At 40.7% G+C, this 61516-nt stretch overlaps 1 protein-coding gene across 1 annotated transcript; it reads left to right on the forward strand.

Annotated features, from left to right (window-relative positions):
• Nucleotides 1–1576: 1576 nt before the first annotated feature.
• Nucleotides 1577–20426, forward strand: pitpnc1b (phosphatidylinositol transfer protein cytoplasmic 1b). Its single transcript, XM_059339998.1, has 10 exons — nucleotides 1577–2146; nucleotides 8201–8349; nucleotides 10820–10908; nucleotides 11140–11147; nucleotides 11301–11372; nucleotides 13795–13887; nucleotides 15388–15543; nucleotides 16957–17020; nucleotides 17208–17294; nucleotides 19722–20426. Exons 1-10 carry the CDS (start codon nucleotides 2099–2101, stop codon nucleotides 19877–19879), a joined length of 924 nt encoding a protein of 307 aa, XP_059195981.1. The 5' UTR covers nucleotides 1577–2098; the 3' UTR covers nucleotides 19880–20426.
• The last annotated feature ends 41090 nt before the right edge of the window (nucleotides 20427–61516 follow it).

Below are 61516 nucleotides of genomic sequence, written 5' to 3' on the forward strand. Positions count from 1 at the left end.
CGACGAAAAAGCCCGCCAGCCCTGCTTAACTAATTTGCATTTTGAGATCTGATCACAGGGCTTGCAGAATCAAGATAATGAGAACGCTTATTAATACCAGGTCCCTGTTGATCAGATGCGATTATCCAGATAATGTATCTAGATACAGATCACATGTTGATACCAGGTGTAAATGAGGCCTTTGTTGCATCTCTCTCCTCATCTCTCCTCCCTTCATTTCCTGCAATCTCTCTACTGTGATATTTATAATTAAGGTGTGAAAATACATTTAATAAATAAAAAAAAACATTTCAAAAATAGTCTCTCTTTCTCTGAATTCTTCACCAACTATAGCGTATTCCACCTCTCCCATTCCTTTTACAGAAGACAGTAAACACCTGTTGCATCCATCAATCGATCAACAAACCAATCTTTTGATCAGCTCAATAATTTGCAGGATCAGTGATCCGAGAGCGCGCACCATTGCTCACCATGGTTACCATTATCCGACCCTCGAAACCACAATTAAGTAATCAATCAAAGCAATCAATGACTCAATCAAGTGCTGAACATGCATCTAAATCGCCACCAATCATCCTTTAAACTGCGGAGCTGTCAGAGCTCTGTGCACATACAGTCCAGGGAAAATGGAGGCAGAGGCGAGCAAAGCACACCTCAGCTCTCTGAAGTGGCTTCCCTTCTCTAAACACTGATCTGATAAGATAGGAGCAAACCCCACCAGGAATTTGTTTTCACCGCTCCTTCACTGTGGAGCCGATGATAGCGTGGAGAGGAGAGGACACTTTGGCCCGCCGTCTCAAGGCTGCACTAAGTAAAGCCAGTGAATTCCACCGGAGAGTCAGAATCCAGGGCCGGTTATTGGTTTTGGCCCCCGTCACACTGACCCGGGAGAAGCCAAACATCTGCTTCTCTTATTTGATGAGGAGGCAACAATATGTGCTTGGCAGCCATCCTCAGCCTTCGCTCACACACAAAAGGGAGAGCGGTGGCGTGACTCAAGGACGGACACGGGCGAGAAATTACAACTGCTTCGATTCCTCTACTCATTGACTAAACACGGATTCAATTAAACCCGGCTGAAGGTCGAGAGGTAATACAATGTAAGCCAGCCTGGTGCTGAGGTCTTAATGGAAGTTCTCATGACTCTGGTAATATTTAATCCAATGGCCCACCCTGGCTACCCCAGCGTGTCGGCCGTTCATGTAGTCTGAGTGATGGGGGCCCTGTCTGAGGAATGTGCAAGAGTGATGTCAGAAAACTGTGTTACCTAATGTTGCCAGATATAGAAAGATGATAGAGTGTGTTGTTTGTGAAAACAGTGCTCGCGACAGAGAAGAAAGTATAGATAAAGATCAGAGGGAGGGGGGGGGGAGGGAGGGAGGGAGAAGGGGGAGGTGACACAGGTGAGGAGGTAGTAAAGTACAGTGGGCGGGGAGTGGATACTATGGGAGGGAGGGAAAAAAACAGATAAGGAGGGAACAAGCGAAGGAATTTGTGAGGAACTGAAAGCAGCAGAGGGCAGTTGGGGGGAAAGGGAGGAGCGCCGAGCAGACACCAAGGTTACGCATGAAAAGTCTGAGGAAGAACTGAACAAAGCACAGAGAGGCAGAGAAGGGAAAGAACAGGTAGTGTTGGTTGGCTTTCAATCTTACCTCACAGCTAATTACTACTTTCTCAGTGTGGTGAAAGAAAGCAAACAAACTCTGTGAGGAAAAACAGCAAACAGAAAAGGGCAGCTGAAGGCAGGAGAAGAGAAAGCAGAAGTAACAAGAAAAGCAGGGAGAGACAGCAGTTAAAAAAAAAACTTGGGTGCAGGAGATTAATTGAGGAAGAGAAACAAAACAGCAGAGACGAGGCTGTGAGGAGTGAGCGAGGGAGGGGAATAAAGTAAGAAAACAGCAGACACTCATTGACAGAGAGGACTGGACTTAACTCTATGGATTACTGACATCAGCAAAACAAAAGAAGAAGAGCGTCAGAAAAGAGGTCACTGTGGTCCAGCAGCAGTGTAACGTGCCCGAGCCTGTCTACTATGCAACTGAGACAGCTGAGATAGAAAGACACAGTTCACACAGACAGTCCTCTCTGTAGCAGCACCATGTTGATGAAAGAGTACCGCATATGTATGCCACTGACTGTGGATGAGGTAAGTCTGTTTGTCTTTCCCACGCTCTCACACACACACACACACAAACACAACCGTCCTAAACTGAAACACAAGAGAGGGTTTTTATTTCTCACGTGAAAGTATTGTTTCAACTTGTAATCTTGAGAGTGTTAATGTGCTGATAAGAAAAGTGCCAACAGAGCTTGCAGACCTCCTGCGGCTGCTCTGTGGGAGCTGTGGTGCTCTGGGGGGGGAAGCGAGGTATGCTCAGCACCGACGGGCTCGGGCCAATCTGATTGCGCCAAAGCACAACACCTGGCCAGCAGCATCATAGCGCTGCTGTTGTGTCTAAATTATCTCCCCATCTGTCTGCTTCTCTATTTTCCCTCGCTTACCTGCTTCAGCACACCTAGCAGCACACAAACTAGTTGGACTGGTTACGGCTTTGCAAGATCTCAAACAAAGGCCTGCAGGTTTTTAAACAAAGGTGATCCCGCTACAGGGAAACAAGCGGGCAGCAGAGGGAGTTATGCACCAAAGTGCCCTTCAAAAGGAATGTCCTCATCACATCCTATATACCATCCTCCCCCACCTTCAATTCTACCTGTTACCACAACAATGACAGTGACAAATAGCAGTCCAAAATAGGATTTACAGTATCAGTTCAGGGCACACAGAAACTTGAGCTGGCAGCAAATCCTCTTTGGCCTGAATGTAATGTAAGTTTAAGTGCAGCTTATTTGAGGCAGTATCACATCGTGACAGTTACCTCAGTCCAAGCCATTTACAACGTCCTAACCCCCGCTTCATTTTTTAAAAGGAACAGTGTTGATTTTCAGGAGTGAAACATCCAGTAGTATCCCTGTAACACAATATAGCTCAGCATGTGTCGAGGAATGTTCACTATTGTGTTCTGCTGTGGGAAAAGCTGACAAGTGTGGCTGCAGCTCAGGTGGGAAAGTAATACCCCTTTTTCCTACAAAATAAGAAAGTATAAGCAGGTTTTTTAAACATGGGAAAACCGGCTAAAAATAGGCAATAAACTCGTCTACTGACTTTCATTTTCCTTTTGGTGTGTCACATTCAAGAGCACTAATGTTCAATGCATATATTGCTCAATTCAAGCCGTTTTCATGTACAGCTTGTGTGATTTCCTAAGAAAAGTAAAGCACTGTGATTTACAGGTCTTCCACAAAATTCTGTCCTGAAACAATGTAATGTTAAAAGCCCTGTGAGTCGCCTGTCAGGTGGGCAGAGGGGTGTGGCACAGACCTATGGTATTTTGTTTGTGGCATACTCGGCCATCGCGTGTCAACAATGTGTCGTGGTCACATGGAACAAAGTGTTGAAAACATTATTCATGTCACATTTCACAGGTTATCTTAGGAATCTCACTGCAAAAGTATTCGTAGGAAATCATACAAAGCCGTTCTCGACAATAAGTTGCTTTATTTAACAGATCTGCCTTCCTTGTTACACAGACGACACCCTCCTAAATCTTAACATGTGAATTTGTTCAACCCTGAAAGAAAGACTTTTCATTTTCGACTTTAAAAGCTCTTCCATGAACAAACTCAAATTAACTGAAGATATGACACAGCCAGTCAGCACGTCCACGCAATTTTTATGACATGACTTCATTTGATCGGGGATCTGCTTTGTGAAACATGACAAATTTATCACAAGAACTGAGTGAATTGTGAAGTCTGTTTGATAAGTCGACTTGCATTTTAAATGACTGTCAATGAGTCAAATAAATTCTTTAACCGTCTCCTTCTGTTGGAGGAAAATCTCTGTTGAGATATTGTGAAATTTAATGGAGCCATCTACTACTTGTAAAATATTATTTATGAATTCTTACAACACCTAAACAAACATTAACACATTTAGTAGGGCTGGGCGATATATCAATATAAAATATATATAAATATATTTTTAAATGCGATATTGAATTAGACCATATCATATATATCGATATAATTACTTTATATATAAATGCTGCCCTTACTAGGGTTTGTCATATTTAGTTCTTTTGGAATGTACGCTATTATTTTCTCATATAAATATATTTATTTCAGAAAAAGATTGGCCTATTTAATTACATAGGCTATTTTCTATTTAAGATTTTTTTTATTTCTTTAAATGCGCACTTAAAAAAAGGTACTCCTGTTATACAATATTTATGTCAACTTAAATTAACAGCTTCAATAAAGCTACTTGTGACATGTCATATTTGGCTTTGACTGAAAATTGGCTCTCACTTTGCGATAAAAATATTGGGATATATATCGTATATTGATATTCAGCCTAAATATATTGGGATATGACTATTGGTCCATATCCCCCAGCCCTAACATTCAGCGAACATAATTTAACATAAATCAGTATTAATTTTAGCTCCATGTATAGTGAATAAACATGAAGCAGAATTTAGCAGAATAAGTCTAATATAGAAAAGGCCCTTTTTTCCAGTCATAGCATGACACCTGAGAAAGGGCGTCAACTTCATCATCAGAGCAAGCCAATTAAATCCTGTGACTAATCCACAGTAAATTATCCTGGGTATAAATGTAGATTGTAACCTTTCCTTGTCAAGACAAAAGCAATATGTTGGTGGGTCAGCTCCTCATGTGCAGATGCTGAATGCGTCCTTGAGCAAGACACTGAATCACTTTGCACGGAAGCAACTGCCAAATGAATCCCATCACCCAACCTGTAACACAGTGTAATGGAGGTTGTCACGCTTTATAGTCTTATAACTTTGAATCAGAGTAGATTTAATGTGGCTTTTTTGACACTGATCAACAGGAAAAGACTCGAGGGAGATTTACAGCTGTGCTAACTCTTTCCATACTCCTGCTTTGAAGCCGACTACACAATCAATTACGAATATTTAGATAAGGTTTTCCTATTTGTTTTGCAAAAAATACAGTCTCATTGTCATTGTCAGTGGACAGATCCAGGCTTACATAACACATTCAAGTCTTTGCTCTTATCATTTTATCACTAGGATAAAAAAAAAAGTTTCCATCAGCTTTCCTTTAATCGTAAATTCTTTCATTTTCAGCTGCCGTCACACTGACACTATCTACAGAGTCTCCACCCAACAGTGATGAGCTATATTTACACTCAGGAATTTATGACAAATTCTCAGCTTGTAAACCTATCCTTGTCTTTTTTTTAAGAAGACAGTAGGAGGAAAAGACACGCCAAGAGCTGTCGATGAACGAGTCTCTCAACACCTCATTTATCACAGCCTATCTCAGACTGCATAATAACAGTGATTTAAGGATAGATAAGTCTTTTCAACTTCCTGCTAAGATTAGTTTTTTAGGAAGTTAAAAAGATTCACAACCTGTGTGGGAGGAGCTCACCGCTCTGGAGTCTGTTAGTCTTGAGACGGTGTAAAAGCAGCCGCTGCCGTGATTAATTAAGTCTCATGAATACCCAATAAGTAAATATTGAATGTTGACATTTCACAGTAATTGGACAAGAAGGAGGAGTGCCACATTGATGTCAATAGAGTAAACTGAAGGATAGCAAACTAAAACTGCCCTCCTCTTTCTCTCTTCCTCCCCATCTTTCTCTGTTTCTTTTAATTAAAATAATGCTTTAGTGGCACACCAATATAGGGCAGCAAAATGAATTACATTACTGTGGCCACAACACAACCGTTTAGTTGTTTGCAGAATATTTTTTATAGCTTTTTTCATAATAACTTAAAAAAAAAAAAGTTCACCAAAGTGATTTGCAATTAAAGAGAGCACAATGATGTACTTAGAAACAATGTTAGGGAGGAAAAAAAGAGAATAATAGCAGCATCAGTGCAGAAACTGAAGTATTATTGTGCAAATTGTTCAAAAAGAAGCACTGAATCTGTCAGGCTGAGCTCATTGAGGAGCTGCTCCAGATGCCCAAAGGCCTCGTCCTCTTTAGACTCACTAACAGAAAATACTCGCGCCTCATCAGCATCGAGCACAAACTGGGGCTGCAGCAGAGAACAAAGTCCTCCAACCCTCCACCGCCCCCCTTAATTTAGACTCCCATGCATTCACCCTCACTGGCCAAATAAAATTTTGATGTCAGATATGGTCACTTGAGGAAAATCTTTATACACAGCAAGCGACTATTTAAAAAATGAAGAGCAAATACAAAGCGTGCTCCTAAGCAGCACTGAGTAAGTGCCTGTCGAGACAAAATCGGACTCAGCAACTATAGCCCAACCTGCTGCCAGGAGATTTTTCTGTCATCACTCCCGCCAGCTACTTCCTCTTAGTGGCTGATGGTTATTATAATTTCCTCAATGGAGTGTGCAGTTCATTGATTAGTAGTAGTGGTATTATTGATTGGTTATTCCTTATTATCTTGTTGCCAGCAGTTTAGGAAATAATGTCAAACATCTTTTAATTTAAACCCTTCTTAAATGGCAGTTCAAGTAATTTTACTCACAAAATTCACCTTAAAGGGCTTTAAAATCTGTACAGCATATGTCACACTTTGGTTAGATTAACTCCCGAAAGACTTCAATTGCACATCAAGAAGAAGAAACCTCGAGAGGAGCAACAGTCATGCAAAAAGATGCTGTATGTGCAGATTTGAGGGAAATAATGATGAAATAAAGGTGTGGACAACCTCAAAAATGTAAATGTGACTTTACAAAATATGGTGGTAATGCTGAAAGCTAAACAGTAAATGCAAGTGGTGATGAGTCAGTGTACTGCAACATCTACCCAAAGTTTGCTAACATTAGCTACCATTAGCCTCCATAAGCTAATGGTATTACCCAACCAAGAGTAGCTGTAACTGCAAAACCTCACTTTCGTCCAGTTTGTGCATTTGAACTTTCAGCAGGTTTACAAGAAAACTACAGGCAATGTTTTTATGAAATTTGGTGAAAGGGTGTAGCATGTGCCAAGAAAGAATCCATTCAGTTTTGGAGCCAATCCAAATCCCGGAACAGATACACAAGTTGTTTTAACCTTTGTTAACACTGCGCAGGCATAGCGTTGGGGGAGGTCTCAGAGTGCCCTCCTAGCTGCTTATGAATTCTGCTTTTATTTGTAAGAGAAAAATGTGAGTTCTCTCAAATGTTAAGTTGTATTTCTTTATTAGGAATTTTTATTTCATTAAGTTATCAATTGTTTTACACAGTACAGACGAAACAAATACACTTGAAGAAACTATTTACAAAAGAAAATAAATAAATACATAAAAAATGAAAAGGAATGAATAAAATAAAATGAAAACATCTAAACTGCCTTACAGGTCTTTAGTAAGTAAAACATTTCAAGTAACATTTAGGCTTTTTGTACTATCCTGTTACCTGAATTTACAGGAATACAACATATGTTCCCAATTTTAATACATTAATCCCACCTATCATTCATTACCATTAACCGCTTATCCGCAATCGGGCCGCGGGGGCTGGAGCCGATCCCAGCTGTCATTGGGCGAGAGGCGGGGTACACCCTTGACAGGACGCCAGACTATCGCAGGGCTGACACATAGAGACAGACAATCACACTCTCATTCACACCTACGGGCAATTTAGAGTTCCCAATTAAACCTAAGTGCATGTTTTTGGACTGTGGAAGGAAGCCGGAGTACCCGGGGGGAACCGACGCTGACACGGGGAGAACATGCAAACTCCACACAGAAGAGCCGCAGGCAGGAGGCGAACCGGCGACCCTCTAGCTGTGAGGCGAGAGCGCTAACCACTACACCACCGTGTAGCAAGCGTATGTTCAATATAGTTGTTGTTTTCGTTGTTCAAGACAATGGTTCATAAGTGGCAAATTTACCAATTTCAGTGCATCAGTCATGAAAGGACAGGCTCTCTGGTGTCTTCTACGGTCTCATTACATATATTATTATTTTAAGAAAACGGAGAAAAACATGAGGGCCTATCTCCACGATTTACATTTTTCTTGTTGCAACACTGAAAGCAAATCTTGTCACTTTGATGTTTTTGATGATTTTGCTTTGTGCTTCACGCTTTCTCATCACATTTCTCCCTCTCTCTCTCTCTCTCTCTCTCTTCTCCCCCTCCTTACCCTCCACACACCTCACCCATCACCTCTCCTCGGGCTCCAGTACAGGATTGGGCAGCTGTACATGATCAGTAAGCACAGCTGTGAGCAGAGTGGTGGGGGAGAAGGAGTGGAGGTGGTGAGGAATGAGTCAGATATTCACCCCCAGCACGGCCCGGGACAGCTGACAGAGAAGCGAATCTACCTCAACAGGTAGAGTGCACCTTGATCGTGTTGCCGTACTAATGAAGCTCTAAAACTAATAATTCTGGTGATTTCCACCCTGAGCTTTATCCTCCAGTTGTCAGCTGTGTCATTATGATAACTGATTGTGTTCGATCTTTGGTCTTTCGCCTCACTAAGAGCTTCACACTGTATCGGTCCATGTTGCGGGAATCACTACTGACAAGCAATAAACATCATTTCAACACAGGAACACCCACACCGCAGCGATACCTGCCCACGTCCAAAGTCCAAGTACCCACCGTCTCAAACATGTTGAGACATATGGTGTGGGTTTAAAGTAGACATGTTATTGTATCATGAGATCATCAACAGTAAAGAACAGCAGTAACAACAGTAAGTACAAACTCTCAGCTGAGAAACACGTCATCCTGACGGTCACAAAAACATCTCAGCTCGAGGCATCAGCTGATCAAACTGTGTGTTCACAACACAAATTCAAAGACAGAGGTTCATACAATCAAATGATTCTAACACTTAACTTTAAAACCCTCCTAAGCATATATAAAGAGTGTATAAACACATGATGTTTGGTTAAAATGCCAGTAATCCCATTCATTTGAATGAATGGGATTACTGGCACCAAAAGGGATACCTGAAAAAAATAAGGCCTCATTCTGACGTTGCTATGGCTAATCACATAATCAGCGAGTCGTTGAAGAGAGTACAGTACACATCTATTGCTGCCATAAAACGGGGCTGATAACAACTGCACTTAACTGTTCCTCCGTCTTTTCTCGTCCATAGATGTGAAATTAAAAAAGCTGCCTTCAAGTGGGTTTGGAAATGTCAAGATCATGAACAGTCGGAAAATGGAAAACAACAACTATATTGAACATACGCTTGCTACTTCTTGAGGTTTAAGTTAAGAACATGACACACATATGGGCCAATTAAGTGACACTCTTATATTGCCTCACAACCTTTTGGCTAATTGCTGGATCTGGTATGAATGTGGCTGGTTAGCTTTGCTCAGCAGAACTAGTAAAAAACAAAGGGAAACTGGCTCTGTCCAAAGGTAACAAAATCTGCCTACCAGCACTTCTAAAGCCCACTAATTAACACGTTATATCTCGCATGTTTGATCACAAATGAGTTTCCTATTTATGGAGAGTTATTTGCCAAACTGTTGGGTGTGAGCATGTTATTGCTGGATATAGTTCAGCACAGAAAAACAGAAAACAGCAAATTGTCGTTTTTACAGTTTTGTGAAGATTAAACAATTAAGATAGATTTATTTGTGAAATTTACACATGCGGATAGGTGGATTATGTTTACTTCACAGAGTCAGGCTAGCTGCTGCCTACCGATTCCAGTGTTTATGCTAAGCTAAGCTAACAAGTTGGCTATAGCTTCAAATTTCAGTGGTCATTTTCATCGAACTCTCTGCCAGAATGCATAAAACATATTTCCCAAACTCTTGCTTTTTTTGCATTTGTGACCAACTATGACTCCTCTTATGATTCATTAACCACGTGTGTTCATATTTATGGATAAATTATTGATGTACTTATAAGTACTTCTGAAAGCTCAACAGTTCTACTCCTGCCTGTGAGCACATTAAACAATAAAAGCTGTCTTTATCTAATCTTATTATAACTATATTAGAGTGTGTTATAAACCATTTATTACGTTTTTTACATCGATCATAAACCTGATATAGGGGTGTGTGTGAAAATCGACTATTACCCAAATTATTTTTTTAAAATTTGCTTTAGGCTACATTCAACAGCGTAATCAAGGAAATGTGTGAGAAATGCCGCAATGTATTTTTAACCGCAGGATTTGGAAGCTACACATGACTGCCATGTTATTGTGCTGAAAGGAAGTATTTACTTTGTTTTTTGTGTTCAGGGTGCTCATAGTGAAAGCTCAGTCTTAAAGAAAAAAAAACATCCAGAATTCTGCTTTAACTCTAAATTCATTCCCTAACCCTAAGCTAACCTCACTCATTACCCTAATGTAACCTCAACTCTTATTCTAATCACCACTATAAACCCAAGGCCTAATCCTAAAATAAACTCTTACAGAAGTAAAGAAATGTTCTCACTGTGGAGGATTTTCCTAATCTTTCTGTGCTTGTGGGACATTTGGTCCTCATTAGTAAAGATATGCTGGAACACACACACACACACACACACACACACACACACACACATACCACACATACATAAGTACAGTGAGTGCGAAATGTATTTTACCTCAATCATGTTCTGACATGTGACCTAGAAGCTACAGTAACAATTCATCACCACAGGTGTAATTGGGAATGAGTCATAAAAATGAACGCTGTGGTGAGAGTAGCCTACAGGTAATCTGGCTATAAATGGCACAAAAACCACTTAGGATCTCTCTGTCTCCCTCCATAATCGCTCTCTTCTACTATTCCCCTCTTCCACTCTCTGACTTTGATTCTTCCTTCTTCCCGTTTTGTGTTCAGTAAACTGCCGTCCTGGGCGAAAGCATTTGTCCCGCGATTCTTCTACGTGACAGAAAAGGCCTGGAACTTCTACCCGTACACCATCACAGGTGTGTGTGTTTGTGTTAAGCATTAGGCTTGCTTTCACCTCAATGCATTATACAAAACTTATTTACTTTTAACAGCTGGTTTTTCCGAGTGCCATCAAATATTCATCACTACGTATGCATGTATTCCCCCGTGATAACGTGTATGTGTGTGAGAGCAATTGCGTGCTCATGCATGTATGAGTAACTAATGCCGTTTCTCCCTTTCCATATTGAACGTCCCTGGTGCTGCAGAGTACTCAGTAAGTATTCTCACACATCATTTACTGTGCATGAATGCAACAGAGCTCATCTCTTTCCAGTATCAGTGGATCTAATCTGCAGCCTGCTTCCACTCTCTCTATCTCTGCCCTCAACCCTTTTTTCCTCCATTTTTACCTCTTGTCACCCCGTAGGTATCATTCCTCCCCAAGTTCAGCATCCGCATTGAGACGAGATTCGAGAACAACAACGGCGATAACGACAATGTGAGTATGAGAGAGAGCGAGAGGTGAGAAAGATGGAGTGATTAGGGAAGAGGGGGGAGGAGAAAGACAAGGGGGAAGGAGAGAAATTGCAATTTTCTCTGCAGCACAAAGAAATTGTTCATCACACCAATGTGCCCATTACAAGAAAAACAAGCAAAGCACAAAATGCAGTACAAGCAAATTTATTAAGCACACATGCAGCAGCGGTGAGCAGCCATGCTGCATTTTGTCCACACGCACAAACACACACACACACACACACACACACACACTGAAAGTCAGTAACAATTGCAGCTCTGTCTGGCCCTCGTGTTTGCACTGTGTAATCAAGGATACAGTCGAGAAACAAGAACCAACATGTCAAAATATGGAGATCTACAATTCTGCCCGTCCAGAAAAATGTGGCAAATCTTGTTTCATGTCAGGCAGTTAAAGGTTACATTAGTTTACTCCAAACAAATACAAATACATAGAGTTTATCATGATCTACACATCATCACAGTGTTTCCCACACATAAACTTAACGTGGTGTATTTCTTGACCCATTTTAGCAGTTTTACTCGCTGTGACAGCATGTGGCCAGTATTGTTTTCGCCTTATGAGTCTGTGTTTTGTGTTATCATGGCAAAATGTGGCCTTGGAGACACTTACTGCAGAAACGCCCACAGAAGCAGTTTAGAGTTCTTTGCAGGCGTTTGTATGTCTGTTTGTAGACACATTTCGTTACAACGAAAGCATCACACCTGTACAAGACGTAGTCATAAAACTTTATAGGTGTGTAGTGGAAATAAAAATAAAGGCCAAGTTAAGAGATGGGTGTGGCACGAGCGAAAGTGCTGAAAGTAGGAGGTAGGGAGGAGTTGTTCCTCTTCCTTGTAATTATTGCTTTTCATTGTTGTATTCTGGTTTTGTTTTGTTCAACTATTGGCTGGACAAACCAAACAATTAGTCAATCAATTGAGAATATTATAGGCAGATCAATCAATATTAAATAAAAAACATCAGTTGGAGCTCGATAGAGATAAATAAAAAAACAGCTTAATAGCTGTAAAAAAAAAACCTGTTGTTTTTACAGTAAAAAACTGGCAGCTGTGGTTGCCAGAACTTTACTGTAATAAATATGGTGCAACTTTTTTTAATATTACGGTAAAAAGATATTAGCACTGTTGATTTCACATTTAAGGTTGCGATTTTATTTAATTTTTTTACTGTATAAATAAAAGGTTTTTCCATCAAAAGAAACAGTTTTGCCATATAATCGACAAGAAATACTTTATAAATGCCGCATAAATGAAAGATTTTACCTTTAAATATTACAGTATATTTCTGTTAGAGATATGGTGTTTAGTACATTTAACAGTGAGAAAAAATATAAAGTATATATATTACATTAAATACATATTACAGTGTATTTTACAGTGGAGTAATGTATGTTTCAAAAAACAAAACTGTAAAAAATACTGTTTTGGCTGTTATATACATTTACGATGTTTCATTTTTACTGAAACTGAATTAACTCATTTATCATTTTACGGTCTTTTACTGTCACGGTTTAGCAGTTTTTCACCGTAAAATCTACATACATTTTTTACAGTGTAATATCAACCAAATAACAGCGTAAAATGCTTATTATAGTACGAATAAGCAGGACTTTTACTTGTAATGGAGTATTTTAACAGTGAGGAATAAGTACTTTTACATGAGCAATTGCTGTGAATAGCACCAGCACCAAGGCTTTTATGTTTCTGTATGAATATCTACACCGCACAAAAAAAACAGAGAGACAAAGACAGGGAAACCGTGAGAGCGTCCTGCCCTGAGCACATTGTAAAAAGCATCACAATACATCCAGCTAATGCAACTCATTCCATAAGAGGGAACAAGACCTTGGGTAGACACAGACCAACAACGGCTCCACGGGAGCGTAGCGGGCTATTATCTAACGGCAGGTTTTCCTTATTTGTTAGTTTTCAACTGTGAAATGAACAACTTCAGCGGGGCTTTAGAACACATTTTAAACAAGGTCACATAAAAGTGCATTCCTCCCTCTCTTCCTCGCTTCCCTCTATTCTCTCTCAAGGAAAAGTGTATTCCGCTCTCATAACTCTTCCATTCCCCCTCTTTTAATATCTCTCATACGTCCTTGCTTTTTTTCCCTTTCTCATCTCCCCCTCCTCTGCTCTCTCTCCCTCTCTGTTCTCTCCTCTGTTTGCTCCAGTGTGATTTGCTCCAAGGGCCTCAGGGTGGGATATAGTGAGGGGTGTTGTGGTGTGTGACCTCAGTTTTCTACACAGTTACTCATCTACTCTCATCCCCCCTCTCCACTGAGTGAGTGACTGCATGAGTGTGAGAGTATGGGTGTGTGTGTATGTGAGTCTGCTCTCATTATACTGTATGACCTCCCCCATCTGTTTGGATGCAGGTGTTTGGGGACACGCCGACCCCGGCAGAGAGTGTGAGTTTCCTGGATATCCTCAGCGACCCCATCCCTGAAAAGCACTACAAAGAGTCAGAGGTACGCACTGTTCTGATACACATGAATGTGCTTCCACATAAAGGCAAAAACAAATAATGGAATGTAGAAAAGATATATAGTGAGCCCTTGCAAAAGGAAAAGCTGTATTATCAAATCAAAGGAATTGTTTTTGGAAATGCGCTGAGATCGATACCACTTTTATGTGTTTGTATTAAGCTAGAGGCTGGAAGCACATAGCATAGTTTAGCATAAAGACTGGAGATGGGGGAAATCGATGAAAGTTCAGAAATACACCTACCAATACCTCTAAAGGTCTGTAGGTAGGTCACTGGACCCTATTAGTTTACTTCACATGCAGACAAAATGTTTGCATGTAAAACATTTAGGTTTCTATAAGTGTAAATAAGTCAGGCTAGCCGTTTTCACCCTGCTTTAAGTCAGTACATGTAGAGCAGCTTCCACCACAGTAAACTTATCGATAATATTTGCCTGGAATGTCTCCCATTTGTCAGGGAAATTTAAATCTTCCAGGACATGTACAGGTGGCAGCTTTTATAACGGAAACCCTGATTTTTTATTAAATACCATTTATATCAACTTCTGTCAGTATTTGCCATTGTCACGCTGTTCCTGCCACATCTACTGGCATCAAGACAGGAGTAATACCAGTGTGTTGCTTGATCTGATTGGCTGCCCGGGTCAAGTGTGACATCATTGACAAGCAGTTCAACTCTGCGCCTTGCACTGAAAACTTGAGAATATTTCAACTTTAAAGCACGTTTTAAAACCACTAGAAAAACAGAGCACAGCACATGCCGTAGTATATAAAAACAATGGTTTTACTGCAGGCACATTTGTCCACATCTGTGTGAAGAAAGCAAGATAAGCGTATTTTCAAAAATGTACATATGTGGACCCTGCACATAAATGATCAAAAACATACCTTTTCCCTTATTTCTTTTAATCTACAGGCTTGTGGTTTTGCTTCTGAAAAACATAAATCACCCTCACGCCTCTTCTGCCTATCTTTCCATTCCCACCAGGGTTTTACACTCCTTACTCCCTTCAAGCCTTTAGAGACAAAGGTCACTTCACAGCCCCGGCTCCAGAGAAGTGTGCAGACAAGCACACAACAACACAGATGCATATACATACTTACACAAGCACACACAAGCAAGAAAAGCAAATGCACCAATCTCGTAGATTAAGTGACACGGTGAAAACATACAGTTACAAACACTTTTATAATGTGTGCTATCACACTTTCGTCCTGTGAGCTTTGTTGAGCAACAATCTGCTTGCACCTCACACACATAGCAACACTTACACAAACACTTGCAGTAGACACACACAAAGGCACACACACACACACACAAACACAAAGACAGACAGACACACACACACACACTCACACACACACTCACACACTCACACACAGACACACTCACACACACACACTTACCCCCTGAAGACACTTCACATGGCCAAAGTTTCTGCAGACTCAGCAAATAACGTATAGACCCGCTGTTTACTGTGCAGGACCCGAGTCGCTGGCAGTCAAGCAAAACTGGCCGAGGGCCTCTGGAGGAAGGCTGGAAAGACGACCACAAGCCCATTATGTGCTCCTATAAGAGGGTACAGTGCAGCTTCGAGGTGTACGGCTTCCAGACCAGGACTGAGGAGTTCATACACAAAGTGAGTGTTTTTCTTAACCACCGATCACCTTCACACTAGGCGGGTGAATTGCTGAGGATCCAAGCAAGTGCAGTGTTGATTGCAAGCTCTTGAGATCTACAAGCAAATGTATTGGTAGTGCATCATGTAAAAACACTGTGTAGTGTATTAGGATGGAGCTCCAAAAAACGTTTACACCGCCTAACGGCATGCTGGGTACAGTTCGCTCTCCAATGCTCTCTAGGAATTGGAATCGAAGAAATGAAGGGACTCTGCCAAGAGAAATGCCACAGAGCTTCTTGGAACAGAACTAGGATGTGTTAAAATAGTTTTTGTCATGCCTGTGTTATTTTCTGCAGATAGACACTGAAACTGGAGTGAAAGGTGTAATGTTGCTGGTACAATGTAAATATGGCAGTCAAAACATCATCATTGTTCATTTTTGCTGAGAACTGTGTGCATCTCATGGAAAAATAAGGCAAGACTACAAATATCTATATGATCCGCATCTGACACACCAGCCGTGCTGAGCCGTGCTCGGTCGGGCTGCTCGGTCGGGCTGCTCGGTCGGGCTGCTCGGTCGGGCTGCTTGTTCGGGCTGCATCAAACCGGTTAACATGGGTGCCAAAATAAAAAACAAAAAGTTCCAGGACACAGAGGCACTCCTCATGCAGGCATTTACAGTAAAATGGTGATCCTCAACAAACCTGATTTGGTTATTTGTTATTTGAATGTGCCCTGAAGATGCGTTTGGACACAAATAAATCATTATGACATTAATTTACAGACATTACTCTGATTACCAAAGCATTGCCAAGAAGGCTCTTAGGCTTAAATGACCTCTTAGGCCAGATTTATTGAAAAATTGCGCTATTGTTTTATACAACAGAAAGCTCTGTTGTGTAAAACTCTGTCATCTGTCCTTCTGGTCAAACCAAAAAACAAAAAAAAGGTGTTTTTTTTCAATTTCTCATGGAGAAATGGAAGTTGCTGAAACAAGTTAAAGAACTGATTAAAAAAATATATCACTTTCAACACATTTATCCTCCACAGTGAGCAAAAGCAATTAAGAATGAAAGAAAAACTAAAAGCACTAAGAACAAAACTAGCAACGCCCTTTTGTGTTTTCAAGAAAGAGCGTTTACAGTGAAGTGGCTTTAGTTTTGACAAAGGCAAGGACAAATAATACTGCAGAGATAAGTTTCCACTTATCTAAGATAAATTACACTTATCTCAACCATGATCTCATTCATTTAAAGTCATTACACAAAGGTTTCGCCATTATTTTGACAGTGACGTACTGTAACATAATGCCACATGTTTCATTTATCAAACACAGACACACACTCCTCTGAATTCAGAGCACTTTGTAGCATTTTTTTATATATATAGTTACTTCTTCCTGTCATGTTTTTGTTTCTGGTATGATTTTAGAACATCCGGGACATTCTTCTGATCGGCCACAGACAGGCAGTAACATGGATAGACGAATGGCACGGTGGGTCATAGATAAAAGATAAAACACAGAACAGAGGAATGCATTTGAGCTGTATTTTTTAATATAAGCGCTGCCAAATTGAATGCATATTTCATACTCTGCTCTGATGCTCTGTGTGTGTGTGTGTGTGTGTGTGTGTGTGTGTGTGTGTGTGTGTGTGTGTGTGTGTGCTCTGCTTTCCCCACAGGGCTGAGTTTGGAGGAGGTGAGAGAGTACGAGCAAGCGATGCAAGAGAAGACCAACAGCAAAGTCAAATCCAGCCAAAACAACACAGGTGAGGTTGCGTCTCCTGACCTGCACTGCACTGAAATACCACAGAGGATGGGAGGGGAGACAGACGGAGGGAGGGAGGGAGAGGGGAGGGGAGGGGGGAGAGAGAATACAGCTGGATGTGAGAACAGTGACGGTAAAGGGAGAGGGAGAGAGATGAGAAGTAGATGAAAAGAGCAGTAAAATGTATATTTGTGCTCTGCTGTAATTATTCTTGCATTTAATTTCAGGATAAAAAGCAGCAATTACAGCAGGAGATGTAGAGGGAGTACAAAGAGGCAAAAAACAAACACATTTCTAGATCATTAGGACTTTACAATAAATCTGAACAGGTATTTTGTATATATTTAGCCCACCTTGTTATCCAATGCTGTCAGCAGATTGAAAATTAAAGCCTGACTGATATGGGATTTTTGGGACGTTGGGGTGTTTGAGCTGGAATGAAAATAGACCTTTTCTGTGTGGATTGTGAATTGATTTTGCACCAATATGACTATTCAAAGGTAGTCAGAAGGCTGCTTCCTTAAACAAATGGCTTATTCCAAGAATATTTAACATATTACACACTATGTGCTACATTGTCAGCCAATTTTAGAAATATGAACTGATAAAATAAAGAATAAACAAAAATAAATTACTAAACTAGAAAATTGCAATCAGTAGGATGCAGAGCTGCGCCAGGTGTTGAGAGTCACCTGCTTAGCATAGTTCTGACTGAGCTGAACTCTGTTCATAAACAAACATTTTAGAAGTTGTTTGCTTCTTGTCTTGCAGACAGACAAGCAAAGGATGAATTCAGACGTTTTACACGTTGCCATCATGTTGTAGATAATTTAGTATATTGATCCGTTTATTGCAATTTAAATCACAGCAAAATCTGATTATTTCAATACATGCTGCTGTTGCAGCACCGTACTGGCAGTCATCCAGACACATTTCCTGGAGAAGGCGAGCTTTGTGTGCACCTCTGGATAATACTATTAATCCAGACATGACAGCATTTAGTTTTCCGAAGCATTTGAGACTTCCACAACAGGAACAGAGGAGCAATAGTGGTTATTTTGGCCAGGGTTGTTGATGGAAAGTAACGTGAGTGGGGGTGTTGTTTACACGTGTTTGATGCAAGTAACATTAGCGCAAATGTGTATCAGCATATATGGGATAACATATAGGCTGACACCTATACTCATAGATACAGAAATGTCTGTGATAGGCCAATATCGGCCAATAAAATCGTCTTATTCATAAATAAAATCTGTCAGGCTCTACTGTAAAATTGTATGAATGAATAAATGTGTAATACTAACAGCCCTGAACAGAGGCTGGTTGTGCCACTAGTGCCTTAGCTGTGCCCTACAAGTACCCAGATGGCTGGAGCACATCTGTGGGGGAGAAAAGGAGGAGAGGGAAGAGCAGTCAGGAGGCATTTCACAACACGAGGAGCAGTGAGGAGGGAGAGACAGAGGGTGTATGCCCGGAAAAAGGACGACAGAAAGACAGATGCAAGGGGGGGAGAAGAGTGTAGGCTGGCTCATGAAGTGATAATGCCACTGCGTCGGTCTGATAAACAGTGTAATGCAGCCACCTGCTGAACTCTCCCCATCACCAGCCCTCTCAACATAAATAACCAGCCATTGCAGCACTTAGCTGCAAATGTCAGCTCTGGTGGGGGTCTGTGTCTGGGCATATGTGTTGTGTGTGTGTTGTGTGTGCATGTGTGTGTGTGTTTGTGTGTGTGTGGTCACCCTGCCACCTGCTGGTTAGTCTGGTGAACCTCAGCTGGATGTGAGAGATATCAAAGGTAGAATTCCCAGTATGGCCTGTAGCTTCTTGCTGGCTGTGCTCGCTCTCTCTCTCTCCCGCTCTCTCTCTCTCTCTCTCTCTCTCTCTCTCTCTCTCTCTCTCTGTGATGATGAGAGGCATCAAGCTGCAACAAATCTGCAGTCATTGCTCAACCTGCTGCAGCTCGCTGCACCGCCGTGACCCCCTACAGGCCAAATGCTGCCACTGCGTTCATCTCTGCACAGGCCGAATGATAGTTTTCATTTCATTCATCTGCCCTAATAAAAGCAAATGGATGTCATTTACTCCAGAGTCTAATAAAAGTCGGGTGTGTGGTTTGAATACGAATAAGGGATTTTACTAATGGTAATCTAAGTGTGCAACACAGATCTGAAGTATACTTAAATAAATTGAAAACTCAAACAGTTGTCCCTCCGTTTTTCTTCTTCTCAGTGCCTCTTTTGCTTCCCTTCCTCTTTTATCTCTGTACTGTTGCTTCTTTCATGTTATGTATATCTTATTCTCTCTCCAGCTCTCAGTCTGTCAACTTCAATTTCAAGTCGCTTTATTGGCATGGCGTGGCGTGGATAAAGGAAAAAGGAACAATTAAGAAAATCTCCCTGTGTCTCCATCTCTCTCCGTCTCTCAGGCCCACCGGCTGCCTCTCGTCCTGTGTTCTCTCGCTCCATCTCAGTGACAGACGAGCGTTCCCTGAAGAAGATGGGAGTGACGACTGCGGCCATGTCTGACCCCAATGCCTCCTCTGTGCCACAAAGTCCCATTCGCCTCAACTCCACCCCTGAATGATGCCTCACACACACACACACACACACACACACACACATACTGTACAGCACATACACACAGAAACCAATGTCAACATCCAGCAGAGTCATGTGATGTTTCTCAAACACGCACACACCCACATGCAAACAGGAACATTAACGAGCAGTTTGGACGTATTTCCTCTCTAGTAGAGAGTCAGATTAGTTTATATATCTGCCTGTCAGGTTACAGGGTACAGCCAGCATCATACTACATGTTAATTGTTTTATCTATATAAAAAACCAAGTATGAAAATGAAAATTCATAGTTTAACTGGGGTTGGTGTACTAGACACTGAATTGTTTTGACACTTTTTTGGGGGGGGGCAAATTAAACTATTAAGTGAGATACAACATTTTTATCCCTTATCTGAACAAACTTGGAGGTTGATTGGAACCAATAGACAGAGGCAGGCTAGCCGTTTTCCCCTGTTTCCAGTCTTTGTGGTAAGCTAAGCTAAGCTACGCTAAATTGCAGCTGGCTCCATATTTACATAAGATTTGAGAGCAGTATTGATCTTCTTATTTCATATGAAATTCAGTCATCAACACATCCACTCGCTCACTGTAAATTCTCCGCACAATGACCTGCTCTATTTGTAAACGGACGTGGACAGCTGACAGGGTAAAGTCCATGTAATGTCCAGTCCGTCTGAATCAGACATTTGTGTTCTCATGTAAATCCTCAAAATAATGTCTGAGGAGTTCAGGGTTGCAGTTCATGTGTGAAAGGCATTTAATAGTCCAGCAGGGTGAATAAGTGTATTTAGCAAAAAAATCCTTTAAGACTACTGTAGAAATATTTATCTATCCTTATAAACATGTTGTTGCTCTCTTCCCCGCATTTCAAAATTAAACCCAACCGATACATCGGATTGGTCTATCACAGATATGTTAGTCAAATATTTGCTGATATTATATTTTTTTGTACATACAAATACATTTTTATATTTAAAGAACATCATAAGGAAAATACTTGGGTAATGGCTGTACAGAATGAGTGACACGAAGATGATCTCAACGTTGTCAACCCTATAATGTCATTCAACACGGGGGACAAGAGGCTAAAGTTGCTGTAGCACAGCTGCCATTATGAAATGTTACAGTCACCATAGCAATGGTTAAAACTATAAACCAACACAAAGATTACCAACATAAGCTACCATGTTCTAAACATTTTATTGGCATTATTAATTTTTAAAATCTGCAAATTTAACAAACTGCTTAGCCCATTCTGCCTGTAACAATAAATTCAAATATAATGATAATTTTAACATTCGCAGAAAATCAGATTTTTTTACTCCCTAATATCATCGTCGCCAAAAATACAGTACAGGCGCTACTTAAAACTCCACAACTGCCGCACAAAGGCAGAAGGAACACACAAACCCAACGTGCCTCCTCAAAGACAATTTCTACTGTAGCAGCCGAAAAATCCTTCCAGTGTGTTCGACAACCTGTAAACGCACTTTCTGTCAGTTCCTCGGCACATAGCGGAGCTGGTGGGGCGACCACCAGCGGGGCTCTCCGATTGTTTCCCAGCCCCAGCGCAGCAGCCTACAGACAGATGCATAAGGAGTTTAATAGAGTGGATCTAATGAGAGAGAAGAGAAGAACGGGGGGAGGCTGTCAATGCTATGGATCCGCTCCCCTCTCCAACTTAGCCAATAGGTCAGACCAGGTGTATTGACAGAGGGCAGTGAGGCGTTGTATTGGTTCCTTGATCACTTAGCTGAGCACTGCAAATGGGTCAAGCCAGGGCTAAACTTCAACTATGAGTCAATAATATGACCATTTATGAGACTATTAGCTTGCTTTTTTTACATACAGTTAGAACAGAATGGGTTTTCATCATCAGGGATCAACTATAGCAGTGATGAAATAATAATTTGCATTTGGTTTGAATGAAGTACATAAATGAATCAAGTGTAAAATGCATGTTGAAATCACACTGTATAGTCTTTTGTAATGGATTATTATCAATAAATACAATCACTTTCCGCTGGCTGTCCTGATATCTGCCTAGATAAGCGAATAAATGCACTCACCACACACATTATCAGCCATGTTTGATCAGTATTGACCTGTAAAGATGGACCAGCTGCTCTCACATCATAGCACTCACATGTAATCTACTCACCAATTTCACACTTGTGTGCCATGTGGAACCGGCTTCAGCGGCAGTGGACATGAAAAGAAGCAGCCACTTAATCCAGCCTGGTTTGGTTCTGCAGCTCGTGGCAGTTTTCTCTCTGCAAGACAACGGAGTGGAGAATAATGAATGTTTAACAGATGCGGGGTTGTGAGTTGGGCGTGTGTGCATGCCTGTCATCGCTGTATCACTTTATTGTTCGAGACTTCAGGACAAAAGCCCAGGCTTGTCACGGAGAGACTTGGAAGTTCCTATGACTGACAGACATGGCAGCTCGCTTCAAATGGTGCACTAAATAGCTCGCATTATGGGGCTCATTATGGCTTCTTTTATCCATACAAATCAAGAGCCAGCATGACAATTTGTTATTAGCTTCCCGACAAAGGGGCTTGCAGACGTGCATTCACATACACACACAAACACATAAATAAATGCGCGCAAAACTCTTTCTCTCAACATGTCTTTTTACAGTAGCAGCAGGAGGCTGATATGAAAGAGCAAGTGCTCAACACAGCCAGGAGTGTTCACAAGTGCTGCAGAGGGAGCACAAACTGCCGGCTGCACCGCATTAACATTACCTCTTTCTCTTATACTTCTTTGTCTCTCCCATTAAATTTTCTCTCTCATTATTGCCGTCTCCACTATCCTCCTTCTCCTTTTTTCTCTGTCCTCTTCCTTTATTCTCCCTCTCTCATTCTTGAAATCTCCCTTGATCTCCCTTTCTCTCGTTCCTCTTTATCTGTGTGTCCTCATCTCCGTTCCTCAAGAGGGCCTCTAAAGAAGATGTACTGTGTTCATTATATGGAAATGTTCCCCATGGTACATTATCATAGATCCTGACCCTGTAGCGCTGAATCATCCTGCTATTCCCAGTCCGCCCGTCAGACCCCACAAATAGCACGGTAGAGGAAAGACGGGACGCTCTACAGCTGCACCGCCGTCGCCGGCACTGTACGCGACTGTACAGTCACTTTCATGTGAAACCTTGAGCTGGACACCCATAGGTACACAAGAGAGGGAGAGAGGGCGGTGGAAAGACAACAGAGGGAAAGTAAGAAAAAAAGGAATAGGAGATCAAGAAAAAAAGGCAGCAATAAAGAATTAAATTTAGATGGTAAGGCAGCTTTAATAAGCAGGAAGTTGAGCCAGTTCTTTCTGTAAAAGAAAATAATAAAATAGCATGTCTCCGGCTGTACATAATTTCTCCTCTACCTTAATGGCATTTTGCCAAACCACACTGATGTACGAGCTTCTCCTCCAGATCAATACACGCTCTCCATTCACGAGACAGACACTAATGCAACCGCCTCATTTGTTTGACGATGTGTGCGTGTGCATGTGTGAGTGTATGTTTGTGACTTTCAAACCGGTCTCCATTTCCTGCCTGTGCAGTATCTTTAACTCAGTCGTTAAAGGAGAGTGACCATTAAGCCACATAGTTTAGCATGTCACTAACTTAATCACTTATTTCACATTGCCCACATTGATTTAATAAAGGGTTTAGAGTGTGTGTGTGTGTGTGTGTGTGTGTGTGTGTGTGTGTGTGTGTGTGTGTGTGTGTGTACAGCCGAGCCAAAAAGGGGACATTTTGGATGTCCACTCTTGGTCATGCTTTAAATCAAGTTGTGTGAGTGTTGAAGTTGATACTCAGCGCTGCCCCTGCAGGATGAAGCGATGTTAACAACACCTGTCGTTTTTCACACTCCTCCATAGTGTGAATGGCTTGCAACCCCAGGCAGGCTTTTAGACCATGGAGGGGCTAGTTAACAGGCCACATGCTGATGGAACCGGTCGCCTGGTAAAGGATTTGATTTGATTTTCTTTCTTTTTTTTTCGATTTAAATACAAGTTTGAGGTATTGTACTTGAGTTCTTAGTTCTTTATGCTACTTTATACTTAGAGGGGAACATATAGATTGGAAAAAAAATTATTCTAATGCATTTATCTGACAACATGTGAACAGTTTATAAAACCAGGTGCATTGTTATAGATTAAAGTGCCGTGTACATGTCGATGTATCTCTAATTAAAGAAAATCCAGTAATATAAAATAAGGGAGAAATAAATGTAGGCAATTATGTATCATGAGAACTTTTATTTCCCTAATAATACTAACTGTAAGAACACTTTTGAAGTCAACACATTACTTTTAAGAGTATTTTATGGTAGTATTTCTACATTTATTTGAGTCTAATACACTAGAAAAGTCCATACTTTAACAATACTAAGAATAAGGTATTAAAATAGAAAATATAAAGTTTCTTTTTTTCACTGGGAAAGCAAAGATAAAGGACCATTTCCTCATGCACGCCTTCCTTGCAAAACATTGATAATTCTGTCAGTGCAAAGTGATGAAAAGTATCTACACGTCACTCATTGTGACTTATTTCTCGTGTTTGATTAGAGAAAGTCGCTGTGATCTTGATGAAAATGAAAGATATGAAGCAATAAACTCCCAATTGATTTCATATTCATGTTTTGCTCCCTGGTCTGTGACTCTAGTAACCAACTTGTTGAGTCCCTTAACATGTGACTTCAGAGCGATGGAGTTAAAGGTTTCCTACACACTTGAGAGAGAAAGGGAGCGAGAGAGAGCATGAGAGGGAGAAATTGAATGTTAAGCGCATTAAAGAGCGACTTAGTGTTATGGACGTGATAATATTGTACGAATATTTACCTCCCATTGTGTGGTTATCAGTCTGATATGGCATGCGTGTGTGAGTGTGTGTGTGAATTCCCACGAGAGCAAGTCTTGCATGAGACTACACGGTGAGGCCAAGATGCTTGTGTTCCCTCATTACAGTGTCAGCAATACAGTTTTTAGCCCACTCAACCACATAAATGACTTCAAATCCTCTGTGTATTAAGTCTCACCACTGGGAACCCAATTTGTAACCTCTGCCCAGTAATACGTTAACTGGACTTTATCTGGGGACAGGCAGAGTGTAAAATTCATACAGTATCTGAGAGAACTAATTGAACCAATTAAGAGAGTGAATATGGATTACTGTGGGACTGTGAACACACACATCCCCTCTGGAATAGTGTTGGAGACCACTGCTTTCACGCGATAATGATTGTCATTGCAAATGGATGGCGGTACAGGGTCTCAGCGTGCTGCACAACACAACACAACACTCCCAGAGTTGGCTGGCTTTGCATTTACACTGATGTGTTTTCATTTCCTGAGCAGCTGATCCCAGGGCTGCTATTCTGGGCAGTAATTAATTGCATGCGGGTAAAGGAAAAGTCAAGGATAAGTGTTAAAACTGTTCCTCGTCTTGTACGTACTCTCGAAATCGCACACAAACACAAAGGCAGCGCTCGTTTTTTCACACAAACACACATTTGCTAGAGGAAACAAAAAGAAAATGACTATAAACAAGAAGATACGCAGAAACTTGCACAAAAATAAGAGCCTTGGGTACTTCATGCTTTAAATATCTTAATCAGCAAGCCCATAAAGCCTCCCGATTTTAATTGCCCCACTATGACTATTAATTACATAACAGCCATTGCAGCCAGCATGCCCATATGTTTGCTAATAGGAGAGGATGGATTAGGATAGTGAGTGGAATATATTAGAATACAATGTGTTTTTATTGATCTACAAAGGTAGAATTATATTTCCCCTCCAGGATGCACATGCAAACAACAACATTTATTTTCTTATGAGCTGCAAAGAACAACATTAAACAAATGGCAGGAGACACTTCATAAGCAGAGCGAACAATGTGCCACATTATTGTCAAGAAGCTTCATAAGACAAGATTACTGTAAAACAAGAGATACTTCAGCTGGAAGGACAAAGTGGCATATTACTGTGAAACAAAGGATGCTTCGTATGCTGCAGGAACAATACAACGTATTGTTCGGAAACTAAAACAGTGTATCTGAGGGGAGGACATGCACAGTGGGGATAAAACAAGGTTACAAAATGTACCTCGTTTGATTGGCAGACAGTTTCATCCCACACATGGGCTGGGAAAAACTTCTTAAAATACTTGCCTCTTAAAGCAAGTAAGTGAAGAATAAGTGGCAAAATAGAAAAGGCAAACTATTCGATGAGTCATTTCTGGCATGAGACACTGCAGAGTTTAGCAGCTTAGCATGACCTTAACATGTAAATCTACAACTCTCCAGTGGGGGGTCATTGTTGTCATTGTAGAAACTGTAATATGAGGTTTGAGGTCCTCACATTTCTATAAGGAAGCTTCGTATTTGTACACATACCAAGAGCCATGTGCTCCTTTAACAAAACTGATCCCAATAGAATCACTGTGAATAATAAAATGTATATAGACAAAAATTTTGTTAGCTTGCTTTACAAAAAATAACAAATAAAGCTGCAAGCAGTGTCCATGCACATTGTTTAAACAAACACGGAATAAGCCACATGGTGGTGTAGTAGTTAGCACTCTTGCCTCACAGCAAGAGGGTTGCTGGTTCGACTCCGGCCTGTGAATGAGTGCGTGGTTGTCTGTCTCTATGTGTCAGCCCCGCCTCTCGCCCAATGTCAGCTGGGATAGGCTCCAGCCCCCCGCTACCCGGGTACAGATAAGCGGTTAACGATAATGAATGAATGAATTTTTGTTTTCAACATTTTTTTTTCAGGACTTCCTCTCAAGTCTTGATTTGTAAAGATTAACCACTCATGGCTTTTATGCCATTCATTCACACTTTCAAATTATTTCATTGGAAAGCTAGGCTACATCGTAGGCCTGGGCCGATAATCAATAAATCAATTAATCGCACGATAAATTAAATGAACTCAATAATTTTGCCCGCCTCGATATATCGCCATGCGCATGCGTGTTTGTTTTCCTCGTCTGTTGCCTCCAAGCAGGCTGGATGACAAGAGGGTTCACTCTGTGCTCGATCTCAGCACCTGGGCACTTTTGTTCCATAGCAGAATGAGCGGAGTGAACCCTCCTGTCAGTCATCCAGTCTCTTTGTCTCTGTGGGGAAGGCTGGGCCGCTAGCATTGGCTACACACAGAGTGCAGCAGGTGAGCCTCTTGCGGAGCAACGCGAGGAAAAAAGATCATTGCAAAGCCAAATGCCACAGCCCCGGTGTGGAATATGTCGGTTTCAAACCGAATGAAAAAGGTGAGCCCATCAACACACGGACGAGCCTGTATGCTGAATTTGTTCAAAAGTGGTGGCAACAAAAAAAGCCACCACAACAAACTTGCATGCCCATCTAAAGCAGAACCACCCGACCCAGTCCCGACAGTCAACACTGGTCGACAAAGTAAATATAAACGCTGTGCGCTCACAGAAAGTGGATTTTGCTACATCGCAAAATAAATGCTGCCCTTTAAAAAAAAAAATTTAAAAAAAGTATTTATTTATGATATTTAAAAGTTCTTAAAATTACAATTACAATGGTAAAAAACACTGAGAAATAAAAGTGTATTGTATTTGAAAGGGTGTGCATTATTATGATATATTATCATGTTGACAATAATATCGTTTATCGGCAATAATTTGTGGGACAATATATTGTCCAGCAAAATTTGTTATCGTCCCAGGCCTACTACATCGTATCAAATGTGATATAACTGCTAAATTACTTTGGACTGTACCACACTACGAACATATGGTCAAATTTCTGATTTTGAATGAATGAATGATTAAGCCACCACCTGTGGAATTAAAGTGCTCACAAAATTCACTGTTTAAGGGCAAATGCAGCTTGGTTCTGGAGATTTCAACTTTCTATAAAAGGTGCAGACCTATCCAGTCACCTCTCTCTCCCAAATCTATAGTTGGGTCATAAACCTCAATTCCGTGACCATTCTCTGGCTAATATGTTTTGACGACTGATTTGACTTCTATACACCCTTTATAAAAAATTTAGCCCCCATGTCCCTCGCAAAAATGTCGGCATTTTTCGCTAGAGGGCCAAATCCAAAATGGCCGCCGGCATCATCTTAAAAAAGTATTTAAAAAGCATTATTTTCATCAGAGCACCAACAGTTATGTATGAATACACTTTTTGTGGCAAATTGACCATGAGGATTGTGATTCTGACATCATTTTGAGATTTAGACATCATCTTGGCCCTGAAATCCAAGATGGCTGCCATCTGGTAGAGGAAAAATCATAATTTCTAATACACAAGTTTATTTTTTAACCAGAGCACCTAGAATGATGCATGAAGATACTTTTTGTGGTAAATTGATCATAAGGATTGTGATTGACATAATTTTGACATTAAGACATTGTTCTGACCCCAAAACCCAAGATGGCCAACAGCTCTTTTGTTGGCTTGCTCCAGCTTTTTGGCGTTTGAAAATGTCAACATACATGCATTATGAACACATTGTCCAATGGGACCTTTATCCCAATCGACAGTTGTGTAGACATCTCCATACTTGTCTAGACCCTTCCATAGCAGGGCCTTTTTCTTTAGATTCGCCCACCTCTCCATTGAGATAATTGAATCAGTGTCTTTATCACAAAGCCTGCCACACAGAAGAACACATGGAATGCCTGGCATGTTTGCAATTGTCAATTCACTTTGCCGTCAGAACAGAAATGAATAAGTGAGAGTGAGAATGAAGTGAGTGATGATATGATTGTAGTGGGTGGGGTTTAAAAGAACCTTCGAGAATTTAGTCAAACAAATTACATTATAAGACGACCTTGTGAAATTGCTGTTTATTTAAAATATATAAATAAAATGTACTTTATTATTTATTGTATTAATTTATAATACAATATTATGTATTTAAAAATGAAATATTATATAAAACATTTTTAAAACGTAATTCATGAAATGACACCTTCATACATTCTATAACCATTACACATTCAGTGGCATGTTTCAGTAGCCTGGTCCTACCAAACTATAAACTAAACAAATATAAACGAATGCTAACATCGTTCTTAGCTACTCCCCCTGTTCACTGATTGGATCTGCAAATTTTTGGCCGAAGAAAACCTGTGAATATACCACAGACACAGACAACGTACTGAAGGGGGAAATGAAAATTGAGCGGAAGTACGTAGTAGGGCAGAGCCAGGCTAATGTTTCATTCACTTGATTGTTTCCACGATATATGATGTTTCCACGATATTCAATTTTTTTTAGATGTACCTGTACATTTTTGCTCTCCCGGATGGTGGCCATTTTAGTCTTTGGGATCAAAATAATGTCTTAATGTAACACTATGGAACAATTTTACCTTGTCAGTGCTAGGGAAGTTATTCACTTGCTAGTTTGTCATGAAAAAAGTAAGGAAGTTACAACAGGTTTTGCTAGGTTTAGTGCTAGCAAGACCTCTCGTTAGCAATGTTAGCAAGTTTGTTATTAACACTCTTGTAGTTCGAAGCTAGTAATAAGTGCTCTTTGGCTTCTTTACAATGTTATTGTGATAGCTATGTTGGCTAGCTTGCTACTTAAGTTCCACGAGTGTCAGGATAGTCCAGGATTTGTAAGACATTTAGCGATAGTTGACTAGCTGTACTTTGCTCATTAGCATTCTCACTCTCACTCACTAATATCTGTCTTTCCGCTGTATGCAGTGGAGCCAGCAGAGTTTAACAGCATTTCTCTGGTTCAGGTGATTGTGCATACCTTTGTAGGCTACAGATGTAGTTGCAAACATACTGAATTGGTCCTTTTTTCCAGCTCTCGACAACTAGCTTCTGTGATCGTGAGCATACCAATTCCTCCATGGTGGGGCTTTAATATCAGAATTACAATTCTTATGGTCAATTTTACCAAAAATAGTGTCTTCATGCATTATTCTAGGTGCTCTGATTAAAAAGTAAATTTGTATATTAGAAAAGATGTTCTCGCTCTACCAGATGGCGGCCATCTTGGATTTCAAAGCCAAGATGATGCCTAAATCTCAAAATGATGTCAGAATCACAATCCTCATGGTCAATTTGCCACAAAAAGTGTATTCATACATAACTGTAGGTGCTCTGGTAAAAATAATACTTTTAAAATACTTTTTCAAGATGATGCCGGCGGCCATTTTGGATTTGGCCCTCTAGCAAAAAATGCCGACATTTTTGCGAGGGACATGGGGGCTAAATTTTTTATAAAGGGTGTATAGAAGTCAAATCAGTCGTCAAAACATATTAGCCAGAGAATGGTCACGGAATTGAGGTTTATGACCCAACTACTATGCTCTTATATCTGTTTTACAAATATCAGTTGTACTTTTTGTGATTGGAATTGGACAGTGATGACATTTGGATAGGAGTCACTATTCAGGACAGGGAAAACAACTCTCCACTTTGTGGGCTCTCCTACTGCATACTATGGCCTGTCAAAGTTTCCAACAAATAAATTATATTGATTAAATACAGCAAATACAGTCGAGCATTTGATTCAATTCACCAAAGAAAACCATTGGATCTGGTTAACGGGTGTGCACAAAGCCAGTAAGTAGACCTTTAGTTTTTTGGGGGGTAAAATATCAGACATATAATATTAAAATGGTACCAACAAATTGCAGGTCATTTACCATAAGGGTTCAAACTGTCAGTCACAGTTTGTCACACAGTGACCTCACTAAGGCTCAATGACACTTCTTCAGTTTACATCATTTACGTGCTGAAGGCTTTTTTTTCCTGCATTGTAAATTGGATCATTCTGTTTTCTTCGGTAGTCTTTTTCTCTCTGACAAAAATCTGTGCAGTTGTATGTCTGAGTTGCAGGCCGTGTTGACAGGTGGCTCCCGACAGGCTGTAAGGTGGGACGCATGTCAACAGGTGATTGGCTCGTCAGTGACAGTTCAGGATGACAGTGAGGTGCCAGTCGAGTTGAACATTGGAGCAAAAGTATCCATTCACTTCTCCCAGCTCACCTGTCACTTTTGTCTCCATTATCCATGGAGTAGCCCACAACTAAACTATTCACTTCTTGTCTTTACTTTTTGTTGCTCACTGAGTGCTCAGGCTTGTCGACAGACTGTATTTTACTTTATTCTGTTCAGGTAGTCCTGTTTTTGAGCAGATTGATGAAATTTTGTTATCCTTTGCAGTAAATGGCCATCTTTGCTCCAAGCCTGTTTATTTGCATTTTGGCTAGACTTTTTATTATTTATTCAAAATATTATTTTATGATTCCTCTTATTGTTTTTTTAAAATGAAAGGCTACTAAGGCAAAGTATAGTATTTTTATGTTATTCATAATTTATGAACTTAAATTGGAGAATATGAAGCCTTTACTTTCTCACATCATCCTATCTGTGCTATAATTAAATGTAGTTTTATATCTACAGTATGTGTATTATTTGGGGATGTAATTTGAGAAAAACCTCAGAAAAACTGAAAAGTCTTCGACAATATGGTAATGACTACCCAAGTCTTAATTCCATATAAACGCCTACATGCTTTTTATTCTCCTCCTGTTCACATAACATCTATTACAACTTTCCATAGCTCTAGGCCAAGCTTTCCTCTCGTCTCTTTCTTCTCACCCTCTGTCTTTCTCTCCCTCTCATCTGCGCTCATTTCCAACTTAGCCACCGCACTCTGTTTTATTTCCAAATCAAAGTAATGAAATGGATCTTCACCGAGGTGATTTCATAGCAAGCGCAGAGGGGTCCGTCATTACTGCATGATGCGGACGGGACGATGAGTGAAATGAAAAACAGGAGGAGGAAGTGAGCAGGGAGACAAATCAAAGAGACCCAGTTGCCTGGCTTACTTTTATTTCAAGTTCCAGCTAGATCTATAGCTACTGCCTTAAGGAAAAATCCTCCCTTGAATACTCTTACACTGTTATAAGTCATCAATCTGCGGTGTTCAGTGGATTGCAGGAGTTCGTTTGTCATGGAGTGTTGACACTTTTACTCTACAATGGATTTCTCCCCGTGTGATTGTTGAACAGTGGTGCAGAATCGTACATCTAGAAAGAAGCTGCTGTTCTTTGATTCAGAGGTGCTGTTGCCAAACACTGCTGTTTCAGAAAAATAGATTTTTCTCTGCTATTGAACTAGCTAGAAATATTTTGACATGACGTCACATCAAGAGAGTTTGGACAGTCATTCAGTGGGAACAAAGCTAACAAAACTCCACAGTCATGCCATCAGCTCTGTGAGGCTCTTCATAAAGGGACAGTTCCCCCAAAACTAAAGAGTATGTATGTATTTTTCCCCTCACTCCTAGTGCTATTTAATCAATCTAGATAGTTTTGGTGTGAGTTGCCGAGGAAATGTGCATCTATTCAATTCAATTCAATTCAACTTTATTAATAGAGCGCATTTCATGCACAAGGCAGACTCAATGTGCTTCACAATGTATACACATAATTACAGTTAAAAAAAAAAAAAAAAAAAAAACACAGAAAAAACAATCAAAAATCAATTACAAATTAATTGAAGAGTGCAGGTAGACAAGCTATACCATATTCACCACATATACACTTACTTACTCACACATGTGCACCCACTCCCACAACCACACATGCACACAATTCAACCAAATGCTGTAGAGAAAAGATAGGTTTTTAATCTGTTTTTAAAAATGGCTACTGATGTGGCAAGTTTAACTGTGTCAGGCAGGGTGTTCCACTTTTGCGGGGCATAAAGACTAAAAGCTGCTTCTCCTTCTTTGGATCTGGTGTGAGGGATGAGTAAGTTGCCACTGCCTGTTGACCGAAGTGTTCTTGCTGGGGTGTAAGTGATGAGCATATCTGTGATGTACTGAGGTGCAAGGCCGTGTAGTGCTTTATAAACCAGGAGCAGTATTTTGAAATCAATTCTTATTCTAACGGGTAACCAGTGCAAAGATTTAAGAACGGGTGTGATGTGTTGATATTTCTTGGTGCCAGTGATAAACGGGTGTGATGTGTTGATATTTCTTGGTGCCAGTGAGAATACTCATGATCAAGAGGCTTGTGTCTGTGACAGCAGGAGATGTAAACATTCATTGACCTCCTTGACCGAGCTGGAACAGATTTTCCGCACTGTTAGGTCTAGAGAACAACTTCCAGTCTCACCCTGCACCTTGAGTGGTTATAAAATCATTTAATCATGTGGGTCTTCTTTATATTTCCAAATGATGTTGGACTGAATGAATCAAATTCTGAGATTGAAATGAGTCATTTCATGGGGGACACTCAAAAAAATGTATCCACTGATTTACAGATGTCTCTTTTACAATGTAAGTGAATGAGAAAAAGCCTTTTTGGGCCCCATGGCATTGCGTGTCAGACCCTGAAGTTGTACTTCCACAGTTTGGCCACCATGTTGAATTGGCTTCAAATCCCGGCACTGTTCCTGGGGGCTTGGAGCAGACAAACAGACATAACCATCCCTTGAGTGATGCCGCTAGCACAAGAAAAGAAATACTCCACCAAACAACAAAACTTACTCAGAAATGCAGGTTGCAGCTGCAAAAGCTGCCCTAAAGACTTTGTTCTTACAGTGTTTTTTTGTTTTCTTTAAGCTGCATTAGTTAAAAAACAAGTCATTGGAAATAACAAATGGTGCTATTTAATTCATTCTGTGAAATTTCGGTAATTCCCTGAAGTTACTGAGTTGGAATGGAGCTTAAGCGCGCCTGTGAGCCTCTGTTACTGTGGGCCGCTGCTTTGTGCTGTCGTGTCTTCCTGCTTCACAGGCCTATTATAGAGACATCAGGGGAGTAACAGAGGCCGACAGAGACAAACAGGTCACCCTTACCTGGGCTGCAGGATAAACGATTTCCCCTCTACCACGGCTCTACCTCCCTTATTTTCTTCCTCTTTAAATTCATCCCTCCATCAGCACTCCTCTCCTCTTTTCCACCTGTCTGGCATCTGACTGCTTCCTTCCATCCTCTGTCCCCTTTCCTGCCCGCCCTTCTCCCTATCCCAACCCGTCTCTATGTGCCCCATCCTTCCTCCCACCTCCCCACCCCTCGACACAACAGAATTAATATTAAAAAGGTGACTGTGTGTGTGTGTGTGTGTGTGTGTGTGTGGTTAGAGGGAGGTGGTGATGAGAGGAGGACAGCGTGTACAATGACCTTACTCGCAAATCGTTGCCTCATGTACACCAAGCATGTCCTTGTTGCAACACCATAACAGCCCCAGACCACAGCGCGGCATAAACAAACACACACCCTCGCACACACACAAACATGTCTACTGACAGTTTTCTCTCAGTCTCCCTCTCTGCAGCAGTGTTGAATTCTCATTATGTGCCCTTAAAAATTCACTCAGGCTGCTTGGCTGGAATTTCATAAAAAAGTACAACTGATATTCCACTGTTGCAGCAAAGTGTTGCAGCTGAGTACAACGTAGCTTTTTTAGGTCTGACACCTCAGTCAGGTAGAATAAGGAGGAAGAATGTGCCTGCAGCCTGTTCCTCTTTAACTGTCATAGAAAGGGACAAATGATGTCAGACTCTGTTGCCACTGCTTCAAAGATGCACATGTCCTTTTAAAAAGCCCTGGAGCTGTGGCATTTAACATTAACACAAGACAGGTGCCGTCATGCATTCGGCTCTGTGTCACCAGCGAGTCCTTGCGTATTTATGCATGCAATCTCATCCGCTGATGTATGATCGCATGCATACTGTATGCATCGATGCATAGGTGTGTGCGTGGTGTGTATCTGTGTGCGTGTGTGGGTCTGTGCTACCATGGCATAAATCATTGGAGCTGAGCAGGGGGCTGGTGCTGCTCTCTCCATCTGTCTCTGTCTGCAGGGGTGAGGTATTTTACACTGATGATAGGGCGAACGGAGGGAGGCGAGAAAAAAGGGAGCCGTGCTAGAGTCGTGTGGGGTGGACGGAAAAAGAAATGCTGTGGTATCGAAGGGCAGCGTGTGCATCATGTGAGCATGAGGAGAGACTTGGGGGAAGGGGATGCGTCGAAGCCTTCAGTTCACATAATCTGCATATCTGTAGGGCCTTTTACTCAATACCTAAGATCTGTTTTTGTGAAATAGACTGTGTTATCCATAGTTGAGAAATAATGCTGCCCATAATATCTCTGCATGTAGTCCTGCCTCTCCTGCAAACCCAATACGCATGACTGAATGCACCTGAGAGCGAAAAACTCAGTATCTGTTTGGTTATTCTCAGTCAGTAATATGACCACATTAAGACCATTTATGGACATTTCTTGTTCCATCTATCTACATGCAACATGATTCTTAAGCTTAGGAAGTGGCTCCATCTGTGGGAGAGCAACTGGCTGTCCACTGGTTACCTCTGCTCCATCAATCCTGCTCACCTCCTTTTAACAGGATAAACTGAAGCAGAACAGCTCCTGAACAAATGTATCCAGTACTTCCTAATCAGGTTGTCACACTGACTAGGGAAAACACCCTGCAACTGCAAAGCACAGAGATTCGAGCTACTACACAGAGCTTGTTCCGCCGAAGGGTCCTTGAGCAATGCAATGAATCCCTAAAACATCCCGAGATTGTGTGCAGTCTGCCGTAGCTGTCAAGAAACAGCAATGGAACAGAGAATATACATGTAACAAACTGGCTTGCAGCTGCTCTGCACATCGTACAGCTTTGACAGCAGCACCACTGGACACTCTGCTTCGTCGAGCAGCCTCTGCTCCAGCTGTACTCACGAGAAACTGAGAGAGCTTAGTGGAAAAACAATTCAAAAGCTGGAATAGGTTTTGAGCCCCCATTTTATGACTCGTGTTGCATCCCTCATCCCTCCTATCAATTTGGATTACAGAGTTTCGAAGAGACTGAATGACAAAGACAGACACGAGGAGAGACTGTTGGCATATATGGGTCTTCCATTGAAGGAGAGGTGGTCATGCTTGGTTGGCTTGGTTGTTAAGGTAGAGGGAGCAGAATCTCTCCTGACAGACAACCAGTAGCTTTCCACGGAGCAAGATTTGGTTCTGGGTTCTGAGATTAGCTCAAGCATGGCAATCTCTCCTTGGAAGCGTTCTGGAGGGCTTAAAGAGGCAGCCATAGAGCAGCAACACAACTGTGGAATGGACAGAGCCATGCCAGGATTTTTTTTGCACAAACACAGAATTGGCAGCTGAATGCAGCATAGTAACAAAGTCGTGTGATTGCTGCTGCAGGGCCATGTAGTCTGGTGCTTCAAGGAATAGTTTTACATTTTAGGGAATAGAGAGTTAGATGAAAGGATCAAGAACACTCTCATATATGTATACAGTAAATGTAAAGCTAGTAAGAGAAAAACCTACAGTGTGTAAGTAGGGACCTGCCAATCACAAGACAGCCCCGCCCCTAAAGCATACCCTGCATTATCTTTTTTTTTTAAGCTAAATGGACCATATTGCTCATTCATCATGCACGTCAAGCTGTATTGAAAAAGACCAGAAACTCACAGTAAAGACCAGAAACAAAAATGTTTAGTGGGAAGGGGTGTCATGATTTCAATTCTAGCTCAAAAATAAATTGAAATAAGCTTTCAATTTAAATATTAAAAAAAAGTGGAATTGGTGAAATCAGAAATTTGACTATATGTTCGTAGTGTGGTACATTCCAAAGTAATTTGGCAGTTATATCACATTTGATACGATGTAGCCTAGCTTTTCAATGAAATAATTTGAAAGTGTGAACGACAGTTGTTATGGCATAAAAGCCATGAGTGGTTAATCTTTACAAATAAAGACTTGAGAGTCTAAAATGGCATCAAGTCCTGAAAAAAAATGTTGAAAACAAAAATTATATCAAATTATTAGCTTAAAGTCAGATTTGGAGAATCATGACATGACACCCCTATTACTGAGGTAATAAATCAAGTGAGAAGTAGAGTCATTTTCTCATAGACTTCTATTCATGTGGATATCTTTTATCAACCTGCAAAGTCGCCTTCTGTCGGCTATTAGAACAAATGCAGGTTAAAGGTATTTCTTTTCTTTTTTTTAAAGATATTTTTGGGCATTTTATAGCTTTATTAATACTAAATAAATAAATAAACTATTAATACTTAATAGACAGAGGGGAAGACATGCAGGAAAAGGCTCCAAGCCGGATTCGAGCCCGCTTGCGAGGGCTGAGCCTCTGTGCTCTACCAGGTGTGCCATCGGGAACACCCCAGGTTAAAGGTATTTCTGCATTGGCTTAACAGAGGTTTCTGCTCGCAGCAGCATATCTGAAAAGTTGGAAAAAGTTAGCCTGCTAAACAATCTATCCCTCCCTTGTTCTTTAATAGACAGCTCATACTGCACGACTTTAGCCATTATCTGCCCCCATGGCAACAGTTTTAGAGCTCCTAACGCTCCAGATCACAGGAAAATCTGCGTTGGCATGAGTAACGGTTTCCATGTGTAAACTGTTGTAAGACGCGAGCCGGGGGGCTCACCGATGCAATCGCTGACACATTTCAGAAATCTAGCAGACTAAATATCTTGATCAGTCGGGGAAGCTATCTGGGAGCAACAGTCAATAAGAGTGCAAGACGAAATATTGAGCGCTGCAGTGATGACATGTGTGTTTAGGATAGAAAAAAAATGAGAGAACAGGTGTCTGAGTGTGTTTGAGAGAAGAAAAAAAAGAGAGAAGGTGGAAAACAGATGATAGCACACAATGTTCTTGTAGTAAATAATTTATTCTGAACACTACTTGGTTACTTTTTGACACACCCACCAGAAACTGTGATATTTTCTGGTAAGCTTGAACTTCAGACTGTATAAAGCTCTACCTCACCCGACCCATGGGCGACCCACATCCTTGCATTCATGCAGCTTTTGTACAAATTAAACAAATTAGATGCAATGTCTTCTATGCCACCTTTGGACAGAGTGAAGTTAGCTCTTTCCTCAGTTTCAGGCTGCTAACTGTTGCCTCATCATTCAACACACAGACATGCGTGACGTATCAATCTTCAATTCTAACTCTCGACAAAAAAAGGCAAATAAACAAATTTTGAATGTCACAATGTCAAACTATTCCTTTCAGGTTATGCTCTTTGGAAAAAGCATCACAACAACACATCTGCTACTGACAGGATACGCAGTAACCATCTTAACAGGACAGGTACCTGAACTGTCTGATGTTCGGTGGGGAAAAAACTGAGTTTACTCGTTGTTATGTATAAATTTAAGATGTAAAAACAGCACTGCTGATGATATGGATGAGAGGGACACACATGGATTAAGATATGCATGTATATATGTTTGCACAGACAGAAATCCATGTGATGAGGTCAGTCTAATCTGTGGTCATATATGGAGTATAAGGAATAAGGATGTAGGGAATAGTTAATCCCTACAGTGTGTACGACCTTGGAGGGATGCAAGCCCTCATGTCCTCATTAACATGGATGAAACATGGCCACGGGGCGCATACACCTACCAGCTAACCCTGGTTCCTAGCAGGAGGCAACACTCGTACATGAATACATGCACACATGCGTGAGCGAGCAGCCAGGCATGCACAAACCCCCAGCATCTATTTTTCATTATTACAATGCTATCAGCTGGAGGCAAGGTTGGGCTGTGTTACAGTGCAGCTGTACAGACGCTGAGTGTGTGAGGTGGGCTGTCATTGACACTCGGCCTCAAACATGAGTCGTTACTAAAAAGTACAGGAAAGACCCAGCGGGGAGCAGAAAGGCAGCAGTGAGCGGTGGAGTCTGGTACACATCCTGCACTGGAACTCAGCTGTGTCCTCTGCAGGCACACACACCTAGGTACACACTCACTCAAATACACACACGACTGCTTGTGGCACAGGGCTTGTTTTATCTGATTTGTCTGTAATCTTGCTTTTACAAGACAATAATTCTCAAGAGGATGAATCTACAGTTCAGGTGCAGGCGGTTCAGCAAAGTGCACAGCTGGGATCACATCAGTTTCTGTCATGTCCTCTACAATGTGCTGTCCTGTGTAGAAAAAGTCCATGTTTTATCGGCCTATTGTTGTGATATATGCAGTAATATGTCTTTTATGTATTGACATGGAGACAAGACAAGGAGAGAATGTGTTTATTTGCTGTAATATGTCTAAAATATCCAAATATATAAAACGTGTGGTAAACAGAACAGACAAGAAAAATTAGCTTGAGCTAAATTTACACACAGATGTGACATCTAAAGACTGTCAAAACAATAACTATATCACATATTAGTATTAATTAATTAAAAGAAAACAGTACAACACAGTGGCATAAAGAGGACAGGGCAGGAAATGACATAATCCTCAGTTTTCTGACATATAAAACATAAAACTAGACTTTTTGATATAAAATTTCATCACATCTCTGTGAAATGTTGTCATAATTTCATAATTTGCATATACGTTTTTCAGTTATGGCCAAAACCACATTTTGTGATGTCACATTGGCCTTGACCTTCAAAATGTAATTACTCCATGTATGAGTGGTAAATGGACTGCACTTATCACATTTCTAGTCTTTGCGACCATTCAAAGTGGTTTACACTACAGACAGTGCTCATTCACCCATTCACACACACATTCATACATAGATGAACGCAGCATTGGGAGCAATTTCAGCATCTTGCCCAATGATACTTCGAAATGCAGTGGGCTACCGTTTTACCAACTGAGCCACAGCCTCCCCAAGAGGACATTATTTACTAGAAGTAGACCGATATTTGTTTTATTAACTTGTAGCGGCATCGGCCGATACGTGCGTGTGTTCGCCGATCAATTAGCCCATTTCACTGAGCCAACAGCAGGCAAGGCTCGGTGCAACATCTGCCATTCTCTGGTGAGCTGCTGCTGATAGCAGAAAAAAGAAAAACACATCAAATATGTGAACTCATCTGAGGCGCCACCACCTTCAGGCCTATAACAATACACATTGTTTGCTATCCAACTGTTAATTTTTTTTGTTTGTTTTGTTAATAAATGTTTCTTTTTTGTTTAAATTGAGACTTGTGTAACATTTGTTATCATTGTGTCATTTTTATCATATAAATGGAGGGAGAAAAGGCAATATCGGCTTCAAGAATTGGCCCAAAAAAATGGGCAGCACATATCGGGGATCAGTTAAGACTGATGTCAAAATAATCGGTATCGGCATTGGCATTAAAAAACCCGTATCGGTCGACCACTATTATTTACCAAACATATTCATTCAAGGCAGGAGTTATCGTGTTCACAAAAACGGACAAACCAAAAGACAATGTCTTGGGCCACGACTTAAGAACTTCTAGCAATACCATCATCGTAGACATTTAATGAAGATTTGGTTGATTCAAGAGGTTATATTTAGGGATGTCCTCTTCAAATAACTTTGCTTTTGATAGCTTGACACGCATTAACTGGTACTAACTGGTTTATTTTTAGGCATGAGAGGCAAAATGACAAGAAATATAGCAGTCATGATGTAGTTTTCAAGAGTTTTCCAGCAGTCGACTGTCAGAACTAGCGTGACTTTGAGCTTGTCCTTCTCCCCAATTTGTTTTTCAGTGCGTTTAGTCACCGCAGCTCTCCACGGCGGAACATACTCAGGCTCAGGTACCAGACTAGCATTAACACCTTGAATTCCTCACTCTCTACCACACAAATTGGCAGCATCGGTAGGTGCTAGTTTTTTAATGTGGTAAAACATAGTGCTGCTGCTGACACTACTACTACTACCTGAAGAGTAGCAACACACAGTTTGCATTTCCTGAGAAAATGATCCAACACTGAGCTTCAGCAGGCGAATTGCTCGCCCCTTAACCAACATCTGTAAAGGGATAAAAGTATTCGCAGTGGTTAACCAATTATCTCTAGTCGCACTATCTGTAAAGTTTCACACTTATTTTTTCTTGCTGTGGGTCACTACAATCCAGCTGCACACACACACACACACCTCCAAGGGAAAATTGGGTCTTAACACTCCTTTATGTAATTTTTGATGTGATTTCTGATGGTTTTTGTTGCATCTTTGCCCTTTATTATACAGATAAAAAAAACTGCATTATTAAATTTGGATTTCAATTTGGACCAAATTGACACTCGCGGTCAGGTTTCTAAAATTAACATCATTGTTATGCAGAGTAACTTGACAAGAAGAACTTCAACACTGAAATGAAGGTAAAATCACCTTTGAGGATAATTTGTGTAAGAACTAATCACAATCCTGTCATCTTTCTTCCTGCCTTGTGCTGCTAAAACAAAATAAAAACTGTCCCAACCTGTTTGTTTGTTTATTTAGAAACATGCTTTTTATCTGGCTGTTCAAGACCGAGGTCATTAACATCAACACAGATGAATTGTGTATTTGTCAGCCTTATTTTCTTACCGAGGCTTATATAAGTAGCATCTTTCTGTCATTCAGCTCATTGACCTTCTTTTTCACAGGATTTAGGAGACTTGGGCCTTTTTACAGGATATGAAAGGCATTTAAATTCTTACCAAAACCCAGTTCAAGTTGTTACAGGTTCATCTTGGGTAGGATGGCTGCTCATTTGACAGGATTTCCGTTGCTCATGTGAAAGTATATGGTCTGACATCACATCACAAACACTTGGGCTGTAAACAAATATGACAGCATTTTCAGATATGAACAGATAAGAAAAGCATCCAAATATTTGCAGTGATATTTATCACGGGACCCTTCTCCACACTGACCTGTCATCTGATTGACACAATTCACCGCTTCAATCCCTCCACCATACAGCAATTGTCCAATTGTAGCTTAGCAACCGTATCAAGGCATAGCAGGCCCGACATGCTTTGGATTTCTCCACATAAAACGCTGTGCACTTAGCTCTGATGAGCAGGGGTCAACCAATACGTTTATTTAGAGTCCATTCCGATTTAGAGAGCGATTTTGGAACCAATAAATATTTGCAGTAAAATTTAAATCTAAGTGTCAATAATAACAACACAAAACCATGTTTAAATGCCTTCAAGCATGTTTTATTAAATGCTGCAAAAGACAAATTTTCAACATTTTCTTTAAAGATAGAGCATGTACTGCAGATTGGAACCCCCTGCTATAAAAAGAGTAATACTCCCATACTGCACTTTCAGACCTGCACTTTAGTGCATCCATCAAGAAAAACAGAGAGGGAGAGAGGAAGGGAGGGGAGCTTACATTTTCTGCTAAAATGTAAGCTGCAAACATTAGCATGTCAGGCAAACTGGCCACAGTAGTAACTTTTCCAAAAGAAAAGGGGCATGCTATTACCTAACTATACTATTATATCCGGTTACAGGTTGCATTATAAGAATGTGTATTCATGTCTACGGAGTATTTGCATTTTAGAGTGAGAGTAACGATAGCAGCTCTATCCTTACATACATATGTGAGAAAAATGTAATAGCAGTAGAAAACGACTGAAAACAGAAAATTAAGATTTCTAACAACTTGAGGTTATAAAAGCCATTTCAAAGCCAGAAAAGACAGATTTTCATCCAAAAAAAATCACACAGAAATTTATAAAACTGATTTTATGGATACTTATGAATGTTGTGTGGGGGAAATAATACTCCGATGGATCTAGTAGGGTTGGACAATGTCTACCAAAATGACATATAACATCCATGTATAAATGTCCACAGTGATACATGTGAAATAAACAGAGACAGATAGTAGTTCTCCAACATGAATGCACTGAAACTCTAACATACTATACTACTGGTTGTCATTGAAGCAATGTCCTGAAGGTTTTCAGTCTAAACTTCATATTAAAATATTCACAGGATCCACAAAAGCTTCTCTGTCTTTTATATTATAATAAATCACTATAATAGAAAATACTGTCTCGATTTATCCCACGCTAAGCCTACAGCATTCTGGTAAGATTTTCAAGATAGGGATACTTACCAAAAACCCTCTGGGTTACTTTTTTTATTGTTGGTACAAGGCAATGTGTGTGCTGCACAGTGGAGTGATTTTGGGCAGTTAATATGAAGCTCTGTAGCAGCTCTGTAGCAGGTGAAAATTGGGCACAAAAAAAAAAACGTCCTCACGTTTTCCAGCAGATCATATATTGATCAGAGAATAGAAGATATACTCTACACATACATGGTGTATAGAAATAATACTGCTCATAGAATTCATGGTATTACATGCTGTATTTGCTCGATCTGTGAGTCTATATTGAGGTTGAGTGCTGTAATCTTTATGAAGTCTCGTGAAGTCTCGGGGTCTTGGGATTACAGTTGGAAATTTCAAACATTTTTTAAGGTAACACTAAGCCCAGAAAAAATGAGTTCAGACAGGAAAAGTGTAAAGTTGGTTAAGCTTTCATCCCACAGGGTAGTAGCCTCAACTGCTGACTGTCAAGAAGCTCGGTTGGAGTTGTTGAGGCACCTGCTATTGTGGCAAAGGTCAGTTAAAGCACCAGCACATGAGAAACATGTCTGCCCGCCTGCGTTGTGACTGCAGAGCCTAATAATGCCACATTGGGTTAGCCTTGAAAATGAGGCTCTTTTCTTCCTGCATCTTCCACCCCCCAGCCCCCAACTAAAAAGAGGCAAAACATCTGTGGTACAGAAAGGCTGTTCAGTCAAGCCTTGTTTTGGTGCTAATTAGTCCAATTAGCCTTCCCCATCTCACACAGTTTTAAACAAAGACGAGCAGCAGCTCTAGTCAGCTTAACCAGCCCTGCAGTTTGATGTGCGGTAGCGCTGGAAAGCTGCAGAAGCCTCTAGTTACAGACACAGACAGACACAGGCTACTTTAAACAGTCTCAGGGCATCCTACACAGAATCAAACTGCATCCTGCCATGTCTTTTGAAATAGTCAGTGGATGTCCCTTCAGCAAGTTTCAGCATAGAAACGTGGTTTTGTGCAGCAGGAGTCAGACTGCAGTGAGAAGGTAAAATTCCCACAGTTGTAATATCATGATGCTGAAGGGCATGTTCCATATTGGTCCCATGCACTGTGTGATAACACATTTCATGAGGAGGTGTAAATGAACCAGTTAGATACAGTTGAACAGTAAACTACAAAGAAATTAGTTATTTGGAACATGAGAGGAATAATTAATCATTCCTCAACAACAGTCTCTTTACAGAGGCAATTTATCACTATGGATCAACCCCCATCTTCTCTCAGTTATTCTTCTTTTATAAACACAAATTATACAAATCACAGAGAGTGAACAAGAGAGAACATTTTAATTTTTCAAATATTTCCTCCTTGAGGCAGAGTGGCAGTAATAATTCACAAGTCTCTGCTGCAGAAAACAGCATTTCTATAGTGGTTTCATTGAATCCTTATGGCTGTGTCCCAAGAGGAAATGATACATTCAGATGTTTTTATTTTCTTTCTGTACACTTGTAGAGGGAGTCTGAGGGTCCCTATAAAAAGTACAACACTGTATTTACAAGTGCCTCTCCACACCCGCTGGTGAGATAAAGATGAATTTAAAACCATCTGTTCAATTGTGTTTCTTCTGTTCTTTCTTTCTGTTTTAATTATGGAAACATTGAGTGTTTGAGTTTAAAGCCACTCTGTGTAGACACAAAGCAAATGCTAATGTTGCTCTGTATCTGCTGGATGTGTAAACAGTTTGCTAAGAACTTATAGCTTAACAGCCATATCACCTTAAAAGGTGATAATAGGGTTGTAAGGCTGTACGATATGCCGATATCCCAGACGGGAGTCGTAGGACACTGCAAGGGCAATGCCCTCAACAAGTGAGTGACCAGGGGCAGGCGTGAACACCTATATGAGGTAATGAGACGTGCGTCTTGATGCCAGTCATTCTGATGAGCCTCAAGGCTCTGGAATAACCTGCCCTGGCACATTCGTTCTGCAGGATCTTTTGAAGTTTTTAAATCCTCCTTAAAAACACACTTTTTCTCCCTGGCTTTTAATCAAGTTTAAGTGGACATCTTGCAAAAACAAAATTTTATTTACATTTTTAATTTATTTTATTATATTTTTAATTTATTTTATTCTATTGTTGCACTGTGTTTATATATTTTAGTTTTTTAGTTTTTACCGTATTTCCTGCAACTGTGAGTACAGCACTTTGGTCAATCCCGGTTGTTTTAAATGTGCTCTATAAATAAAGTTTGACTTGACTTGACTTGACGAGTTTCCACTCTGCAACATCAGGACCACCTGAGCAGGTATTCACCACCACACGCCCTCAGTCAACACACTGCACCCTGACCGCTTCAGTCTGTGTTAATCTGGTGTTTCAGTGTATCCACCTATTGTTATTTCTGAATAACAAACAGAAGACAAGCTGTATGACAAGGGTTGGTTGTATTTAAGGCAATTTGAGGTCTAAAAATACAGCTACAAGAGTCTATGGTAGGCTTGTCAAAAGTATCGATACTCAAAAAAGTATCGATACTAAAACGTTTTATCCGGATCCAATACTCATTTTCAAAAGTATCGATCCAACAACTTATTAATCAGCTAAACCATACAACCTCAAAATATTGTTCTAATTGTTATTGTTTATTGTATTTATTTATTTTTTGCACTAACTCAGACCTGAAGCTTGTTATCATAGTTGCAGTTTCTTTTTGCACAACTGTTTTTTTATTATAAATATTTAACCTGTGGTTCTGTTAATTTTCACATGTTGCATTTTTCTTGTTAACAAAAATATTTCTGTTCATTTTTGGGGTCTTTGTTTTTATCCTTGTGGTATCGAAAATGTTATCAAGAATCGAATATTTTCCCGAGTATCGGTATCGAGTTGGAAATTTTAGTATCGTGACAACCCTAGTCTATGGTGCATTTTAATGTTGACAGTTGCCGATTAATGATCCGTGATCAACTGAAATTTCAGTTATCGGCGAGCTTGCAAGGTGTACCCAATAAAGTGGTTGTGTGGTCTTCTGCTGCTGTAGCCAATCTGCTTTAAGATTGGACATGTGATGATCTTCTGCATACTTTGGTTGTAACGAGTGGATATTTAGATTACTGTTGCAGTTCTATCACCACCAGTCTGGCAATTCTCCTCTGATCTCTGGCATCAACAAGACATTTTGGCCCAGAGAACTTCTGCTCACTGGATACCTTCTCTTTTTCGGACTATTGTCTGTAAACCCTAGAGATGGTTGTTAGATCAGCAGTTTCTGAAATACAGTACTCAGACCAGCCCGCCTGGCACCAACAATCACGCCATGTTCAAAATCACTGAAATCACCTTTCTTCTCTATTCTGACGCTCGGTTTGAACTTCAGCAGGCCGTCTTCACCATGTCGACATTCCTAAATGCATTGAGTTGTTGCCATGTGACTGGTCGTTTAGATATTTTCATGAACAAGAAGTTCAGCAGGTGTACATAATAAAGTGGCCGGTGAGAGAGTGAATAGCGAGTCTACAACTGGTCTATATTAATTAATTTATTTATTTATTCCCTTTAATTTGACTTAAAAGCGCTATGTTCATTTTGCACTAAAGTTACTTAGAAATGAAAACATTTTCTGTAATTTTCGTTTTTCAAGTATTCAATTCAAGAGTATCCAAAAATGGGCTTTACCATGTTGTAATTTCATATAAACTATTGAATTTCCAGAAAATATATTATATCATGATATAAATTGTTATGGAGATATGAATTAACCAATATCGTGATGGAAGATTTTGGCCATATCAACCAGCCTGAGGGCATTATATGTAAAGGTTTTGTTCAAAGTTTGTTTCCACTATGTCCAAATGGCCAAGAAAATTGGTTATTTCTGGATTAGGTAAGTACTTAATGGCATCTACAGAATGTATGAGGCTGTGGATAGGGAGCCAGCAGAAGTTCAGGTCTTCATGCTCTCACAGTCCTCCATTGAGTCTCCAATAGCCACACAGCTCACATGGTAAAGAGATTATTAAATGGATTTAACAACCCATGTACTGGTTGCAGTGGTACCAAATGCCTTTTTCTGCCTCATACTGTAAATGTGATTCATGTTCGCTGTTGGCTAACTGACACACGGGCTACAGTAGCTGCTGAGAAATTAACATCCCTCTGCCTTCTCTCACATGGTTTATAATTGCAGAGCAAACCTCTCAGAGGAGCGCCACAGAAATCGAACCATAGCGACCTTCTGCCAGTGATCAAAGCATACCCCAACCAGTGCCCCCCCCCTTCCCCGACACACATACACACACACACACACACACACACACACACACACATACACACACTCACACCACCTCAACCACGACCCAAGAGAGAGCGGGAAAGAGAGAGGGAGAGAGGGAGAGCATGCACACAAACCATCTCACGTCTCAGCAAGAGCTACCTGCTTTACATATGAAACACACCTTTCTCCCTTTAATTCCCATGAAATCGTGCAGGAAGCGGTTGTTGCAAAGGGGGAAGGAAGTGATGTGGAACGGCTAGAGGGGCCATTACAGAGAATCCCTCATTACACCCTGGTCACAGCTTTGGAGTATTACCCCTGTGAAAACACACTCTCAACCCTGGGTGGATAAGTCAAAGAGAGTAGATTGTCTCATCTTCTTTCTTCCCTTTGTTCCTTGTCTCTAGACAGGTACGGCAGGGTTAATCTTGTCAACATACGCATGTTTAGCTCACTGTAGAACCAACAGGCAGGCTGGTTTAGATCTCTTAAAGCTGTAAGTGAGTCTAAAGAATTGTTATATTCCAGTCTTTGATTGAAATGTAGATGGATCTTCACAACACATTTTGGTCTGTGATCAATCAATCAATTTATCTTCGCATCTGCTTTTATAGGGGTTGCTCATTTGCAGCTACAGTGTCTTAACCACTGAGGAGGACTATGAAGCCTGATGAGGAAAAAAAGGAGACTTCCTTAAGGCATCTTCATGCATTGCAGAGTAATAGGAGTTGTTTGGCAAGACATCAGAGGGAAAAACATCCTGACTCATCCATCAGATACATGTGGATCCATTAAGCCAAGTTTCTCCAGTCATTAGCAGATGCAGTTTGCAGCAGAGGAAGTTTGCGGGAATATACTGAGAAATGTGAAAAACCTCGGATTATAAAATAGACCAGCAACACAACAAGAAAACAGCTACCACACTTAGGAATAACTCATTCCAGCCATGGCTCTATTGTTGGCAATGTAGGTCCATTATTCGGTCAACAATTAAGTCAAGACCAAAATGTCTCAACAACTATTGGATGGATTGTGATTCTTTTTTTTTTACAGTCCTCACAATTTTGTTGCGCCACCATGAGCTTCTTTTTGCTGGTTTTGAGTAAAACTTCAACAGCTATTGGATGGATTGCCATGACATTTGGTGCCCAGATACCAAGCAGCTGTGGCAGATAATTGTGTGTGTTGGAGCAAAGGGAGAGCTAAACACTTTGACTTGAAAAACAAATTACTACACATGAATAATTCATCATAAGTGTTTTTGACTATAAAGTTTACTGCCATATAATAAGGTTCCAGTAAATTTCTTTTAAAGTCCATTTGATCAAACTAGGGTTAAATGCATGCACTTTCTTCTGTAAGCAGTATAGCTCAATGTGACTGTAGACAGCACTACAACGACACAACACTATGTAGCCATGCACAGTTACAGAAATCACTTTTTTATAGTCGGAAGCCAAACAAAATATTTTCAAATTCCTCACAGAACATCAAAAGATACTAGGCTCAAAACATGAATTTTATGAGCTACAAAAATGTGAACCACTTCACTAGACAGCCATCACTTCCAACAAAATGACACCACTGACGACAATACACACAGGACTGAGCTGAACTATTTAGCCTAACTACAAAAGTCAAACTGCACAAACCGTCCAGTGGCTTTTCATTACAAGTGGACCAAAAGGAAATATGATATTGTCACACTGTTAAAATAATTGCCTAAGTCATTTTTTGTCAAAATTGTTTTTTTGCCTAAATCATCTCCTCATGACGCCAGCCAACAATGGTAAAATCACCTACATCTTCCTTTACCCCTTTAAGATAATGGCATATGGCAAGTGTGTGACTTAAGTAGATTTATTATGCCTAAGTCAAAATAAAATGTGACTTAGGCAATGTTTTGAACATGCCTTTGTGACTTAAGCAAGATATGGTAACACTTTATTTTGAAGGTGTCTACATAAGAGTCACATGAGCGTGTCATAAACATGACCAAGACAAGGGATGTGTCATGAACATTAATGACACTTTGAAGTAACATTAATGCTCATGATACTTGTCATGTCATGTTTCTGACAGGCTTGTGTGACTCTTATGTAGACACCTTCAAAATAAAGTGTTACCATATCTTGCTTAAGTCACAAAGGCATGTTCAAAACATTGCCTAAGCCATTTATTTCCCTTAAGTGACATCATTTACACACAGTGTTATTACTATGCCAATAGCCATCCTTTGTTACATCCTTTTTGAGTGAAATGATCAATTAATGTCATATGTTACACTTTTGGTTAAGTTTTTTTTTTTGTTTCCTGCTAAACTTTATAAAATGAGTTAGGTGATTATTTGAACAGGGTTACGATATATAAGCTGTCACACACATTGATGATAACAGTCCAGAACATCCGTAACTGGCATTTCAAAGAAATATGTGCTTACCGGTCACAGAAACTTTGTTCGCCTTCAGTTGATGTGACAAATAATATCCAAGAGATCCACAACAGCTTGAGGAAATCCATTAAAGCGTCTTCATATGATGCTAATAACACAAGTACATCCCGTGTGGCGTTGACAGTAATCCCGTTCTGTTTCTTTCAATATGGCGCTTCGTCAGGTGAAGTTCAGTAGACAGGTTATCGTCACTAACACTTTTCTTCATCAGTTAACTTCCACTTTCGCTTATATCAATAACGTATCAAGTCGCAAAAACGTGTTAACATCTGTGCTAACGTGTAGCCTAGCAACCAACTTCATTCACACTTGAACCAAACGTCTCTCTTTGACACGTGAGCTTTCACCAGCCAATCAGAGGACGGGTCAACTGAGGTCGATTCTGTACGAAATTTCAAAAAAAAAATTACACTTTTAGATTGATTATTATTGTCAGAGCCCTTCAAAAAATATGTATTTACCAATTTAAACAAAAATAAAAATCTAACTATATTTATTTATTTATTTATTTATTTATTACAACCTGTCCAGGGTGTACCCTGCCTCTTGCCCAATGTCAGCCGGGATAGGCTCTAGGCTGCGAACCGAGTGTGGATAAGCAGAAAAGGACAATGAATGAATTTTATTTTATTCGATTAATTTTTTTACTGAGCAGCACACAGGTTTTTTCGTCAGAGCTCAGGCGCCTCCTGCTGAATTCGATGGAAATACCATACTAATGTTTCATCAGGATGAATTACAATCAGGGGTTGAACAGTTTGAGAAGATGGTCAAGGTTTTGACATTGAATCGGATAATTAGGGTCAGGATCGCCCATTAATCAACTGAATGGGTGAACAGTAGATTGACAGTAACCTCGTCCGAAAAGTGAAGCAATTAGAAGTGACCTAAACCTGCAGCAACCGGGTAACTGGGCAACCCCACTGATGGAGTCTGGTTGTATAGAAGTTGATGACAAAATGACCCTACTCCTCACTTGATTTCTAATCTCAGGAAACATTTTTATAATGAGTTTATGGTCTCAATCGCTGGTTTCAAGTCTTCTTCAATACAGCATGATGTTCATTTAGTAAATTTTGGTCCTGTTTAGAGTAATATAAATGATAAAGCAGTGTGCTTTAGGGGATGGCTTGTGATTGATATGTTGCTTCAGGTTGGCAGACTGTGTTACTTCTCTAGCTCCACAATCTCAACCAAATGTGTTCACTTTTGGCTCTAAAGAAACAAGATGATGGTGGCCAAAATGCAAATTTGAGGCTTTATTATGGTAGTCCAAAAATCCATTGTTTTTTACAGTCTATGATTGTAATAGTTTCCAAGGCTACAGCACCATCAGCAAGTCAAATTTTGAGTCTCTTTAAACTCTTAGGCTATATCTGGGACACCCTTGATGGAACATATCAATCTGATTCATAATAAAATTTTATCAAATATGAGTATACAGTAATAAAATAGTAAAATTATATTAAAAATTGATGTTTTAATGTGAGGTATTTCAAGGTAAAATGTAATATTTCTTGTTTCATTGGGTGGTCCTTTTGCCTTACGGTGACTGGAGTTAAATTATTAATCTTTTTATTTACAGCGACATCATTGTTCTCCTCACATTACAATAATGTGTCATTATGAAGATTAACCATCAAGCCGTGTGGATGTTAGTGCGGCTTCATGGATATTTAAGCAGCATATTGGTGCAAATGAATATTTAATTTTACTTTATGATCATCAATATTTGATAAGACATCATTTGGGACAGTTTCTTGAATGAATTCTATCAGTTTTCAGTGGTTCTTTTCCATGCAGCAAGTCACTTGTTAATCCTTTCAATGTGCCATATCACAGCAATTAAAAATAAACAAAGAGGAACCAAATAGAAAATCTATTAAGACTTTAATTTTCTTAATGCTTTTAAATACATTTTTGGACAGTGTTTGATATTTTTGCATGAATAAGTTACATAATAAATAAAAGCAAACACATTTTATTTTCTCTCACATTTTCACAATAAGGCATTAATAGCAGCAGAAGTGGCCAACAGAGTCTCACTAACCTGCAACACCCGAGTGTTTCCAGTTGACTCCTGTCCTGACCAGCTTCAAATCCAGATCAGGACAGTTTCAACCCCAGCTTAAAAAACATTTATTAAACCTGGGATTAAGTCAAACCTGCAAAACTGTCTCAGGGATGTTCCAGTAAACTCTGCACCAGTGTTTGGAAATTAAATAAGAAACAAGGAAAACACTGGTGTCGGCCCTAAAGCACTGGAAGTCACAGGAGGTAGCATCTTACTCTCCTGCCAATCAATTTTCTTTTCTCTTTTTTTTTTATTCATGCAGTAGGCAATGTTTATTGATCGCTATGATTATCATAGCCATCCATCCACATTCAACTGCATTTTTCATAGTCTCTGTAGTGAAAGCTGTACAATAATTGCTTCAACATAAAGCTGTGTGTTGAAGATTTGCAAATATCATCTTCCAATAATTTACCGAGGATGTCTTGCTTAGTAAGACACCGGTTTATCATCAGAACAAGGAACTTGCCGGCAGCAACACTGAAACGTTTGCATACAAAAAAAACATGATGACCTCAGATCTGCCTCTTTATGTGCCCTTTACACAAATCATATTGCACTCAGCACTTAACCTTTATTTCAACACAATACTCTGAAGACTGTGGAGGGGACAAGTTATTTTTCTTTTTTTTTCCTTCAAAATAATAGCTCTTACAGAAGGACGTCCAGTAAGTTATCAAAGAATACAAATGTTTAAGATATGAACGAGCCAATCAGGGCTCTCCAACATGATTGATGAGACAAGCAGCCAATTAAGGGCAGAGTATAAGTTAATGTAGATGAGATCTTGTATCTAAATTACATTAATCTGGTACGGCGGAGGTTAATGGTAGCTAACCTCTGTCTGATTTTTCTTTCCATTAATGTCATTATGTTAAGTGGGGTTGAGAATGGACATAACTCACTGAAAGTGTATTATGCAAACAAATAATGTGCCCATTTCTGCATGACCAGTAAATCATGCAGAATATAAAAGCAAGATCTCTGTCACCATTAAGAAAATGTGTAGTGTTTACTGTATCAGATTCAACTGACAAGCCCACCTCTGGTCATGTTACATATTCTCCAAACACATTATTTTGTGCTAATTCTACAGTGCATTTACTCTTAATATAAATGGTCGTTTCGTATATTAAAATGTACAGCAAAGATTTAACAATGTCAAATACGTGTGGAATTAATTTACACTAAGTGAACAGGTGTGGTCTTGAGGTTGGGTTATAAATTGTGCTAAATCTGGCTTTGCTAGTAGCAGGGTAAGCACCGTGCAGCCGGCCAGACACTGTTGGGGGTTAATCAGGGAACAAAATGACCACCTGTTTTTGCAAAGCGATGAGGAAACTCTCAGTTGTCTGATTGGAGCATTTGTATGGGGACTATTTTTGGGGTGGTTGCCTGATTGCTCTCCTGGAGAACAGTGACTTGAACAAGGTAATGTGGCTGTACTGATGATTACACTGGATAACTACACTGGAGTTATTGCCCGCTGGCAATGAGTCTACAATGAAATGTCTGGTCTGAAATGTGGACACAGAAATCTACAGCTTTGTTTCTGTGTCTTTCACTCGTATCGTCTCACAGTTCAGTCATACCACACACACTTAATCGAACAAATAACTACAAGTGCATTTGGCATTAATGCTAATAAATGTACATGGAAGCAGTTTGGTGTTGACACATACAAAACAGAAGCAGCCTTGTGTGCTCAGTCACACATAGTCGGACATATTGAACACACACATACTTAACACACAAGCTTTCCCACGTACACACGGGCACGCACGCACGAGCATGCACACACACTGCTTGTTTGCAGCTTCTGCCAGCTTTCTCCCTCTGCATGCCGACTGTGTGTCTGGCACCGGGGTTAAGGTCTGGAGCCACACACAAGCTGTGTGCTCTGTCTGGCTTTTACACACTCTAAATGGGCTTTATGAATGGCTAGGACTCAATGACTGAGTCAACACCAGGGGCCACACTCGACCCAATCCGACAACGGGTTTTGGAGATAAGTCAGAAACAACATTCTCCCAGTGCAGCCAGGAAGCATGTTTAAATTAATATGCAACCAGGTTTTCTTTTGTTTTGCACTGCAAACATTGTGCTGTGGAGTGTGTCAATCCACAGATGTGTTGCTTGTTTGCCATTTCTGGCTGAGCCCAAGTGCTTTTAAACAGCGCTCTGCAGTGTCTATGTGTGTGCATGTGTTTGTGCTCTTGCGCCCCATCAAAGCCATGTTTAATCTGTTCGCTGCAATGAATCCAGCTCTCGACATTGCGTGGAGCCAGTGACTCTGACAGCCTTTCAATGATGGATGGATGGACGGGTGGAGGCCGCTATTCACAATCTTGTGCCCTCAGTCGGATGCATGTTCGCCCCATTCATGACCAACACAAAAACGCTCGACTACTTTACAAACAAACAGACATTCACACACACAAAGCCTCACCACTGCTCTATCATTAGATCCAACACCCGACTGACATTCAGATCTGAATCCAGACTGAAGTCTGATTCAACAAAAGGAGCTGTCGGCGGAGTAAGAGGGCGAAGGCCAGACGTCAGTGTTTCGAGCCAGTCAACAGCGTCAAACGATGACGGAGCCCGTCGTTTCCGTGACTTCCCAGTGGACGGCAGAGGGGAGGTACAGATGGGGGGTGGGGGAGGAGCTGGGATCACCTGGCTGGGGTTTATGACAGCCGGAGATGGCGGGAGTTCCAGCAAGAGAGAGGAGCAAAGAGGGGAGGGCAAGAAGCTGTCGTCCTTGTGCTGTTGGGAGGCCTGGGACTGGTCTGGTTGAGGAGGAGGAGGAGGAGGAGGAGGTGAAGGACCGGGGACTGAACGGGCCGGGGATTTATGATCACAGACGTTGACAGAGCCTGTAAGAGAGGTAGTAAAAAAGGATTAGACACTAGAAGAACTATGAGTGCTACTTAAGGTGTGTTCTTTATTAATTACGGGATTCTTACCACCACAAGTCATGGACTCATCCAGAATGTCGTCTATGGACTGCCGAGGGTCCATCTGTGGCCAAAAGAAACACTTAAATCCCACTGTGCAAAAGGAACTCTGGGCGATTTCTTTTTCTTCATCTTTAGACTCTAACCTGTGCTTTCTGGATCGCCTCCTGTAGTTCTTCCTCCAAGCTGCGAACACCGGGCAAAGTCTGCACTGGACTTGCTGTAATCTGCACTGGCAGCTCAAAATCTTGGCCAATCACATCACACGGTTGGCAGCAAAACACCTGATTAGGAAGCAGGGGGAAATTAGTTGACAGGTGGGTGATGACAGTATGCTCACATGTACAACCAGTTTTCTAGATTGAAGGTTATGTAGCGTGCCCTTGAAAAGCAATCATCCAGGACATGTGATTTGTGTGTTTACCTGTGTAAACAACACCTCTGTCTGTGCATCTGCTTCTGGCTTCCCCCTGGAGCATCCAGGATCCTGTTGCAGGAACGGATGAAGGGCTCCTCCACAAGACTGGAGGAATATAAGAAAACAAAATAAATGATTGTAGTTCTGGGAAGCAGTCATTATTTTATCCTCCAGCTCATCATAGAAAAAAGATCCAAGCCTGTTTTTGCTCACCTCGCTGCCCGAGCTACTGGCGCGGTCCCTGGGCCTGCTCCGTATCCTCTCCCTCATCTCCAGCTCCACGCTCAGCTCCTGCTGCTGCTGCTGCTGCTGCTCGCTCTCTGTTCTCCAGGGAGTCCCACACTGCAGGGGCGAGGATGACGACATGGGTAAACTGGGACTTGGAGTTCCTGAGGCGGTACTGGCAGGAGCCAGGAAGACAGTATTGGAAAGACACTGTTCGCCAGCCAAACTGACTGACGCATTCGAGAAACCGTTCGGCAAGTTGTTCAGAATTCCGTTTTGAATTCCATTTGGAGCGTCACTGAGAATCCCATTAGGGACTCCCCTGTCTGGGACATACATCTGTTGGTTCGGGCTGCTGCTGGGGGAGTCTTGTCCAGAGCTGGAGCTGGAGCCAGTGGGGCTCTGGCTGGGTGGCAGCGGAGGGCAGGAGGTGAGGGGCTCCAGGCTGGTACCCAGCTGGCAGAGGGGAGCAGGGGTGAGGCAAGAATGGGGGAGCTGGAACGGGCGGAGACGCTGCAACAGAGCAGGCTTGGTGCCGGAGACGGGGAGGCCACGCTTACGCAGCTGCTGCCGCAACTCTGACACCTAAAGACAGGAAGAGTAGTTAAGAGTAGTTAAGAATAGTTTGTCTTCACTGTGAATTGTGAAAAAAAATACATTCTTTCAGTGCTTTGATCATTTTCTTACTGTCAGATCAACGAGATTTGCAGGGAGAAGCTCAGGCTTGGATGCAGGGTTTGTGTCTGTCGGGGTGTGGTTTGTTGAGGCAGGAACAGGATGGGGGTTCTGGGGCATGGCTCCAGAGGACTTCACAAGATCATTGTGATCTTCACTGGACGAATGAAGGACGGAAGCATTAACACACCAAAACTGTCTGAGGACAAATATCTCATTGATAAAGCAGAACATGTGTTACTGCGAACCTGGTCTCACAGGAATCCATGAAATAGTCACGGATTCGCTTAACTCAAAATCCGTGGAATAGCCACAGAATCACTCAAATTTCCGTGAAACTGACAGGGATTTCGCTACAATGCAAGTTAATGACATGTCATATCCCGTGGCTATTCCATGGATATTTTTTCCTATTGGTTTGTTCCAAGTCACGTGACTTTTAATGTCCCGGCGATCAGAACAAAAAACATGGCAGACAGTTCTCTCATTTTTAGTGAAAAAATCAATATTTTGACTTAGTTTCTGCATAAAAATGGATTTTGATCACATTTCTAGCGAGAAATATATGTTTTATTTTCTAAATATTCACTCAGTGAATGTACATAATCACTTTGTATGTTGGAATAGCCACGGGATATGACTGTCATTAACTTGCATTGTAGCGAAATCTGTGTCAGTTTCACGGAAATTTGAGTGATTCCATGGCTATTCCACAAATTTTGAGTTAAGCAAATCCGTGGCTATTTCACGGATTCCTGTGAGACCATGTTGGTAACTGCATACCTGGGCACAACAGTGAGCTGTTGTTGTGGTTGTAGCTGCTGCTGTAGCTGCTGCTGCTGTTGTTGCTGCTGGTTCTGGAGGATTTGCAGCTGAAGGATGACCTGCTGCTGCTTCAGGAGATGGGAGTAGGCTGGGTCTAGAGACTGGGTTGGAGTTGGGCTCTTCTGTTTGGCTGCTCCTGGAAAAAAAAAACAGTTGTTTAGGCTAAATTCAAAGTCCTGAGGCCTGTTTTATAAAGCAAGTTTACATAAAAATCAGACACCACCCTTATTTTGGTTAAGGTGACTCATTTTAAATAAAATGTCGTTCCATGAAAAATTCACATTGTTTTCAGCAGAAGTTGCCATAGTTTAATTTGCTTTATGGAACAAAACCAACTGAAAAATAAGTCAGACTAACCAAAATAAGCCTGGCTGAGTAACGTAAAGCATTATATTGGTACCTCCAGTCCCAGACCCGACTCTCTGGTCTGGAGGAATGTACTGGTGATATTTGAGTTTTCTCATTTTGGGTTTGGTGTCCCGCGGTTTCCGTGGGCGGGGGAGATGGTTGAAGTTGATGGAGTGGGGCAGGGAGGAGGAGCAGGTGGGGCTGGGAGGCCGAGCTGTCTGTAAAGACACACATTACCCACATTTCAGTTGTAGCCTTACTGTGGTTCTCGTCGGTAATTTCAAGAGTAGCGTACAAAATATCACAGTGAAAATGTCAAGTTGTCTGACGTCGTTTGACAGTATTTGCCCCATGTCAAGGTTAAACTCTAACATGAAATGTACAAATGCCTCACAAATCTCCAGATGACAGTATGTGCTGGTTCTGACATACAGCCATGCTGCTTGTGTGTGAATGTGTTAACCTACAGGGCAAATACTGAGCTCCCCCAGAAGTACAAATTGACAGTAATGAATGCAGAGCAGCTTAGAGCAGAGCATTGTGTTTGACAAAACAGACGAGTGACCACCCTGTTAGGTTGAAGACCTCTACCATGCTCTTCTATCTTTTATGCTGTTTACCTGCTGTGAATAGCTGACACCACAGCAAGCACATACTCCATCTAAATGGTGTTTTTTCTTGATGAAAATGTCAAACTACCACATTGCATTCTTGACATTATCCTTTTATTTGAGAAGTTATGAAAAAGAGACCCATATGAAATTTAAATGAGCCACAAAAGAGAACCAAAGTGAAAGCAGTGGGGTTTTTATATGACAGCATTAGCTTGCACTAACCCCACATTACCTTTGGCAGCAGGGGTGTGGCATGAGAGGTCAGATACATCCCATTTGGTCTCCCAGTTGTTGCCATGGAGTTTGATTCACTCATAGGTTGTCTGATGCCCTCGGTTGCCGGGAGCAACGCCAAACCAGACTGAAGGCAGAATATCAGATTATCAGAGTTGACATGTGAGGCTATTTATAAACTCATCAGTCTGTTAATATTCACTTTAATGTGTTTATCAGAGATTATCGGTGGGAATTAATTTATCAGACTTCCTCGTTGCTGCCAATCAAAACTATTTTTCCTCTTTTTCTTTTTTCTTTTTAGTTCGTTCTGCAGCTGCGCAGATCAAATGGGCCAATGTACTTTTGCATGCAGTATGCATACAACTGGTACTGACTTCTTTGTCATAACACTGTGCCTTGAACTTTGACCCTCTTGCTTGTATATGCTGTGCAGAGGATTGTGGGTCAGAATAGATGCTGGCTTACTCTCTCCAAGGGTCTATTTTGAAATTCTATGCAACCTGGCAGCCTTTCTTGGATTTTGTGGACCAAATGGAAGCAGAAAATGTCACCCTGTAATACATGTTAACCTCTTACTTGTAGTCTCACATATGTTCTGTCTCCATTATTTTTGTTTACGTGACTCACCCTATCAACAAGTACATTAAATGACTGTCTTTGATTTAGCGGTACAGGTCTGGTGGATGGGAGGGTGGGGGGTAGCAACTAGGGATTAGTTTCTGTTTGTATTATGTTTGTAATTTGTATAATGTGAAAATCTTAAATAAAAAGACCTTGTTCAAAGAATAGATGCTGGCTTGCATACTGCAAAATGTGACCGGATACAGTAGCAGAGCCAGACCAATGGGATTTTCGATACTGATTTCAGAGGGGACAATTCATCAATAACCAATATGGAGGCCGAAAAATATTTTTTTTTTTAGCTTGAATGAAATTAGACCTTTTTTATGTGTGTGTCGTGATCTTTCACCACTCTGCAAATATACCCAGAGAGCTACTTTCTCAAACATAAAACTTTATTAGATAATATTTAACAATGGTATACATTATTAAACAAATAATGTATGACATTGTCAAGCAATTCTGTAAATGATAACTTAGAAAATAAAGACTAAATAGGAATGAAATAAATAGCTAAATAAACATCATTACTGTTCTGTTCCAGTCAATTGCTGACTATTTAGAAAAAATGATTAAAAAAATGAATAGCTAACACCATTTTAAAATCACGACAAGCTACATTTTCTGCATAAAATATTGTGTATATGTATATAATGTGTGTATTTGTCTTATTTTTTCATTAATTTATTTTATATCATTGAAAGTCCCCTGTCTGTATCTTAAATAGCTGTGACGACTGAATTTCCAAACCGTAATTTAAATAAAGTCGTATCTCATCTTTTCTTATCTTATCTTATCTTATCTTATCTTATCTTATCTTATCTTATCTTACATCCTGGTAGTTTTACACTTGACATAAATTAGGGACATATTAAATCTTCTGGCAAACTAAATAGAATGGTAGTTTGGCTGTTAGAATCCTAAATCTCAGTGTTGTTTCCTCACCTGAGTATGACCAGGGCTGTGGTTAAGTGGCGTTCCCAAAACTGAGAAGTCACTCAGTAATTGGTCACCTGCGAGCCCTGGCAATGAAGAAAAGGCCGGTGATTGGTGAACGCCATGTTGCTCGGCGGGCGAGGAGGAGGGGCAGGAGGAAATGTCATCTTCGAAGACATCAGTGGACAGAGGGAAAGAGGCATGGCCTGAGGAAATGAAAAGTGAAAGGAGGTAAGGTCAAAGGATGAGGAGAGGAGTGGGGAATAGAAAAAAATAGAAAAAAGTGTGACTGTCTGAGTGTGCCGATGCATGCGGATGCGTGTTGACTCACGGTTCTCCAGAGGCAGTGTGTGTTCGTGCTGTTGCTCCACAGGCCCAGGCGGACGTTGGATCCTCTCGGTGAGGTCCTGCGTCTGGCGAGCTTTCTTCTGCCTCTGGGCTCCACACGAAGTCCTTTCTGCAGGGGAGGGAGACGGACAGAGCAATGGTGCAGATAAGTGGAGTGATAGGGGGACAGATGGGAGATCAGCAGAAAGAGAGAGGAGATTGGAGACAGAGAAGCAACAGGATTTCACAACATATGTGATGTGAGCATGCAGAACAGTGTTGCCACAGGCAGTCAGTCCCAATTCAAACCAGCAGAGGTATCAAAAATAGTAAACAGCCCCGTCCATAGGGAGTTGAATTCCCTTGGATATGAACACACACACATTCAGACAACATTTTTAAAAGGGCAGAAAGGAAAATCAGATAGTTTGAAAAGCCTGTTATTATAATAATAGTCTTTTCAAATGAAAAGGAAGGTTAGAGGGTGTGGAGAGGAGGAGGAGAGAGGAAGAGATAAAGAGAGAAAGATGTCAGTAAACGATGACTCTGATTCCTGGATGGGCGGGTTTATCATGGGCTGTCAATCATTGATATGTTTGCAGGCTGCTTAAAATGCAGAGTTACAGTGTGCAACAAGGTCACATATCTATTTAACTGACAGCTGATGAAACGCCGAGCCTATTGCCAGATTTACACACTTCATTTCCTCGCACTGTACAACAAGGAGCGGAGAGCAGAGCAGAGATGATAAAATACAGACTGAAAGAGAGAGAGAGAGACAGAGAGAGAGAGAGAGGGAGAGGGGGAGAGAGAGAGAGAGACAGAGAGAGAGAGAGAGAGAGAGGGAGAGAGAGAGAGAGAGAGAGAGAGAGGCAGAGAGATGTGTCATTTTGCACTTTGCTGGGAGCACACAGGGTAAAAGCAGGAAGGAGACAGCAACTTTACTGTAGGCAGGGCATCACCTTTTGCAGTTTCAGTATTCAGACCACTAGGGGGCAACTTCTGAGCGGCACCATCGTCAGTTAGACGCTGCATCAGGAAACAGCAGGTCAAACCAACAGCCAGGGCCCACAGATTACAATGCAGTTCATTCAGGGGAAACTTGAAAAAATGAAACGCTAGTGTGTCTAATGAAATACTAAGTCAAGTGTTTTCTCCCGAATTCTTGCAAGGAATGCTTGGATCCTGTGCTACAAAGATTCACCACTGAAAAAAGTTTGAATGAGTTCTTTTGAGGTGAGAATGCTCCAACAGAAGACCATTTCACTCCTTCAGTGGTGGGGGAAACACTGATCTATACTTAATCATTTCTCACAATTCATGTAATTAATTTCTTATGATCTTCCAGCTGTATGGAAGTAAACACAAGTGTGGTGTGATCCTGTTCTATCAAATATAATCAACTATATACAGTCATGGAAAAATTATTAGACCACCCATGTTTTTTTTCTAATATCTTGTTCATTTAATTGCCTGGTAAAACTAAAGGTACATTTGTTTGGACAAATATAATGATAACAAGAAAAATATCTCATAAGAGTTTAATTTAAGAGCTGATATCTAGCCATTTTCCATGGTTTTCTTGTTAATGATTTTGGTTATTATCAAGAAAACCATGGAAAATTGCTAGATATCAGCTCTTAAATTAAACTCTTGTGAGATGTTGTTGTTGTTGTTGTTGTTGTTCATTATGTTTGTCCAAACAAATGCAGCTTTAGTTGTACCAGGCATTAAAATGAACAAGAAACTGAAGGAAAAAATGGTCTAATAATCTTTTCCATGACTGTAAATTAATACAAATGTAAAAACATACAGCATATGGAGGGGAAAATGTCTTTACAACCGG

This window comes from Centropristis striata, chromosome 8, assembly GCF_030273125.1.
Source record: "Centropristis striata isolate RG_2023a ecotype Rhode Island chromosome 8, C.striata_1.0, whole genome shotgun sequence".
Classification (NCBI taxonomy): Eukaryota; Metazoa; Chordata; class Actinopteri; order Perciformes; family Serranidae; genus Centropristis; species Centropristis striata.

Excerpts from the sequence above, each read along its gene's own strand:
- pitpnc1b (XM_059339998.1), top strand. The coding sequence starts at position 2,099 with ATGTTGATGAAAGAGTACCGCATATGTATGCCACTGACTGTGGATGAG. Across the intron at positions 11,373-13,794 it reads ACAACGGCGATAACGACAAT|GTGTTTGGGGACACGCCGAC; the intron begins GTGAGTATGAGA and ends GTTTGGATGCAG. Across the intron at positions 17,021-17,207 it reads ATGGATAGACGAATGGCACG|GGCTGAGTTTGGAGGAGGTG; the intron begins GTGGGTCATAGA and ends CTTTCCCCACAG.